The sequence below is a fragment of the Schistocerca cancellata genome, chromosome 4 (genome assembly GCF_023864275.1).
Source record: "Schistocerca cancellata isolate TAMUIC-IGC-003103 chromosome 4, iqSchCanc2.1, whole genome shotgun sequence".
NCBI lineage: Eukaryota > Metazoa > Arthropoda > Insecta > Orthoptera > Acrididae > Schistocerca > Schistocerca cancellata.
This window is the reverse complement of record NC_064629.1, coordinates 880469364-880541452: the sequence shown is the minus strand read 5'-3', so window position 1 is coordinate 880541452 and position 72089 is coordinate 880469364.

The following is a 72089-nucleotide window of genomic DNA, read 5'->3' as shown; positions in this document are numbered from 1 at the left end:
GTTGGGAAGGGAGTTAGACAGGGTTGTAGCCTCTCCCCAATGTTATTCAATCTGTATATTGAGCAAGCAGTGAAGGAAATAAAAGAAAAATTCGGAGTAGGTATTAAAATCCATGGAGAAGAAATAAAAACTTTGAGGTTCGCCGATGACATGGTAATTCTGTCAGAGACAGCAAAGGACTTAGAAGAGCAGTTGAACGGAAAGCATAGTGTCTTGAAAGGAGGATATAAGATGAACATCAACAAAAGCAAAACGAGGATAATGTAATGTAGTCGAATTAAGTCGGGTGATGCTGAGGGAATTAGATTAGGAAATGAGATGCTTAAAGTGGTAAAGGAGTTTTGCTATTTCGGGAGCAAAATAACTGATGATGGTCAAAGTAGAGAGGATATAAAATGTAGACTGGCAATGGCAAGGAAAGCGTTTCTGAAGAAGAGAAATTTGTTAACATCGAGTATAGATTTAAGTGTCAGGAAGTCATTTCTGAAAGTATTTGTATGGAGTGTAGCCATGTATGGGAGTGAAACATGGACGATAACTAGTTTGGACAAGAAGAGAATAGAAGCTTTCGAAATGTGGTGCTACAGAAGAATGCTGAAAATTAGATGGGTAGATCATATAACTAATAAGGAGGTATTGAATAGGATTGGGGAGAAGAGAAATTTGTGGCACAACTTGACTAGAAGAAGGGATCGGTTGGTAGGACATGTTCTGAGGCATCAATGGATCACCAGTTTAGTATTAGAGGGCAACGCGGAGGGTAAAAATCGTAGAGGGAGACCAAGAGATGAATACACTAAGCAGATTCAGAAGGATGTAGGTTGCAGTAGGTACTGGGAGATGAAGAAGCTTGCACAGGATAGAGTAGCATGGAGAGCTGCATCAAACCAGTCTCAGGACTGAAGACCACAACTACAACAACATGGTACCTACATCAGTATCGCAAACAGAGTTTCGATCGCTATTGCTGCATGTATTAGAGTACTGGCATATCAAAATTTAGCTGTAACCCATATGCTTTTGTTCTAAGGAAGCTTTACATTTAGATAAGATAAAGAACTTGAAGCGCAGTTGTAGGGCCTAATCTTTCTTTTTGTAAAGGCTAAGTTTTCACGCCTTCTTAGTAGCTAAAAAGTCAGATTACAAATCTCAAGGTTCAGTGTGCACTCCGAGGATTTTTTTATGTCACTGCCAGTTCATTCACTTACGGGAATGATTTGAATACAAGGTGTCCCAAATTGTTAGGGTACCAAAATTATACAGAGGATGGAGGAACCTAAACTGATTACTCTGAGACAGGAAATTAATACTTGGAATTGAATGTTTCATGTTGATTGCGGTCTTGTACGAGCAATGCCTGTAAGACAAATCTGTAAACTGCTTATGCTTCATAACAAAAACCTACCTACCGCACTGACGGTTATGGCGCCAATTTGTAAAATTATACAAATGTCTGTGATTTGTCAGCGGTGTGTTTACCACTTTTTGCAGTTCACAGCTGGTTGTCAAAGGCAGAGTTTTACTCGATACAAATAATTACAAAAATGAGTTTAATGGAGTAGTACCCGGAATACTGAACGAATGTACAGAGAAAAGTAATAATAATAGGCATCGTCTTAATTATAAGAAATGTATCACCGTGAATAAAAGTTTACAACAAAATCCGTAGCTCAAGCCCCAGAGAGCTGGCCAAGAACTGTTCACACAGTAGAGTCTTGGCAACTGGTGTGGAAGGAGATTAATGAATATGTAACCGTCAACTTGCGCGTGAAATGCACACTGCGAAGGATATAGTAAGTAAAAAAAATGTGGTACAGCAATTACATACCTGTCACAAGCTAGTGAGTAAGCAATGGAGCCAAATGTTTTGAATCCAGCGTACGGTTCGGTCAGTGAATTATGTTTCACTTTGAACAGTTCTGTCTGCCCAAGTTTTTCCTGTAAGGTGTCAGTTGTTTATGTGAATAAGGAACGAAATATTCATTTTAGACCGTAATTTCCTTACTTCAAAGTACTCAGTTTAAGATCCTCAGTCAATTGTATAATTTCTGGGACACCCAATCTGTGAAGAATGGCAAACTGCACTGCAGTTCGGACTCCACCTTAGACCGTAGGCCCCCTATAATATGTTGGACGATTCTTCAAAGACCAGTGGAGGGCAGCGGCATGCTACCTCCTACTAGACTGTGCTTAGTACAGCGTTATGGTTCGGTTGACGACGGTCTTCGCCTCTACCTCCACAGTTACGTTTTGTCGTTCGCCCATGATCATGGGTTTAATGTGGGTATAGTCCTGTACATATAATAATTTTACTCAGAGTTCCTTTTCTGACCTTAAGTAATGTTGTGTAAATGAAACTGTGAAACGTCCACCGGGCCATGTCTTATATTCTTCACAGTATTGCAAAAATTTCTGTCTAATAACGCGCGCGCGTGTACTGTCAATTTAATACTTCTTTACGGTAGATATTCGAGTCTCACTCCCCTCGTATCGTTTCCCTCCTCTTGTAATTCACACACCACCGTCATACTCAGGTTTAATATTTTGAAAGCATGACTGTTGCCTTCGCCGTCAGAATTGTCACTCTTTTCTACTTCTTGTCGCCAATAAACTGCGTGATGCCAATAACAAGAAGTTCACCTGGTCGAGAAAATATCTTTCATTGTCGCCTTTCGTGCTTGCACGGTGAGCTAACAACGGAACGTGGTTGTACATAGACAAATGACCACGTTAGTTGCCTTAGTAGACTGAGTGCTGTCCACTTTGTCGAAAATCTATACAAACGGAGAACATAGGCATTAAAATTTACAGCCATAGCCGCGTCAGGCGTAACTGTTTGCTTCTTGGCAACTCATCTTGGGTACCACCGCTAGCGTGGTCGGCAGACATTCATTTTTGAACCGGAAACATTTTTTTTTCTATGATAATAATGAAAGAGATACATTGGCTTTAAAGAAAGCAAATGTATCTGCGTTGTGGCGCTATGGAAAACATCCTAAAAAGGATATAGTCTGAGGATTTTAGCAATGTTACTGTCAAGGCACGGTAGAATACGGCGTGGAGCCTCCTCGAAATACGCGAGAGGGTGTTTCAGGGTAGCGAAGCTGATGGGAGAACGTTACGGTGGCCACAGGAGCTGCGATCGATAAGCACAGGCGTACGGCTTGCAGCAAGAGACACACAACCAAAACCGTGAGCTCAGATTCACCACGTGGAGGCTAGTTTCTGCTGCGACTAAGTTATATCCGGCGGCATGACTGGGGTGGGACAACCGGGGCAGTGCCTTGGGGACCCCAGGTATCAGGGCAGGAAAAAAAATTAACGAAAATCTTAAATAACGAGATGCGTCAATGTATATCATTCCCCTTTCACAGTTATGAAGAACAAGAAAAATCCTTGGAGTGCAGTTAAAATAATTTGAACCAAATGGAAAAGCTAGACTTAGAATTTTACACTTGTAATAAATATGCAACACATCCGAGAAGAAAAAAAAGATCCTGCAAACTTTACACAGCTTAATCCTATTTCTCGACAGTAAAGCTATGAAACAACAAACCAAACCTCGAATTTACGATAAAATAGAACTGCCTTCAATGTTATAAGATGCAGCCTCACGACAAACATCGCTTACAAAGAATATAACAAAACCGTAGATGTTCCACGATAAAAGATTGAAATGGACATTCAGAGCAATTCTATGCACAAGAACAGCATACATACAAACATGCCAAACCACGAAAATCATATATCACAAATAAGGACGCTGCTAGGGGTTTTACCGCCCTAGACGACAAATGAAAAATGAAGTCCCCTCTTTTTTACTACCATCGGTCTCCCGAATCCCCCAACCTCCACTTCTAACGGTACAACAATGTAAATCTCCTGTTACACTTTTAATCATTAAACCAAGGTGATCCGGCGTCATGATTTTCTGGGTACAGTGCTCAGTATTCATGCTTTGTCCTCAATTCCTCTGAAACAGTTTGAGGGCAGGAAATGTCCTCAATTTCTTATTTTCTGTCCTCAGTTTTTGAAATTTCCCACAATAACTGAAACAGGAAGAATTTGCTAAACATTTTAAGCTAGAACACAACTGAATACAATAGTGCAACCAAATTTGGCATCAATTACTTATTAAATTTACTTCCAAGAAAATGGATTGCAGAAACAAAAACTAACGATGGACTGAATGAGATGTGGTACCAAGTCGCAAAATGATCGCAAACCAGCGCACTTGTCCAGGTCATGTTTGTTTCCGATTTGTACTCAGCAGCGGCTACTTTGGTATTGAGGTAGGTACGGGCAATGTGTTTCCTTTTCGCAAAGTGTCTAAAGACTTATTAAGCAATTGTTCCGTATCCTTTTGAAAACGATTCGGTATTTTAATTTTTCCTCTTTTCCATTTTTTCCTTTGATTTGCTCAATTTTTCCGCTGTTTGATTTGAAATTAATTTTTTCCGCCATTTGCCGCTCCTAAAATTTTTCCACCCTAGGCGGCCGCGGAGTCTTGCCTCTTGGCAGAAACGGCCCTGACCATAAACGAATAAAAGATACACAGATTTGATTAGATTAGTACTTGTTCCATAGATCATGAATACGACACTTGGTAATGATATGGAACGTTTCAGGTTAATAAAAGTTGTCTATACAAGATATTACATTACACAAAATATTACATGACACGTAATATTTTTTGTGGGGGTTGGGGAAATTACCCACTTACTATATCCAAAAATCCATCTAATGAGTAGAAGGAGTTGCCATTAAGAAATTCTTTTAATTTCTTTTTAAATGCTGTATGGCTATCTGTCAGACTTTTGATGCTATTAGGTAAGTGACCAAAGACTTTTGTGGCAGCATAATTTACCCCCTTCTGAGCCAAAGTTAGATTTAACTTTGAGTAGTGAAGGTCATCCTTTCTCCTAGTGTTGTAGCCACGTACACTGCTATTACTTTTGAATTCGTTCGGATTGTTAATAACAAATTTCATAAGTGAATATATATATATATATATTGCGAGGCTACAGTGAAGAACCCTAGCTCTTTAAATAAGTGTCTGCAGGATGATCTTGGATGAGCTCCAGCAATTATTCTGATTACACGCTTTTGTGCAATGAACACTCCTTTACTCAATGATGAGTTACCCTAGAATATGATGCCATACGAAAGCAGACCTCCCACCATGAACCATGGACCTTGCCGTCGGTGGGGAGGCTTGCGTGCCTCAGCGATACAGATAGCCGTACCGTAGGTGCAACCACAACGGAGGGGTATCTGTTGAGAGGCCAGACAAACGTGTGGTTCCTGAAGAGGGGCAGCAGCATTTTCAGTAGTTGCAGGGGCAACAGTCTGGATGATTGACTGATCTGTCCTTGTAACACTAACCAAAACAGCCTTGCTGTGCTGGTACTGCGACCGGCTGAAAGCAAGGGGAAACTACGGCCGTAATTTTTCCCGAGGGCATGCAGCTTTACTGTATGGTTAAATGATGATGGCGTCCTCTTGGGTAAAATATTCCGGAGGTAAAATAGTCCCCCATTCGGATCTCCGGGCGGGGACTACTCAGGAGGACGTCGTTATCAGGAGAAAGAAAACTGGCGTTCTACGGATCGGAGCGTGGAATGTCAGACCCCTTAATCGGGCAGGTAGGTTAGAAAATTTAAAAAGGGAAATGGATAGGTTAAAGTTAGATATAGTGCGAATTAGTGAAGTTCGGTGGCAGGAGGAACAAGACTTTTGGTCAGGCGAATACAGGGTTATAAATACAATATCAAATAGGGGTAATGCAGGAGTAGGTTTAATAATGAATAAAAAAATAGGAGTGCGGATATGCTACTTCAAACAGCATAATGAACGTATTATTGTGGCCAAGATAGACACGAAGCCCACGCCTACTACAGTAGTACAAGTTTATATGCCAACTAGCTCTGCAGATGACGAAGAAATTGAAGAAATGTATGATGAAATAAAATAAATTATTCAGATAGTGAAGGGAGACGAAAATTTAATAGACATGGGTGACTGGAATTCGGTAGTAGGAAAAGGGAGAGAAGGAAACATAGTAGGTGAATATGGATTGGGGGTAAGAAATGAAAGAGGAAGCCACCTGGTAGAATTTTGCACAGAGCACAACATAATCATAGCTAACACTTGGTTCAAGAATCATAAAAGAAGGTTGTATACATGGAAGAAGCCTGGAGATACTGACAGGTTTCAGATAGATTATATAATGGTAAGACAGAGATTTAGGAACCAGGTTTTAAATTGTAAGACATTTCCGGGGGCAGACGTGGACTCTGACCACAATCTATTGGTTATGAACTGTAGATTAAAACTGAAGAAACTGCAAAAAGGTGTAAATTTAAAGATATGGGACCTGGATAAACTGAAAGAACCAGCGGTTGTACAGAGTTTCAAGGAGAGCATAAGGCAACAATTGACAGGAATGGGGGAAAGAAATACAGTAGAAGAAGAATGGGTAGCTTTGAGGGATGACGTAATGAAGGCAGCAGAGGATCAAGTAGGTAAAAAGACGAGGGCTGCTAGAAATCCTTGGGTAACAGAAGAGATAATGAATTTAATTGATGAAAGGAGAAAATACAAAAATGCAGTAAATGAAGCAGGCAAAAAAGAATACAAACGTCTCAAAAATGAGATCGACAGGAAGTGCAAAATGGCTAAGCAGGGATGGCTAGAGGACAAATGTAAGGATGTAGAGGCTTATCTCACGAGGGGTAAGATAGATACTGCCTACAGGAAAATTAAAGAGACCTTTGGAGATAAGAGAACCACTTGTATGAACATCAAGAGCTCAGATGGAAACCCAGTTCTAAGCAAAGAAGGGAAAGCAGAAAGGTGGAAGGAGTATATAGAGGGTCTATACAAGGGCGATGCACTTGAGGACAATATTATGGAAATGGAAGAGGATGTAGATGAAGATGAAATGGGAGATACGATATTGCGTGAAGAGTTTGACAGAGCACTGAAAGACCTGAGCCAAAACAAGGCCCCGGGAGTAGACAACATTCCATTAGAACTACTGACAGCCTTGGGAGAGCCAGTCCTGACAAAACTCTACCATCTGGTGAGCAAGATATATGAGACAGGCGAAATACCCTCAGACTTCAAAAAGAATATAATAATTCCAAACCCAAAGAAAGCAGGTGTTGACAGATGTGAAAATTACCGAACCATCAGTTTAATAAGTCACGGCTGCAAAATACTAACGCGAATTCTTTACAGACGGATGGAGAAACTAGTAGAAGCCGACCTCGGGGAAGATCAGATTGGATCCCGTAGAAATATCGGACACGTGAGGCAATACTGACCCTACTACTTATCGTAGAAGCTAGATTAACGAAAGGCAAACCTACGTTTCTAGCATTTGTAGACTTAGAGAAAGCTTTTGACAATGTTGACTGGAACACTCTCTTTCAAGTTCTGAAGGTGGCAGGGGTAAAATACAGGGAGCGAAGGGCTATTTACAATTTATACAGAAACCAGATGGCAGTTATAAGAGTCGAGGGACATGAAAGGGAAGCAGTGGTTGGGAAGGGAGTTAGACAGGGTTGTAGCCTCACCCCAATGTTATTCAATCTGTATATTGAGCAAGCAGTAAAGGAAACAAAAGAAAAATTCGGAGTAGGTATTAAAATCCATGGAGAAGAAATAAAAACTTTGAGGTTCGCCGATGACATTGTAATTCTGTCAGAGATAGCAAAGGACTTAGAAGAGCAGTTGAACGGAATGGATAGTGTCTTGAAAGGAGGATATAAGATGAACATCAACATAAGCAAAACGAGGATAATGGAATGTAGTCGAATTAAGCCGGGTGATGCTGAGGGAATTAGATTAGGAAATGAGACACTTAAAGTAGTAAAGGAGTTTTGCTATTTGGGGAGCAAAATAACTGATGATGGTTGGAGTAGAGAGGATATAAAATGTAGGCTAGCAATGGCAAGGAAAGCGTTTCTGAAGAAGAGAAATTTGTTAACATCGAGTATAGATTTAAGCGTCAGGAAGTCAATTCTGAAAGTATTTGTTGGAGTGTAGCCATGTATGGAAGTGAAACATGGACGATAAATAGTGTGGACAAGAAGAGAATAGAAGCTTTCGAAATGTGGTGCTACAGAAGAATGCTGAAGATTAGATGGGTAGATCACATAACTAATGAGGAGGTATTGAATAGGATTGGGGAGAAGAGAAATTTGTGGCACAACTTGACTAGAAGAAGGGATCGGTTGGTAGGACATGTTCTGAGGCATCAAGGGATCACAAATTTAGTATTGGAGGGCAGCGTGGAGGGTAAAAATCGTAGTGGGAGAGCAAGAGATGAATACACTAAGCAGATTCAGAAGGATGTAGGTTGCAGTAGTTTCTGGGAGATGAAGAAGCTTGCACAGGATAGAGTAGCATGGAGAGCTGCATCAAACCAGTCTCAGGACTGAAGACCACAACAACAACAACAACGAAAGCAGAGAATGAAAATAGGCGTGGTAAGCTAATTTACTGAGATGTAAATCTGGACGCAGCAGACATTTAGAAAATATAGTAACAGCACGTGCGAAATTATATTACAAAATGTGAGTGTTCACAGGCAGAAAGACTCCAGCTCCCACAACGAGAGGCACAGCACGCCACCAAACGGACAACAGTTCAACAGCTCACATTCCACATACGCTGACTATGCAATGCTCAACTAGCATCTCTTATTATAACAGACACAGAATTAACCCTTCTTAAATTCATACACAGACTACATCAAAAATTAACCACAAGAAGATTCCCGCATACAGAGGGTAGTAGCAGATTGATAACAGGTTTTAATGAATATACAACACAGCTGAAGATTTACTGAGGAGACATCACAGTTAGTGAACTAGCGATAGACAGCACGAGTCACAGAGAAAGAGACAGAGAGTGCTTTAAACGACGTGCCAGCCACACGATGAAAACAATCGTACATCGACAGCAGACACACATATATTACAGACCCATTTTTATTAATGTAATGTCTAACAAAAGAGTAATGTTTATAAATGAGATGCTGGCTTCACTGTTCTTGTGCCTCTTTTCACGTAACATGTGCATGGAGAAAATAGCAGCTTGAAAAGACCTTGAGTACTTCCTTAATGTGAGAAATCAGTACTGGAACTGTCACATTTATTTAAATTCTCCAGGCTATAATGGCAGTGGTTTCATGAATTAGTTTTGCGTAAACCAACGTTTCGTCCCAGCGACTGGCGGATATTTTCAGACGGGTTTGTGGCTTGAATACATCCCGATTCACATTGTGGATTCCTACTGTCTGACGATTTTATTTGATGTCACATTCCTCGTCGTACTGATGTGAATCAACAGATTTTTTTATTTAGGATGTAATATGGCCATTTTCTATGAAAATTATTTGTGCATGAAGTAATCTCTGTGCTTCGGATTCATTTGTTATTTTTATTTATTTATTTATTTATTCGTTTGTCCATAGACCATTCAGTACAACAGTACATCTATAAAAAATAACGAAGTGGGATAGGTTTAGGTAAGAATAGGGCAGGAAGTCGTCTGTGGCCTAATCGAAGAAACCTTCCCAGCATTCACCTTGGCAATTTAGGGTAAACCAAGGAAAACCCAAACCAGGACGGCCAGACGGGGAATACATCCAGCTCCTCACGAATGCATTACGACTGGCATACCCACCTCGCTCGGTTCATGATTGGAAGGGGAATCACATATAAATTATCTAAATTATGACTGTAAAATGTACAAGACGTAAAGTAATTATATACAAAGAACAAGAAATTTTTAAAATAAAAATGCTACTGACAAAGTGAAAACATACTAACACATTACATAACACTCTTAAAATACAACATCCACAATAAAGAAATGTATGATATAATTAAAACATGGAACTTCGACGTAAAACACCCCTGAAAAAATAAAAGCACACGAACATTTTATGTAACTTGTTGAAAAGTGTAATGCACTAACACAAAAACGTGTTGACACTACATCCATCACAAGTGGGCTAGCACCAGATCCCTTCTCAGAGGAGGTGTATTTCACTGCACCTGAAACAGAGGAAACAGAAACCTAATAGCTCAAAGATTCCTTTACAAACACAAACACAACATACATAGTGCATCAGTTAACAGACTCAAAAGAACTAATCAATAAACGAGGGCCTAGTATTTCTGTAAGCTAACATATTCATTTACAATGTAAAAACAGCTCTCAACAAGGAATGATTTTAACTCTGCTCTAAAAGCCAATCCCATCTCCAACATCTGTATGTATGTTGACAGTGTACTATAAAGGATGACACCAGGGAGTCTCACATGTCTTTGAGTACGAGATGTTCTAACTTGTTCAATATGGAGAGATCCACAGTTGCGAATATTACGACTGCGGTAATCGAAGTTGGTTTTGCAGTAGTAATCGAAGTTGGTTTTCCAAGTCTAGTTGTTGTCATCAACACAAATTTGTATATGTACAAAGAGGGTACAGTAAGCAAACATAATTTTTTAAATAGGGACTTGTAGTGAACCATAGAAGAACTATGTGAGAACTTTCTAATAGTCCTGTTCTGCAATGTAAAAATTTCATTTAATCGAGTATTATATTCACCAGAAAAATATTTCGTAAGCTACGAGGTACTCGAAGTAACCGTAATAAGCCAATCTAGTCCCATCCGAGAAGCAAACTTTAGAAATAATTCTCGGAACAAAACATGCAGTACTGAGGCTCTGGGAGAGTTTATTAGTTACATGGCCTTTCCAATTTAAGTCTTGATCAACAAACGTTTCTAAAACTTCTGTGCATCATACCCTTTCTAACTAATTTCTGCCAAGTACCAGATGAAGATCTTGGTTTTGATTCATCTTTCGAAATTGTATATATGATTCATCTTTCGAAATTGTATATAATATGTTATCTTCACATTACAGGTCAGCCTAATGGCACTGAACCATGAATGCAACGACCTGAGGACTTGATCAGTTGTTGTGGTCAGAGATTCCTAAACAGCAAGACGGCCGCAGTGGCCGAGCGGTTCTAGGTGCTTCAGTCCGGAACCGCGCTGCTGGTACGGTCGCAGGTTCGAATCCTGCTCGGGCATGGATGAGTGTGATGTCCTTAGGTTAGTTAGGTTTAAGTAGTTCTAAGTCTAGGGGACTGATGACTTCAGATGTTAAGTCCCATAGTGCTTAGAGCCATTTGAACATTTTTGCCTAAACATCACTCACTATGACACTAGCATCATCTGAAAACAACACGATCTTGCCTTCATTTCTGAGGTGTGTATGTCCTTTATGTAAATAAGGAACAGAAGGGAGCTACACTACCCTGGAATATACTTATTTCGACTTTCCTGGCTTGCATACGGGTCTGACTTTATAATTAGTACAAGCAGACGGTCCTGCACCCATGGTCTAGGGTACCGGCACGGTAGCTCAGCGTGTTCGGTCAGCGGGTTTAGCTACCCTTTGTAATAAAAAAACTGAGTAGACGGATCAACGAACTACCGGAACGTGTGTCGTCGGACGTCCGCAACTGACGAAAAAATTCAACGAACAATATACAACAAAAAAAAGGGTTAGCGTCTTTGATTAGTAAAAAAAAACATCCTCGGTCCCGGGATCGAAAACCACCACCGCTTAAATTTTGATTAATAATCAGCATTGGCGGCCGAAGACTTCCGGCCTAAGAAGTCACCTTCATTCTGCCACCGGACTTGTGAAAGAGGGCAGAGGAGCGGACAGATGTTCAGGGCACTTTCTTGTCCTTGGAGTGGGAAACTGCCCCTGAAGGCGAAAGAATCAGCTATGGTCAACGGCATGAGGATGCAGAAGGCAACGGAAACCCCACTGCATTAATAACACATAACGTGTATCCACAGGACATGTGGCCTGTGATTGAAAAAGTGTCATGATGATCTATCCATTGGCAAAAGATTCCGGAATAGTCTCCCATTAGGATCTCCTGGAGGAAACTGCCAAGAGGGAGATGACCATCAGAAAAAATTGCATAATCAACGAAAGGATAACGTTCTACGGGTCAGGGCGTGGAACGTCTGAAGCTTGAATGTGGTACGGAAGCTAGAAAATTTGAGAAAGGAAATGCAAAGGCTCAGTCTAGATATAGTCGGGGTCAGTCAAGTGAAATGTAAAGAAGACAAGAATTTCTGGTCAGAAGAGTATAGGGTAATAACAACAGCAACAGAAAATGAGATAACGGGAGTAGGATTCGTTAAGAATAGGATGGTAGGGCATAGAGTGTGTTACTGTGGACAGTATAGTGATAGGGTTGTTCTTATCAGTATCGACAGCAAACCAACACCGACAACGATAGTTGAGGTATACATGCCGACGTCGCAAGCTGAAGATGAAGAGATAGAGAAAATATATGGGGATATTGAAATGGTAATATAGTACGTAAAGGGAGGTGAAGCTCTAATAGCCATGGGAGACTTGAATACAGTTGTAGGGGAAGGAGTAGAAGAATAGGTTAAGGAGAATATGGACTTGGGACAAGGAAAGAGAGAGCAAAAATTTCAACTAGTAATAGCGAATACTCTGTTCAAGAATCACAAGAAGAGGAGCTATACTTGGAAAAGGCCGGGTGAATCGGGAAGATTTCAGTTAGATTACATAATGGTCAGACACGGATTCCGAAATGAGGTACTGGATTGTAAGGTGTACCCAGGAGCAGATACAGACTCAGATCACAATGTAGTAGCGATGAAGAGTAGGTTGAAGTTAAGAGATTAGTCAGGAAGAAAGTGGGATACGGAAATACTAAGGAATGACGAGATGCGCTTGAAGTTCTCTGAGGCTATAGATGTTACTCAGTAGGCTGTTCAGTTGAAAAATAATGGACATCTCTGAAAAGAGCAGTCACAGATATTGGAAATTGGAAAGGAAAACATAGGTACAAAGAAGGCAATTACGAAGAAACCGTTGCTAACAGAAGAAATTCTAAGTAGATCGATGAAAGAAGGAAGTGCAAAAATGTTGAGGGACATTGAGGAACACAGAAATACAAGTCGCTGAGGAATGAAATGAATAGGAAGTGAAAAGAAGCTAAAACGAAATAGCTGCATTAAAAATTTGAAGAAGTCGAAAAAAATTGATTGTCGGAAAGACTGACTCAGCATACAGGAATGTCAAAAGAACCTTCGATGAAATTAAAAGCAAGATTGGTAACATTAAGTGCGTAACGGGAATTCACTGCTAAACGCAGAGGAGACAAAGGATAGGTGGAAAGAGTACAGTGAAGGCCTCTATGATATTATAGAAGAAGAAATAGGAGTCGATTTAGAAGAGAGGAGAGATCCAGAACTAGAATCAGAATTTAAGAGAGCTTTGGAGGACATAGGATCAAATAAGGCACAAGGGATAGATAACATTCCATCTGTGACGAGATTACGATCGATAGTTAAGTTTTATCTCTGACAAAGATTATCTCTGCATATCACGTGTAACTCTGGTCACGCCCACTTTCTATGTTATATAAGTCGCTCTCAGACGTCCTTGGCGGAAGTGGCAACAAAATGACTGTTCAAGTTAATATGTAGAACGTATGAGTCTGGCGACGTACCATCTAAGTATGAAGGCTTTCACGACCTGATGACATATATTCTGGTAAACCTTCCGGGATGTAAGTTCGTGGTCCATGAAACTCTTGAGCTCCTAACGTTTCGTCCAGAGCTACGCTGGACATCTTCAGAGGGGTGTTCCTCCTCGGGTAAGTCTTGCCGACTGACGGGTCGGACGTCTTTTTTTTTTTTTTTTTTTTCCTTTATTGAATTTCAATTCCCCCCGAAGGGGGCGGGCTGGCAGCAGCTTAGGACGCCGCTCTGCAGCCTACAGATTTTCTGACAAAGAGGAGGAGAATAAAGAATAATAAAAAACAGGCGATAAAATCGGGGACTTAGTGAGTAACAAGGTGAAAAGAAAATGGGGAAATGAAAACAAACAACAGAGGGATGATGAAGCGAATAAAACTACATACGGAGCAGACAGAGGAAACAATAGACAATTAAAAAAACACGGCGACAGTCTGGATTCTGTTCGCAAAGTATATAAAATGCACACCCAGCGACAGCATGGTTTCTGTTCGCAACACAACACCGAATAGTCACTAGAACACAGCACGAAAAAGTCGGCAAAGGTGACACCACAGTCGAGAGCAGGTGGGGGGAAACTGGACAGGAGATGGGAAAACAAAAAGGGGGGGAAAGGAGAGTAAAAGCGAAGGGGGGGGGGGAACCGGGAAAGGAGCTGATGGAGGATGAGGACCCATAAGAGGGGTGGGGGGCAGACGCGACAGGGAGGGGGGGGGTCGGACGTCTGAGAGCGACTTATATATCATAGAAAGTGGGCGTGACCAGAGTTACACGTGATATGCAGAGATAACTGTTGTCAGAGATAAAACTTAACTATCGATCGTAATCTCGTCACGGATAAAAACTGTCTAGCAATTCTGTAGTGCTACTGTCCAAATATCACTAAGTTTCATGGTCTCTTCTTTCCGATTAAAATTATCCCTATCTTTATATATTTCAATTGCTTCTCTACAAAGCCGTGGGTAATAGTTCTTCGTCGTAGATAAATTTTTTGTTTCGGAAAACTTCACTTGATGATTTCCTGACTGAAAAGCGTGCTCTGCTACAGCCGATTTATCTGTTTTTCCTAATCGGCAAAGACTTCTGTGTTCTTTTAACCGTGTATTTACGCTTCTTTTTGTTGTTCCGATATAAACTTTACCACATACACACGGAATTTTATATACGCCACTGGCTGATAGAGGAACGCGTTTATCTTTTACAGACCGGAGAACATGACAAATTTTCTTCGTTGGTCTAGGAGCTGAAGAGTTTTATGGACCCTGACCTTACATCCTGGAAGGTTTACCAGAAGATATGTCATCCGATCGTGAAATCCTTCATACTATGATCAGAAGACTCTACTGGTAGCAATTCTCAAAATCAGTCAGACGCCTGGAAATTTTACGTAAGAAGAGAGCGCATTTAATTTGTACTTTAACTTTCTTGTTGCGTTGTAGGGATTCGTCTACTATACCGAATTTTCTAAAGTTGAAGAGGATGTTCCAGACAGCCCGTGTTCATCGGATATTTGATTATACAGAAGCAGCACTACTTCGAGAGAGGATACATTATACAAGACGAGTGATGGATTCTGTTGACCGTAAGTTACTGCAGCTACATTTATTCCTTGCTAGTAAGATATAGATAGACCTATGGAATAAAATAGATTGCCTTACATTTCGATCTATGGAAACCATGATGGAAACGACTACTAGAAGGCATAAGAAGAAGTTCGAAAAGTTACAAACTTATGCAGAATCTACAAATAATACAGTGATGTCCGAAACTGTTATTAACAAGTCAGACAGAGTTTTATCTCAAGACGAAATTTCAGTTCATGCAAAAGGAGGAAACTACGCTATAACACCTCCGAAAGTTCCTGTTGAGGATATTATTGCAAATGTAGAAGCAGGTATACGTACTCTCCCCAAAGAAACTGCAAATGCAATTCGGATCGAAACCACCAGAGTATTGTGCCGCAGTAAAGTAATTTAACCAATGGCGAAAGAAAGGCTCTGAGAGATTTAAATGCAGATGAAGACATAGTGATTGTTCCTGCTGATAAAGGGAATGCTACTGTCGTTTTAAATACAGAATATTATCAAAGCAAAATTTTGAATCTTTTAACGTCAGGACAATACAAAAAACTTAAGAAAGATCCTACAGCCAGCGTACTACGGAAAACAAATAATCTGATAAAAATCGGCCACTTCTATTCAAAAAGAAGAAAAAAGAGCTTTATTGAAGACTGAAGCTATGTGTCCTATACTCTATGGCCTACCCAAGGTACATAAGAGGGACCTTCCTCTGAGACCGATTGTTAGTGCTATCAGTTCTCCTACGTATGAAATAGCAAGATATCTAGCAACTCGTTTACATCCATATATTGGAAAAACTGACTCATATATAAAGGACTCACGTCATTTTATAGAGAAAATTGAAGGTTTAATTCTGACTCCTGAAGATATTTTAGTAAGTTTTGATGTAGCATCTTTATTTACTATGTTTCCAGTTAACGAAGTTATGGATTTTATAACGGATATTTTTCCAGAAGATCTGACTGCTCTTTTCAGACATTGTCTTGCTTCTAGTCAGTTCCTGTGGAATAATGAATTTTATGAGCAACTTGGCGTAGCAATGGGTAACCCATTGGGTCCTGCAGTAGCTAATTTCTACATGGAGAAATTTGAACAGTCAGCCTTGGAAAAAGCAGATAAGAAACCATCTCGCTGGTATCGTTATGTAGACGATACATTTGTGGTCTGGCCACATGGTAGAGCAGCCTTAGACGAATTTTTTGATTACCTTAATAATATAAATCCAAGAATCAAGTTTACCATGGAGAGAGAAAATGATAACAAAATACCGTTTTTGGATGTTTTAGTTATGAGACAGACAGATGGAAGATTGAAACAACAGATTTTTAGAAAAATAACGCACACAGACAGATACTTACATAAAAACTCTAACCACCATCCACAATAAAAGAGGGGGTGATTAAAAGTCTCGTTAACAAAGCAAGACGGATTTGCACGCCGGAGTATCTAGACGTCGAATTAAAACATCTGAAGCACGCTTTTGAGAAAAAGAAAGAAGTAAGCAGAATTCTGCACCCAAATAACAAAAAGCCTAAGGACAAGCCCGAAAAATGATGGAAGAATACAGTCTCTCTCCCTTTTATAAAGAAAGTAACGGATCAGATTGGAAAGATTTTAAGTAAACATGATATTAGACCTGTTTTTAGACCAACGAAGAAAATTTGTCATGTTCTCCGGTCTGTAAAAGATAAACGCGCTCCTCTATCAGCCAGTGGCGTATATAAAATTCCGTGTATATGTGGTAAAGTTTATATTGGAACAACAAAAAGAAGCATAAATGCACGGTTAAAAGAACACAGAAGTCTTTGCCGATTAGGAAAAACAGATAAATCGGCTGTAGCAGAGCACGCTTTTCAGTCAGGAAATCATCAAGTGAAGTTTTCCGAAACAAAAATTTTATCTACGACGACGAACTATTACCCACGGCTTTGTGGAGAAGCAATTGAAATGTATAAACATGGGGATAATTTTAATCGGAAAGAAGAGACCATGAAACTTAGTGATATTTGGACAGTAGCACTACAGAATTGCTAGACAGTTTTTATCCGTGACGAGATTACGATCGATAGTTAAGTTTTATCTCTGACAAAGATTATCTCTGCATATCACGTGTAACTCTGGTCACGCCCACTTTCTATGATATATAAGTCGCTCTCAGACGTCCGACCCGTCAGTCGGCAAGACTTACCGGAGGAGAAACACCCCTCTGAAGATGTCCAGCGCAGCTCTGGACGAAACGTTAGGAGCTGAAGAGTTTCATGGACCATGACCTTACATCCCGGAAGGTTTACCAGAAGATATACCATCTAAGTTTCGGAAAAATATCATCCACACAATTCCGAAGACTGCAAGAGCTGACAAGTGCGAGAATTATCGTGCAATCAGCTTAACAGCTCATGCATCCAAGTTGATAACAAGAATAATATACAGAAGAATGGAGAAAAAATTGAGGAAGTGTTACATGACGATCAGTTTGGCTTTAGGAAAGATAAAGTCACCAGATAGGCATTTCTGAAGTTGCAGTTGATGATGGAAGCAAAACTAAAGAAAAATCAAGACACGTTCATAGGATTTGTGGGCCTATAAAAAGCATTCGACAATGTAAAATTCTTCGCAGAATCTGTGAGGAAAGGCATATGCGGAAAACATTGACAAGGAGAAGAGACAGGATGATAGGACATCTATTAAGACATCAGGGAATGACTTCCATGGTTCTAGAGGGAGCTGTAGAGGGCAAAAACTGTAGAGGAAGACAGAGATTGGAATACACCGAGCAGATAATTGAGGATGTAGGTTGCAAGTGCTAAGAGAACGCAGAAGTGCCGCAACATGACGTGGCATGGACTCAACTACTGTCTAAAGGAGTGCTGGAGGGAATTGATACCATTAATCCTGCAGGGCTGTCCATAAATCCGTAAGAGTACGCGGTGGAGATCTCTTTTGAACAGCACGTTGCAAGGCATTCCAGACATGCTCAATAATGTCCATGTCTGGGGAGTTTGGTCGCCAGCAGAAGTGTTTAAACTCAGAAGTGTTTCTCGAGCCACTCTGTAGCAATTCTGGACGTGTGGGGTGACGCATCATCCTGTTGGAATTCACAATGGACATGAATGGATGCAGGTGATCAGACAGGATGTTTATGTACATGTCAACTGTCTCCATACCCGTACACGTACAATTTGAAACGAGACACTTCCGACCAGGTAACATGTTTCCAGTCATCAAAAGTCCAATGTCGATGTTGACGAGCCCAGGTGAGGGGTAAAACTTCGTGTCATGCAGCCATCAAGGGCACACGAATGGGCCTTCGGCTCCGAAAGTTCATATCGATGATGTTTCGTTGAATGGTTCGCACGCTGACGTTGATGGCCCAGCACTGAAATCTGCAGCAATTTGCGGAAGGGTTGCACTCCTGTTACGTTGAACGATTCTCTTCAGTCGTCGTTGGTCCCGTTCTTGCAGGATCCTACTCCGGCCGCGACGGTGTCGGAAATTTGATATTTTCCGTATTCCTGATATCCACGGTACACTCGTGAAGTGGTCGCATGGGAAAATCCCCACTTCATCGCTACCTCGGAGATGCTGTGTCCCATCGCTCGTGCGCCGACTATAACACCACGTTCAAGCTCACTTAAATCTAGATAACTTGCCATTGTAGCAGCAGTAGCCGATCTAACAACTGTGCCAGACACTTGTCATATACAGGCGTTGTCGACCGCAGCGTCGTATTCTGCCTGTTTACATATTTCTGTGTTTGAATAGGCATGCCTATAACAGTTTCTTGGATCTTCAGTGTAGTACTTCCAGACTATCAGAAGGAATTTATCCTTTTGTGTGACGCAGCTAATCATGCTTTGGAATGTGTTATAAGGCATAATATTAATGATTAAGAGCATCCCGTAGCCTACACATGAAGACAGCTGAATGAAGAGGAGAACAACTATCCAATGACAGAGAAAAATATGTTGAGCCTCATTTATAGTGTCGGCTATTTTAGATATTATCTTTGCGAGAAAAATTTCGTAAGGTGACCAGTCACACTGTTCTGAAATGGTTATTGAGACTGAATGATGCACCTAGCAGGCTGAGAAGATGGGCGCTGAGACTCAACTAGTACAACTATGAAGTAGTACACAAGCCACGGAAGATGCATAGCAATGCAGATGCATTAAGCAGGAAAGTAGCAGTGCTGAAAGTTGTAGTTTGCAGAATGGCAGGCAGCACAGAGGACTGACAGTGACTGCAAACAGTACGCAATCACAGTTGCACAAGGGAACGAGGCTAGGGCCGCAGGTACTAGTACAGAGGAAATTTTAAGGAAAAGATTTTAAAGGAAGCTCATTGTCACATGTTATCTGGTCATGAAGTGTGCAGGCCAACAAACTGGAGAGTAGCTGATAGATATTGGTGGAGAACAAGGAAAGCAGATGTGGATCAGCACGTGAGGAATTGCATGCAGTGTGCACAGCGAGCAGACTTGAATCACAAGCAAGAGCTGTTGCAGAGGCTACCAGAAGCATGAAAACCACTTGAAATGCTTGAAATAGATGTACTGGGATCGTTCAGCTGTACACCAGCCAGTGTAAGTAGTACCGTATGCTTTAAGATCAAGAAGATGAGGAGTGTTTGCCAAGGATTTCTATTTTATATATTTCTTATGCATAGAATAGTAGCGAATAAGTTATATTGGCGTAAGGATCTTTCTGTTATTTTTATTGTATGTGAATGGACTTCAGCAGCCAACTTACCCACAGATAGATCTGGCTTCATGTTCACCCAAAGGTATTTTCCAGTGCCACCTGGCACACAGTCTTGCGAATCAAGCCTTAGTGTAGCTATACATAGTTCAGCTGATTTGTCCCGTAGCTAGACGTCCTTCATGACCGTTCTACAGTGGTTCAAATGGCTCTGAGCACTATAGGACTTAACAGCTGTGGTCATCAGTCCCCTAGAACTTAGAACTACTTAAACCTAACTAACCTAAGGACACCACACACATCCATGCCCAAGGCAGGATTCGAACATGCGACCGTAGCAGTCGCGCGGTTCCGGACTGAGCGCCTAGAACCGCTCGGTCACCACGGCCGGCGTTCTACAGTGGCAAAAGCTTCCCCTAGCTAGAATGGCATCCCAGTCAGTTTTATTGTACGTTGCCAATGCTCAATTTTGGCACAGTGTTGATACAAAAAGTCTAATGATGTGGATACAAAAAGTCTAATGCCTGGGAGGAGGATGGATGACATTAGTCCCCGCCCTCAGGTTACGATGCGTAAGAATGGAAGGAATCCGAGTCATAGCAGTATTAGATCCCATTACCTGGATAGGGGTGGAGGCATTTCAAAACGAGTACTTGGGACGAGGAAAGCCGTTACCAAGGCAAGTCGATGTGACAGTGACCAGCCATCAGTGGACGCTGAAGTTAGTTTTTAGTGTATAGGAAATGCAGAATGAGGTGAGGAAGTTGGAAGAACTGTTCGACGGACTTCGACAAATTGGCAAGAACAAGGGATGCTGAAGTAAGTGTCAAGGGAGTGTGATAAACTGCACAGATACTATGAGCATCTATGAGAACAGATGAGACAGGTAGTGGAAGTTGTGCCACACACACAGTGGAAGACAGGGTGGTTAGATGCTGGAGGGACAATTTGGAAAACAGTACTTGGGACGGCAGATAAGGACGACATAGAGAATTAAATGAAACTGTGGAAGCAATAAAAAAGTTGGCAAAGGGAAGTAAGTCGGCAGAAGAGTGACACACTACACAGATAACAAATTTGAAGCATGAAGTGCTTAACACATGGCTGTTACGGAAATTGATAGGTAGAGTCACGGACTACGCTAGGACATCGGAAGACGCAATTAATAGTAATTTGAGTGCTGCAAGCGAGGGTAGAAGTACTGGACAAGGAAATTGTACTGACGAAGCTATTATAACCATTAGCGGATAATCTATGTGACTCGCGAGGGGTAGTGTCAAACTGGGTTGCCGAGAACGAAAGCGCGGTGGGACCGAATGGGAGCGGCCCGCAAACAAACAAAACGGACGAACGGGAAAGGACGGACACGAACAACGACTGACGACCCTACGAACAACAACACGCAAGAAGCAACGGTGTCACAAGCGGAAACCTCACGAATCAACAACGTCCACTCATACACGGAAACAAGCAAAATAAACACGCTGTCTGTAGGTGAGATGTCGATAGACTGACGCGAATATCAGACTGCCTAGCTGAGCGAGAGGCACGCGCTTAAATACACTACTGGCCATTAAAATTGCAACACCAAGAAGAAATGCAGATGATAAACGGGTATTAATTGGACAAATTTATTATACTAGAACTGACATGTGATTACATTTTCACGCAATTTGGGTGCATAGATCCTGAGAAATCAGTACCCAGAACAACCACCACTGACCGTAATAACGGCCTTGTTGTGCCTGGGCATTGAGTCAAACAGAGCTTGGATGGCGTGTACAGGTACAGCTGCCCATGCAGCTTCAACACGATACCACAGTTCATCAAGAGTAGTGACTGGCGTATTGTGACGAGCCAGTTGCTCGGCCACCATTGATCAGACGTTTTCAGTTGGTGAGAGATCTGGAGAATGTGCTGGCCAGGGCAGCAATCGAACATTTGCTGTATCCAGAAAGATCCGTACAGGACCTGCAACATGCGGTTGTGCGTTACCCTGCTGAAATGTAGGGTTTTGTAGGGATCGAATGAAGGGTAGAGCCACGGGTCATAACACATCTGAAATGCAACGTCCGTTGTTCAAAATGCCGTCAATGCGAACAAGAGGTGACCGAGACGTGTAACCAATGGCACCCCATACTATCACGCAGGGTGATATGCCAGTATGGCGATGACGAATACACGCTTCCAATGAGCATTCATTTGCATGTCACAGCATCTTCTTCCTGTCGATTAAATTTCGCGTCTGTAGCACGTCATCTTCATGGTGTAGCAGTTTTAATGGCCAGTAGTGTACATGATAGGGTACGTCGCTATTTTCCGCTGGGACCATATACTCCACCGTGGCGCCCTCACATTATACGCGGGCCAGGAGCGCGCGCAGCCACAGCTCACGGCGCGACAGCTGCAGAGACCTTTAGTGGTCCGTTTACTTGCTTACTCCAAAGTCTTTCTATATGAGTGCACTGCCAAATTTTTCACTTTTACTAGAAATGTGAAACTTATCTTTAAACTAATCAATTATTTCTGACTGTGTATCATGACAGCAACATGTTTTCTGATATTTACCTGTTTCTCCCTGAAAGAAGGCTTTACTTAACTTTAATGTAATTTTATCAGCTTTATCTTTGCAATATTTATTTAACTTGATACATTTGTTTATTACTGAGGTTTTCCATATTGAAGCCAAAGAATAGGTCAACAAATCCAAGCCTTCTTCAACATCAACAAACTCAGGGTCATCAGTCATGCTACAACTCAGCTGGACCTTTCCATAAGATTCTTTGGTTTCAGTTATCAGTAATTTAGGTTTTCTTTCCTTGATAATTTCTCTCTACATGAAGTGCAGATTTTCATTCTTTCTTCAGTACCCAAGTTCAGGAGGAGGAGGGAGGAGGATATTAGTGTTTAACGTCCCGTCGACAACGAGGTCATTAGAGACGGAGCGCAAGCTCGGGTGAGGGAAGGATGGCGAAGGAAATCGGCCGTGCCCTTTCAAAGGGACCATCCCGGCATTTGCCTGAAGCGATTTTAGGGAAATCACGGAAAACCTAAATCAGGATGGCCGGAGACGGGATTGAACCGTCGTCCTCCCGAATGCGAGTCCAGTGTGCTAACCACTGCGCCACCTCGCTCGGTCCAAGTTCAGATCAATCATCCAGTGTGAGTTTCTTTTAAAGGGATTACATCAAGATTTTGACCTCTTTGTATCTGGCGCGGATTCGAAACCTGCGGCGCTCCAGAAGCCATCTATAACACATTGGATGGACAACTACGTGCTTATCTTCTGTCACCTCAACAATACTTGTCGGGGTTACAGAAAACACGAAGAGAGCTACCACCTGACTTATGGAACCCAGTAGACAAAATCTGCCCTTCAGCTACCACATAGCATCAGCAGAAGTGAAAACTCACAAAGCACGATTATATATTCTAATCCGATTCCTCGTAAATGGAAGGCATGCACAGTTTAAGTATTAAGCCATTCACACATACCCAGTGAAGTGGGGAGTTCTCGGAAGGTTCGTACAGGTGAGGATCTGCAGGATATTTTTGATTTCGGAATATGGTAGCAGGCATGCAGTAATGACACAAGAGGAGTTACAGCGTTGTCAAAGGGGAATGGCCACCGTATGTCCGACCATGGTAATGCTGACCAGCCTGAGCACATACTGTTCTCAGCCACACAGAAGGTAATATAGATTGTCTGATTGATATTGGGGAACTCAGCCTGCATTTACATTAAGCAGGTTTTCACTTGATTTAACTCATCTTATGATGACATATTACCAGTAGCGAGATGGTACGAGAAGGGGAAGTTCACGGGAGCCAGACGGATTGAACTGAAGAGAAGTGGGCTATTAATCAGTGGGATTACATACGACATAACAGGGCCAACCTTACATCTGCCAGCCACAATTACGGGAATCACGCAGTTGTACATATGATGATGAGGTCCCATACACCGAAGAGCATAGGGGACGAGGCGGCAAACCCGCACCGCTGAACTAGGCAAGGTCCTAGCGGACCTTGCCATTGCCATTGCCATTGCCTTCTTCCGATCGTAAAGGGGATGAATGATGATGACGAAGACGACACAACACCCAGTCATCTCGAGGCAGGGAAAATCCCTGACACCGCCGGGAATCGAACCCGGGACCCCGTGCACGAGAAACGAGAACGCTACCGCAAGACCACAAGCTACGGACAATTGTACATATCACAACCGCAATTGTATTGACCAGATGTCAGCCCTGAGTATAACATCAAACTTTAGAACCTGACCTAATCCATTCCCTGAATCCATTCACTGGCGCGCAGGAAGGCCGCATTTCAGATGAGCAATTAAGCAGCATGTAGAGCAGTTCAGAGAAGGGCAACCACACATTACAGTGGTTCTGAGTGCACTAATACCGTCACAATGGCTCCAGCTCTGCTGTGCAGAGTATTTAGCCTTCTGAAATGGAAGCCAATCATCAGCATAAACCACCGATAGTCTAGATTCAAGCAGACTAGATTCAGGAAAACGTTTTATTTCCAGAACCAACTTTTTTAATTCTTAAAATTTCAAAATAAAATTTTTTGTTTTGAAAAAAAAAAGAAGGTTCTTATACACTATCTGTAATGTGTGTGCTAAATCTTACGATAGAATTCCAATGGGAACATACTGAAATATATTTAATTTTACTGAAATTTGCATTGCCATCTATATCACTTTTGCAGGTGGTTTCATAAAACTATGGTTCATAAAACTAAAGTTAAAATGTTACTAAAACGTTATTGACGGTGCCCTTTTTGCAGCAGCTATATATAAACTGCAGTAGTTTAAAAGGAAAATGCCGTCTGCAAGCTGCATTTTAAGTATTTTTTTATTTTACTTGTGCACCCAGACCCATTTCACCTTATTTACGAGGTATCTTCAGTATATGTCAGATCAGCGTCTAAAGCTGTTTGTTTTACAATTAATGAATTACAACTAACATAGCAGAAAAGAAGTGCTACCAATAAAAATAATTAAACAAAACTTTTAAATTTTATTGACACAATAATGAACTTCAGTAGAGATCAATTGTTGAAACAAAGTTACCAAAGCACTGAAGGGGCAAACAGGAGCAGGTTGCTGCAATGCAACACATGATTCACAAGTCAAGCTTATGTGTAGCAACCTTTCTCAAATTCTGAAACACCACTAGTGGCATTTTACACAGAATGCAATAAGATTCATTACAGGCTGAGGACTCGAGCACCAAACTTCACTGCCATGCATTCCTAGGTTTGTGTAATGGTATTTCAAAAAATTGTTGCTTCATAATTAATGCACTAATTTAATTTATACTAATGAATTTTACATTTTTATACCTATTACAGGTTTCATCTTTTTGATGCTTGTGATTTATCTTTCTTTGATTTCCTAAGTACATACATTATGGATATAAAGAGCTCAAAATCTTGTTGTAATCCCTTAATGCCTGACAAACAGGACTACATATCTATGGGAAAAGTTGGTAATGGCAAACCTATGTGTGTTCAAAACAGAATAGTTTTAAGAAACCTAAAAGAAGTGTATAAACATTTCAAATCAAATTGGATTCTCAAAATTCACTGTATTACAGGCAAACAATTGTATTATAGCTGGAGCTAGTGGGACTCGCACTGTTTGTATTTTTACAGTTCATCAAACTGTGAAAGTAATTATGGTTGGAGCAAATATTAAAAGAAGATCAAAATGTAAGGTGTCAAGAATGACACCATTGGTTGATTTAACCTGGTCTGACTCAATATTGAGTCTTTTTCTATAAGATAATAGTTATGAGGAATACAGGGTATGTCTTTCAGGTGTATTTCATGTATTAGAAGGTTGACATGATATTCATATGGTTTAAGAAATTTAAGTTTAGCTCTTGTATATGAGAAAAATGATTTTCACATCGCTCTTTCTGGGGGCCTAAGTTAATATCAGAACACACTCTTTGAATTGTTGATGGATGAGGGCCTACAAAAAAAACCATAATCCCAACTTAACACATAAGTACATGGAGAAATACTGTACAATAAACAGAAAATATCATGAATGACAGAGTATATTATTATTTTCTGAATTAATCTGCATATCAGCTTCCTCCACACAGTCTAACAGACCATCTAATTCAACAATGCTTGAAACCCTTGTTAAAAACGTATCCCCATTTAGGCCTAATTTTTTTTGCTCAGAATATTTTATCACAGGAGCAGAAACTGTTTGAATGTTAGCAAACAATACAGATGTAGGTTTTATAATGATACTCCAGATATCAGATAATTTTAACATTGAAAATTTGGCCTTTCACTCACACAGTGATGCAGTGGACTGAGCTTTTAAACATATTTCCATTTCCTTGAGACTGTCCTCAACAGCTGCCTGAATATTTGCTCTTCAAGTTTCTGTGTCTTTACCTCAGGACCAACCCTGTAGCTTCCAGGTTTGCTCAAATAATGAGGGCAACTTGGGAAAACACATGGAACTGCTGTTGAAAGCAGACTTGGTCTGGTGAGTAGGCGAGGAACTTCTCTTTTTCTTCTGTTGACTTCAAATGTTCTTATAATTTCATGAGTGTGAAAATGTTGTTCACGTACCTGTATTCAATAACTTACATGATAACTATGCAGAACTGATTAACATGATCTTAATAAAGAAGAACTAATAATACTGAAGGACTAGTTTAAAATAGTTTTTTTTAGAAACTATCATATTTGTAAATAATGACTATTACATATTATAAATATTTCTGGTAAACATTTATGAACAATTAGTTGAGTTATCATAATGACCTCAGTGTACAACCATTCATATTAGGCTACCTGTTCTTTGCCTCATCTCATTACTCAAAAAGCATGTTGAAATCCTTATTCCTTTTTTGCAAATATCTTGAGCATTGTGATTACCACATTCTTTCTCAGAGCAGTTCATTCATAAAAACTGACCCAAAACAAACTTAACATGGAAAATAATAAATTAACCTGCTGTAGCAAATATGACCATGTGCCTCAACATCCAAAATCTGACCAGGAAATGTTAACAACTGATCAAGTTAGAGATAGATTTGTCTTGGCCATGACAAAGAGCATCAGAATGTAGTAGAAAAGAGACACTAAAACCAAATGAAAATCATAGACCCAGGGTAAACACTGTACTTCACTGAAGCATAAATTAGCTAATTTTGTTAGGCCTACCTATGACTGTACAGTCCTTGAATAGTAAAGTTACTGAATTCCAATACTGGTTGGATGAAATTATTCACAGCATTCTATGTGTGAATAAACACTGGAATAAAAGTACAGAAATAAGCTTGTTGAACCATATTGTTATTCACTAGCAACAAGTTATATTTTTGAAGCCTCTGCTATGGCACTACACACTCAGAAACTTCTTGTTGTATATCTTTGCTAAATGCCAGCTTCTGATGAAGAAACATTTGCAAAAAAAATTATCCACTTTAACTTTAATAACTACCAAATATAAGCATTACAAATTATTTTGTCTCATACGATATTTACCGAGAAATAAGAGAAAAGAATGTGATGTGTTTCCTAAATGTGTTAAGATCAACGAACTTTTATTGCTGAAATAAAAAACCGACTACAAAGTGAGCATGCCTTGACAATTAGAAATTAATTAGAATGTGACATCATCAAATTAGGAATGTTCGACCATTATGGCATATGGCTCAACTGGAGACCTGCCTACTGATAATTCCAGTTACTAATAATATATACATAGTTATCAATGAAGGTTCAAATGGGTCAAATGGCTCTAAGCACTATGGGACTTCACATCTGAGGTCATCAGTCCCCTAGACTTAGAACACTTAAACCTAACTAATCTAAGGACGTCACACCTGCAACCGTAGCAGTCACGCGGTTCCAGAAAGCGCCTAGAACCGCTCGGCCACGGCGACCGGCATAAATGAAGAGAACACTAAAAGAATGAGAAATGACTTTTAATTAATTGAGTTGCCCAAAATACTAAGCAGTGAGAAAGATATTAATGAATGCTTCTTCACATTCTTTTCTATCATGAAACATGCACTATACAGTAACTGCTTTCTTGCTTCTAAAAGGTGCAATACTCACAAACCACAACATGCAAAAAATGGTGCACACTGGAGCACAGTAAAATGAGGATATTTTACTCATGCTGAAAGACATAACTGCTGATAGTTGTGAGAACAAGAGAAACTATATAAGCTTAAGAAAAACCTTCATATCTGAAATAAAATCATCAAGAATCAAAGCTAATGAGGAGCACATTTTAAATTCGAAAAACAACTGTAAAGCAGCCTGGAATGTGGTAAAAACTGAAATAAACGCAGGAAAGGAGGAAATCACTATCACCATCAACTGTAAGACTCTCAATGAATACTTTGTGACTTCTGAAAGTTCCCTTTCATTACAAAGTGGCGATACATGTGATGTGGGGGCCTTCTTTTTGTGGTCACAGAGTAAAACAAATAAAAGATTCACTTGGAGAACAATTACTGCTACAGGCCTTATCTACTCAGTTAAAACGTGCTCAACAGCTCCATAGCAGAGGACTGTCATGGGCTCAACAACAATGTTCTAAAATGTATAACTGTAGAAATTAGAATGCCAATGCCCCACCTTGTTAATAAAATTGTTGATGATAGTACTGTCCCTGAATGCTTTGTAATTACAATTAAAGAAAGCAACTGCATGGTAAACATGTTGAAAAGCTAACAGGCCTAAATATCTAAAACTGCTTAACACAATGCCTTGTTGGATTTCTATGAGCAGCTCGGTTCACACAGTAATAAACCCCATATATTCAGTGCTCTAAATTAGTGACATGCTGCCAAAACATTAACACAATAAGTGCTAGGGGTTGCATAGATTTGAGGTTATGTTTCACGTTTATGACTTAATACTACAGCATAATCACAAAGGAATGTTAATGACTTACTTTTGTTGTTTTGCTGAGTGTTATATTTTCCCTGGGGTTAACCTGCTTCCATTTTTCTAACAACTCTCCTTCCCTCGGAAACGAAAAAACTTGCACCTTCAGGGCTGTACGGTAATTGTCTTTACACCTTGCCACACATCTGTATGGAATTCTGTCCCTCACAAACACAAATTAGTACTGTTTCTACAATTTCGAGTTCAAAAGATTTATTTCTCAGACTCTGGATATTATACCTTAAAATGTGAAAACCTCTAGAATAGAGACTTGTGACAGTTTTACTCACACTTCGCCACATCATAGCTGATTTTTTGAGGTGGGATACTGAAAATTGAGTTTTTCAGGTTTTATTTGCTCCTCCAGGTCTTCTATTTGGCTCAATGATGAACTCCACTTCTGGTGTTTTTGCAAACTTTCAATAACAACAGATTCAGCACATGTGCATTCGTCCTTACGTACATCATTTTCGCCTCCAATTCAGACACAGTCACTACAAGCGATACTACAAGCTAACTCCTCACAGGCTTTCAGTACTTCTTTGAGGGGGCATTGGACTTGATGATACTCACAACATTCAAACCACGTTCACTACTAGCTATAATAACTGCTATATCAATTCCATGGCTGTCAGGCAATATGATAATGTCGCGCGTCTTTTTCGACGTGTTTCCCTACTGCACTCGTTTACGTTTTGGCATCGTAGGCACCCTTACAGAAACCATTCAACCATCAGTCGTGGTTGACAAAAGTGAGTCAGAAATAGATTAATTCGAATCCATGAATTGGAATCCATTTTTAATCTTCAAAATGAATTGTGTATTACTACACTGTAACCGAGACGATCTTCTTGGCGTCCAGGAACCGCCATTATGCACAAAGTCACGTACATTTCCACCACAAAACAAAAGTAGCACATCTTCAGTGTCCCAAACATACTTTTCCGCTGCTGAAAGCGTACAATGAAGAGTACTTTCCACAGATACTTCGTGGTTTTCGAAGCATTTTGCAATTGCTGTTTCCATTGGATTGTAGTAAGAGAAACCACAACAACGAGTTTCACTTAGTGAAACTGTGTTCCCCACACACGCATTAAGTGCGTCCACACATGCAAAACAGGACATACCCAGATTCTTGTGGTAAGAAATGCACTTTATACTAATGAAATTTCTAATTTCAGCGAAATGATGTACTAACATATTAATGCACGACCCCATCTTGCCAAAGTTCAAACTTTATATCTAGCGTATTATCTGCTCATGGCTGCCCTGAATCTCAGACTTTCAAACAATATCTTGCGTGCATATTTGTTTTGTGGTGTCTGTTCTTTCGGACACAATTTCTATGATATATGTATGTACATATTAGACACAGAAATTTTTTGATCTCAGCTACATATGGGCAATAAATGCAACGATGACGTAAAAATTGGTGCTGGACCAGGATTTAAACCAAGATGCTCTATTTTTCTAGAATGGTTGACTTAAATGTCTTTTTTATTTTTCATTTTTTTTTAAATAGAACCATGAGAGGAGGGTCAGGGGCAAAGGGGACAGGGGCTGCCCTCTGAGGCCTGACCACAGCGTCCCGTTCTCGCCCTTCCAGAGCCAGATGAAGGAAAGGAGCCTTACAGGATCAAGATAACTTTATTTGAACACATTTATTTATGTATTATTATTTTACTTTTTTTCCACCGAATCCTTCTACCGCCATCAGAAGCTTCCATGTCGCCTTCTTGCAAATTAATGGAAGGGGGACTCCCTCTAAACTGTTTCCTTGGAGGATCAATCATGTTCCATGAATCGTCTCCAAGTGTGCCTTCTAGTGCTCATAAATCTACAATGGGCAGGAGGAACCTCGACTAATGTGCCTAAATAATTCGTCATGTCCAGTACAATGTATGGCGGTGGGACATCTCATGAGACGTCATCACATGAGAATGCAAGTTGAGAGTGCTTTCGGGTGCGGCTTGCAAAACATAATACAGCACCATGCCCTTCAGTCAGTTGATGGCGTTCGTTCTGGCAGTGGGAAAGTAAACAGTGTCTTGGCGTAGGAGTTCGTCCAGAATGATAAACTCCGTCTGTCGCCTCAACAGGAGCGCCAGAAAACATTGCGTAAGATCCCAGCAGCTGCCCGTTGTAGCATACATCAAGCGGTGTGCATTCGAATTGATGACTGTGCAGTGCGGTCACAAAGGGTCGTTTGTAAGATGGATGGAACGTAGGCGCTAGCGTGTGGCTAATTTTCCATTCACCACCATGTAGCACAAGGAAGAAGCATATGTTGGGAAGTATGGGGTCCACATCTTGGTCCAGTGGATTGTCAGGTGCTACTGTTCGACCTTGTTGTGGGGTTGTCGTGCTTGATAGAGGCGGTAACAGTCTTTCATGCTTGGCGCTCTCGTCGCCGGTAGATCCTCGGTAATGTAGCTCAGTTCGACCAGGAAATCTCGGATGTGGGCGAGAGATGGAGCTATGTGGCCCAAGGCAATCAGCCGTCGAAGATCTCGGGGCGCGACAATCTGAAGCAGTGTCCCCGTCAAGTTGGTGCTGGCTGTAGTCAATGCAAGTCATGTCATCTGTAGGTATAGTGTATGTGCTTGGTTGTGGACATGAGTCAACCCCAGACCTTGTTAAAGTAGTGTAGCGGACTTTGAATATTTGATCTGTTCTTATAAAATGTCTGTACACCACCTGGAAACTGTGGACCATGGCGGCCGTTAAGGGAAAAATATGTGAAAAATAATTAATTCTGGACGCTAGGTAAGTGTTGACATAACGCATCCAGAGAATCATATCCAGGTGGCGTAATTCGCTGTCATGGAGCAGTGCAGGGGTCCGTTGTAGTAGCCAGCAATATGTGGCCATCGCAGTTTGGTGAAATTTACTGGAGAACAGCACTCCCAGTGTGTTCAGTGTAGGCACCTTCTGGAAGGGGATCGCTGTCAGGTGGAGAAAGCCTCTTCCAACATCCATGTAAACTGTCTTGCGTATGTTGATGACACTGCCTGATACCGCCCCATAGCGATAAAACCACTGAGGAGCTGCTTGGATTTTATCGCTTGACGATGCCAATAGAACCACACCATCAGCGAAGGCACTGCACTGGAAGATCATGTCTTGAATGCAGATACCATTCAGTCACTGGTGAAGGCTGAGTAGCTCAGGATTGAGGGTCACCATGAATAAGACTCCTTATAAAGGACATCCCTGTCGCATCGACCATCCAGGAGTGACGTGTCTGATCCGGCAGCCATTGACCAAAATATGGGAAGGTGCCCCGTGGATTAAATGTAGGATCATCGACGGTGACGCCTTCGAGAGGCCCATGCATTCAAGCATGGTGTGAAGAAAACCGTAGTCGATACGATCAGAGGTGTGAATAAAATGGATAGCGACAAAGGCGCCTCTGAGACGGCAGGCCGCTGTCACTGCAGCGACGTTGCGATAGGCGCCAAGTGCCCAGTGGATGTTGTTGTCGCTGCCTAAACATGTCTGGTCAGAATGAATCATGTGCACGATTGTGGCCTGAAGACATGCGCCAAGGATATGGGCGAAAAGTTTGTAATCCTCTTTCAGGAGCGTAAGAGGACGATAGTCGTGGCAACGGAGTGAACCGCTCGGTTTTGGGACCATTATCACGATGCCTTCAAGGAAATTGTGGGATGATAAAATCGTCGCAGAGGAGGTCTTGGAACATCTGAATCCACTGAGCACCCATCAGGGGATAGAAGGCACGATAGAATTAGTTCGGTAAGCTATCCAGTCCCAGTGATTTGTTCAGAGCACCATACACCAAGGCTGCTGTTAAGTCTTCAGCAGTTATGGGAGCCAACAGAGCATCGTCATGGGCCACTACTCTGGGGACGAGCAAATCCCGCAGGATGTCTTTGTACTTGTGGACAGTCCATGGGTCCCCAGCGTAAACCATCCTGTAATGCTGGATGAACGCTGCAGTGCTGGCACACTGCATTTCGATGCATCAAGCCGCTGCTGTCATTGCTCATGTTACAAGGTGGCACTTGCGGTGGCATCACTCTCGGATGACGTGATTTATGGACGCCATTTCAGTTGGGATGGTATCCTGTGCTCTCACCCCGACTCGGGCTCTGTCAAGCTGTTTCATGGTGAGATGGATTAGGTGAGCTTTGAGACGATTAACCGCTGTCTGGTGGTCTCGCGACGGTGGCTGTGTCGTTAGTTCCCTCACCACTGTGTGATAAAATTCTAATGTTTCCCAATGCCAGAATGCATGCTCTGTCGTGGCCATATCCCATGAACATCTGTCAACGGGCCGGCTTGGTGCAGTCAGGCCACCAATGTAAGGTGGAAGGATGTGCATGCAGACTCTGGAGGGAGCGGACCCCCGTAACAGCAATCTCTCATTGACATGCAACCTTGTACAGATATGATATGTTGAATGTCTATGGACCTCAGCTTCAGTATACGCATTGTCAGAGGAGTATGACCAATATATGTATGCCATGTGGTCAGTGAAGGCTGTCAGCCACAATTCCGCTGTCATGGCTCTGAGTCTTTGGGAGAAGTATATCAGGTTGAGGTCGCTGGCTGGTAAAGGAAGCATCATGTTTGTTGGTGTGCTACATCCTGCATGGTTGCCTGTGGTGCCAAGAATGTAGAGTAGTGAGGCGTTTGGTACGCAGGGTCAAGGACGCTATTAAAATCGCCGCCTATGATATTGTGCTGCATATTCCCATGAAGGAGTGGAGCAATTTTGTCAGAATAAGAGGTGATCCATTCACCATGACAAGATGTCCCAGAGGGTGCATATACATTGACAATATGGACTGACCCCTCTGTAATGGCCAGGCCTCGTGCAGATGGCAGATACGTGATGTCTGATGCCTCAATACTGTAGTGTAAAATGATGACGGTTCCGCTAGCACCGTCAATACATGGAATGCTGTAGGCCATGTACCCATAAATGTCCAATCACAGGTCCGGGTGGACTTCTTGAAGGAGGGAGATATCCAGATCCACTGCCCAGAGCATGTCATGGAACATACAGGCTTTAGTGACAGAGTGTATGCCGTTGATGTTGACCATGGTAGGATTGAGACACGTGAAGGCAGAATATGTAGGTGTAAGTGGCGGCACCTCAGTGGTAATGGGTCTGCTTGGCTACTCAGTCTTATGGCAGGCATGTTTAATGCAGCTCTTCTGTGGGTGTCAGGCTCCCCCAATGTGGCGCACCTGCCCTGTTTGGAGAAGGAGCATCAAGGGTATCTGGTACATCTTCTGCCTCCATTTCAGTGGCCCAGTCACCGAGCAGGGAAGGAGTTGGTACAGCATGTTTTCACGGGCAGAGGGCTCTGTTTCTTGGTCTTCATCCTGAGCAGCATCGGCCATTGGATCATCTGGGGTGGGCAAAGCTACTGTCCTGTTCACGGTGTTGGATGCCTGCCTTGGGGAAGTATTAGTAAAACCCATTGGCAATGATGAGTCAGAGACAGTGGCAGCAGTTGGCCCCCTGTCTCCAACCCGTTCGTCGTCATCCGTCGAGAGCCAATGTTTCTTATGGCACTTCAGTGACCATTGTTTCAGGGACTGAGTGTCCATCCCCATTGTAAGGCTGGGGCCAGCACCTTCAGCTGTGAGACTGACGTCCGAGACTGATGCCACAGGTATGACGACAGCTGTGGTGGTGGTGTTAATCGTGTCCTTCAAGGGCATGTCTTCATACGGCGCCACAATCACATCGTCATTGGCAGCTGAGCTCCCATTCATGTGAGGCTGCATCATGGGTAGAGTGTCTGTACCTACTGGCCACACTGATTCCATGTACATAAGTGGTAACACGGTCGGCACTACTGTCTGTACTGGTTCCGCATGTGGCACCTGGATGAGGTAGTTCTGGAGGCAATTTGATTGGACGTGGCTTCCCTGTCCACAGACAGAACATGTCCAAAGTTGTCAATTATAAATAGTGATGGCTCAGCAACTGCCGATGAACATGTGCAACGGCACATGTTTGTGGAGTTCGATGCATACCTGTTGGAAGCCATTGAGAACGTGATATGTTTCGAAGGTGTTCCACTCCTCTTCAATGTAGCTTAAGACCATACCATACGGCCATAATGTGACAGTAACGAGCGCAGCCATGACTTCGAACAGCAGTTCGAAAATGCACACTGTATGCACCCTGATACCCACATGGTCCACAGTTACAGTGCTGACATTACCATCAGCACGGAGAAGTTAGTTAGTTAGTTAGTCATATGTTCCACTGATCAGACTCACGGTAACCATTATCATGTGGAACAAGTCAATTGCATAAGAAATGCACACATGAATGAAGATTTTTTTAAAGCTTAAAATTTTTATTACTTACCCCATTCCCTTATATGGCACAAAATGCATATATTATACATATAGATTTATTTATTCCTATTCAAGAATTCACCTATGGTATAGAAGGAGTTGTCAAGGAGATATGATTTCAATTTATTTGTGAAACTATTACTGCTGTCTATCAGACATTTTATTTCATCTGTCTAATATATCGAAAAGTTTTACAACAGCATATTTTACCCCTTTTGTGCCAAAGATAGGTTAAGTAGAGGATAGTGTCTTTCTTTCTTCTGGTATTATAATCATGAATGTCACTGTTGTTTTCAAACTGGGCATACTGTTGAGACCATATTTCATTACTGAGTAAATGTACTGTGAGGCTGTTGTAACAATTCCTAACCTTTTAAACAGATGCCTACAAGATGTGCAACTATGAGCCTCACACATTATTCTAATCATTTTCTTTTGAGCAGTGAATACTTTTTGTGTAAGTGTTGAGTTACCCCAAAATATTATTCCCTATGACATCGGAGAGTAGAAGTATGCAAAATATGTTAGCTTACTAATTTCTACAGCCTCAAAATTGGCAATTATTCTGATGGCAAAAGTTGCTAATCCTAGTCGCTTTAGGAGATCCAAAATATGAATTTTCCAATTGGGAGTCTCATCTACATGTACACCCAAAAACATATACTTTACCCTGACTACTGACTTCCGTTGATGTGTTATATTTATTGAAAGAACCGTACTCCTTGCAGCAGAAAATTGGATGTACTGTGTTTTTCCAGTGTAAGCCTATTCGCAGAAAACCAATTAATAACTTTTCCAAAGACATTTTTTGTATCTTTTTCTGTTGGAGTTTCTTTTACTGGATTAATAATGATGCCTGCATCATCAGCAAACAGTGTCAGTTTAGCTTCTTGTTTCAGATAAGAAGAGAAGTCATTCATATATATCAAGAACAGAAGGGGGCCCATGATCGAACTCTATGGACCACCTAATGTAATTTCGCCCCATGTATATGAAGTGGCAAACTTCCTTAAATCACTGTTCTGTAGATATGACTTAAACCATTCATATGCTGTTCCATTTATAAAATTAAATTGTAATTTCTGTAACATAATGTCATGGCTCACACAATCAAATGCTTTGGATAAGTCACAGAAAATTCCTGTTGATAACATTTTAGTATTTCAAGACTCTGTTATGTTGGCAGTGAAATTGTATATTGCTGTCTCAGTGGAACAGCATTTTTGAAATAAAAACTGTGATTTATTAAGTATCCCATTATTGTTGAGATGGCTAACCACTCTTGAGTAAATTACATTCTCGGCGATTTTTGAAAATGCTGTAAGCAAGGATACTGGCTGATAATTATTGATGTCTGTGGTGTCCCCTTTTTTTGTAGAGAGGCTTGACAATGGTATAGTTTAACCTGTCTGGGAAAATACCTTGAGTTAGTAATGCATTACATTTGTGACTCAGACCATCAACTGTAATTGCTCCACATTGTTTTAATGTCATCTACTCAAATAGAACAATTATATTTCAAAGATTTAATTATTTTCCTTGTTTTGCGAGAGGTTAGGTAAAAATTAATCTTTATAAGATTTCTCAAAACTGACTCTTGTCCATACTCCTTGGCTTTTTCTTTTGAACTGTTCTTACTAATTTATTCTCCTCCACTTAAGAAATGGTTGTTAAATACTTTAGCTAATTGTGTACTGTTGGTGTCATTCTTTTCAGTATTGATACTACTTACCCTAGTGGTTACTTTTGCTGTCTCCCTTCTAACAACAGTCCATACTGATTTGATTTTATTGCTCAAGTTGTTAATTTCATCTCTAATATACATATTTCTTGATGTTCTGACAGCTTTCCTCTGTATGTTACAAGAATTTTATAGTACACATTTATTTCTGGACCTTTACTAATTATTGCTGTCTCATACAGACACTTTTATACCTTTAGGAATGCAAGGTTTCTTTTAAAAATGTTTGGTGTTACATTTAGTAATTTTTTTGGCAACAATGTACAAAAGGGGTATAAATTTCTCAAGAAATATGTCGCATATATCATTTGCATTTGGCTGTTACACATCTCCCCATTAACATTTCTTAAATTTTCTCTATAATTCTCCATAGATACTGGGTTCAACAACCTTACACTTTTACTTAATAGTTTCTGAACTGTACACCCTGCTAGATTTTGTAAGTTAATCAATTTTGCATCATGGTCAGATAATCCACTTATCACAGGAAAAGCATGCGATAGTTTTACATCCTCTTGCTGTACAAGTAGATTATCTATTAGAGTGCTACTGTCTTGAGCTATACATGTAGGGAAATTGATAACTGATTCTAAGTTATATGTCATTAATAACACTTGTAGTTCACTTTTCCTATCAGAATTGCTTAGAAAGTTTACATTGAAATCACCACAGATTAATAACTTCTTCCTTTTGTCTGACAGACAGCATAATAGGGAGTCAAACTTATTTATGAATGGTTCCCAGTCTGCTAATGGGGACCTGTACACTGTTGCTAATATCAACACTTCATTACCTAGCTGTAGTTCACATGCACAAACTTCAAAGTGCTGATTAGCACAAAATTTGCTTACTTCTACAGTTCTGTATTAATACCCTTGTTTTGTGTAAATTTCAACTCCTCCTTTATCCATGCTAGATATGCAAGTGTAAGATGCTAAATTATACGCATTTATGCTGATACTTTCCATCCCCACAGTTACATGGTGTTCAGACGAAGTATATGAATCTCATTCTTATTTTTGAAATCATCTAACAGACTAACTGCTCATCTATTTTATTTTCGTTCCTCTGATATCCTGATGAAGTAAATTGATACTGCCCTTAGCCTTATCCCTATTTACTGCACATGAAGCTTCTTTTATTCTATTTTTCTTGATTGTTGTCTGTCTGGAATTTAGCTTTAACCTAAAAAGACCTGTCTGCACCTCTGGTGGCCCACCAATACCGTGATCTCTAACAGGACTACAGTGGTCTGCTCTGTTATGACCTACCTACCAATATTCTTTAACTTCAACTGACTCTGCTGTGGGTTTGCTCTGTTGTGGACCATTACCTGTCTGCATGTCAAGAGTGAGCATTATCTTTCTGTTGGAAGGACAACACTACTTCTTCAAGACTGCGTGGAAATCCACTACTTCCGTGTGCATTTTCTTTTACTGCTCAGACTCTGTCCATAAAATTGTAATTAATACTGTGATGAATGATCAGGACTGTCTTTATGCACTGTGAGAAAATTATAGCTTTTGACCAACATTGTATCGATAAGTGTGTGCATTTGATGTCTTTGTTATTGTAATTATGAAAAAAATTTTCATATCTGTATTGGCCACTGTCCAAAACAATTTGTAAAACTTTTTTGTGGGGAGCATGGGGGCTATGTAAGTAGGCTGTTTAAGTTTTTATGTTGGTAACGCCACGTAGCGCTCTATATGAAAACCACTGACTGCGCTGTGTGAAGTCTGTGGCTTATTGGAATATTCGCTATTGTAGTGTTGGGCAGTTGGATGTGAACAGCGCGTAGCGTTGCGCAGTTGGAGGTGAGCCGCCAGCAGTAGTGGATGTGGGGAGTGAGATGGCGGAGTTTTGAGAGCGGATGATGTGGACGTGTGTCCATCAGAGAGAGTAAATTTGTAAGACTGGATGTCATGAACTTATATATATATATATATATATATATATATATATATATATATATATATATATATATATATAATGACTTTTGAACACTATTAAGGTAAATACATTGTTTCTTCTTCATCAAAATCTTTCATTTGCTAACTATGCCTAGCAGTAGTTAGTGCCTTCAGTAGTTAGAATCTTTTATTTAGCTGGCAGTAGTGGCGGTCACTGTATTGCAGTGGTTCGAGTAACGAAGATTTTTGTGAGGTAAGTGATTCATAAAGGTATAGGTTATTGTTAGTCAGGGCCAGTCTTTTGTAGGAATTATTGAAAGTCAGATTGCGTTGCGCTAAAAATATTGTGTGTCAGTTTAGTGATGATCAGAATAAGTAAAGAGAGAAATGTCTGGGTACGTTCAGCTTTGCTCAGCTGCTTAAAAATCAAAAAATGTAAGAGGTTTATCAGCACTGTAGCTCATAAATTTTCCAAAGGGTACGTTTCAACAGTATATGCTAATAGAGAAGCTAACTTATCTTCCCCCTTCCTATTTAGGTGCAGGCCATGTGTAGTGTATCCCCACCTATCAATAGCATCAATTGTAACAACACTTATATGAGATTTTGCTGGTGTCTGGAGCATCCTGTTCAGATCAGTGTTAACAGGCCTTACACTGATGTTTACCCAGAGCCGATGACGGCGCTGAAAGACCTCTGCAAACACCTCATCTGTGTGCCCGTTCTGCTCCTATTTTATCCATGTCACTCCCAACGCTATGTCTTGGAACGTCAGACTAGGTCCACACACGCCCCTTCGTTCTTCATCTTGAGATAGACAGTACTGGAAATGATAGACAGACTGATGCCTGTTAGCTCGTAGGGATCAACATGCACGTCGTCTTTCAAAAACCGCTCGATTTCATAAGCCTTTGGAGGCGCATAGGATTCGTCGAACTTGAGTTGCACCGTCGCCTGCCTGAAAGATAACGCCATATCTAGTCACAGCTCTAAATCACATCAATGATTGCGGTACCTCATGCAAGCGCGTAATCAAACACATGGGCGGAGCGCTGCTCGGCATGGCACGCCGAGCAGCGCTCCGCGTCCGAGGCGTGTCACATCTGGAGACCTCGACTCCACTTCTCTAGAATGGTTACCTAAATCGTTTCGACCATCCGAGCACGCCTCCGGGCAGCCCAAATGCCGCGCCGCACCCCGTCGGAGGTTCGAGTCCTCCTTCGGGCATGGGTGTATGTGTTTTCCTTAGAGTTAGTTTAAGTTACATTAAATTGTATGTAAGCCTAGGGAGAGATGACCTTAGCAGTTTTCCTCGGTCCCGGGATCGAAACCCACCACCGCTTGTATGCCGGCATGGTAGCTGTGTGTTCGGTCAGAGGGCTAGCTCTGAGTGAATGGATAAACGATGAACTTGAACAAGCGTCATAGGACATCCTCCCTGAACAAATACAACGACCAATAACGAACAAAAAACTGAGATAAAAAAGAATTATGTTTGGTCAGAGGATTAGCTGCCCTCTGTAATAAAAAAGCTGAGTACATGGATCAACGACGAACTTGAACAGGTATCATGGGTCGTCCACCCCAGACAAATGCAATGAACAACAACGTGCAAAATGACATAAAAAAAAGCTAAATAGTAAGGCGACCGCTCGCGATAAACAGGAAATCTGGGTTCGAGTCCCGGTCTAGCACAAATTTTTACTGTCGTCATTCCATTATACAGCTAATGGTTGTCCATATTCGCAACTGCAAACACATTTCATGTATTTAATAACAGCTGTAGTCGCCAAAGTGCCTGTTTCTTCGGACATGTAATACAACGATCATAGTTGACCAATGTATACCTAAAAAAATGCATATTTAATGATCCCGTCGTGGTGGTTAGGCTTTCACCATGACACTACTGATGTAGAGCGGGAGAACTGCCAGTGTACACCCCGGAAGGTGCGTAATGTTTAACGAGTCGTGTTATGCAGGAAATAAGAGGTAGAATTAAAATCCCCAAATGCACCTGGCTAGAAGATTTTCAGTAAGTAGTTGTTAAAGCCAAAATAAGAGGCATTTCGTCTGGACTGCACTCCTTCTATTAATGTCCAGTAGTATGTGTCTAGATACTTACGTGGTGCATTGTAAGGTTTTATACTAACAAGGGAACCTCCCCATCGCACCCCGATCAGATTTAGTTACAAGTTGGCACAGTGGATAGGCCTTGAAAAACTGAACACAGATCAATCGAGAAAACAGGAAGAAGTTGTATGGAACTATGAAAAAAAAATAAGCAAAATATACAAACTGAGTAGTCCATGAGAAGATAGGCAACATCAAGGGTAATGTAAGCTCAGGAGCGCCGTGGTCCCGTGGTTAGCGTGAGCAGCTGCGGAACGAAAGGCCTTTAGTTCAAGTCTTCCCACGAGTGAAAAGTTTTCATTTTTTATTTTCAGACAATTATTATATGTCCGTCCGTCCATCCGATGCGATCACTTTTTTGGGAGTGATTATCACATCGACAAGAAAACCTAAATCGGGCAAGGTAGAAGAATCTTTTTACCCATTCGCCAAGTGTACAAGTTAGGTGGGTCGACAACATATTCCTGCCATGTGACGCACATGCCGTTACCAGTGTCGTATAGAATATATCAGACGTGTTTTCCTGTGGAGGAATCGGTTGACCTATGACCTTTCGATCAAATTTTTTCGGTTCCCATTAGAGAGGCACGTCCTTTCGTCTACTAATAGCACGGTTTTGCGGTGCGGTTGCAAAACACAGACACTAAACTTATTACAGTGAACAGAGACGTCAATGAACGAACGGACAGATCATAACTTTGCAAAAAATAAAGAAAATAAAATTTTCATCCAAGGGAAGACTTGAACCAAGGACCTCTCGTTCCGCAGCTGTTCACGCAAATCACGGGACCACGGTAATCTCAATACAATTGTATTGCTTATGTTGCACATGCACTACTCAGTTTATATATTTTGCTTTTTTTTCATAGTTCCACGTAACTTCTTCCTGTTTTCTCGATTGATCTGTGTTCAGTTTTTCAAGGCCTATCCACTGTGCCAACTTATAACTAAATCTGAGGGGGGGTGGGGGGGTGCGATGGGGAGGTTCCCTTGTAAGTTGTGGCGAAATAAATAAAAAAACATTTGAATTTTATTGTGTTTTTTAACTTTATAATTTTTGAAAGGCTTTTTGACGGATCGTATTGACTGGTTTGAATGCGGACAAATACAGTGCTGCGTGAAATATGCCTGTAATATAATTTACCATTTCGATTAATTACATTTTGAATTCTACGTCATTGTTGATTTAATCAGAGTTCTCACCTTAGACGTAGAATTAGTCCTTCTGCCACAATATTAATTCATCAGTCGCCATCGAAGTTCTTCTCTTTGTTGACCGTGTGTATCTTCCTAAGTCGGCATCGGTTCACTTCACGAAGACGGTGGAAACCAGGGAATACAATGCTACGTTGCTTTAAATAATTTTCGTAACACTTCGATACTTCTCATTATTTTTTATTCACAAGACAATAAGACTTGCTCTGCTCGTCGCACAAACCATAATTACTAACTACATGGCTGCCTTTCTCACAGTCCGAAAATCACGTCCATCCTCCACGAGGCAACAATCGAAAGTGTCCCTTAGCTCCTTGGAGTATGAAACAAAAGAGAATCCAATGTGAACTTTACAAAGATTATAATATACATGCCTCTCAATTTATCTTTGGCGCAGCTTTTAAGATATTGTATGTCTCTGCATAGGAATGTGTCATTACAACTGCCCCCCTACTGTATACTGTCACTAGAAAATTTTATTTGATTGACAGGATACAGTAGTCGACCTTGCAATTGATAGGTTTGGGGTCTTTTATTTACAACCTTCATTTTTATTGTCTCATTTTCATGGCACTGTGAATTCTTTGGTATTACTGAGTGTGTGTCAGTTTTTGGTATACTTATGCTAATATTTACAAACCTTAATCCTAATATACAAAGTTTTGGTTAACATTGAGAAAACATCATGTGGTAAAGTTTGTACAATAAAATATACAATGAATACAACGTTATTTACAAATGTTTCCTTCCTCATCAGAGGTGAAAATTAAGTCCTTGTATTGCTTTCTGTATTTATTCTGGGGCGACGAGCTTTGTTCGCTAGCCCGTGTTGAATATGGGCGGGTGATACGCGCGCCTGATTGTTTGGTCGTCCGTTAGCTGGCGACGTTGGTTGAATGCACGCACCAGTGCACTGAATATACACCGACGTGCGGGTACCGTCGAGACTTCCGAACCTCAGTATGCGTGTGCTTTTTGCAGTTCCTTCCAGTACTTAGACTGGATACGACGAGGTACATTGGAATATGTGCCCCGAAGAACACACCACACTATGTGCGAGGTGGAGGACGATCCCGTCGATGCAGCACCAGGTAAGAAGCGTACCATGTCAAACTTGTTTGGCATTGTTCCTTCCTATTGTGACGCCATGGGTCGTTTGACGATACTAGCTTCAATTTTTCGAGGTCCCTTGTTTAGGCTCACTGACACTTGCAACGTAGCACTACTTTGCACAATTTCAATTTCTACACACACCACTTTAACCGCGAGTATTGCGATCGAAACTTTCCTTTTCACTACACTTTTTTCTTCGTATTAACCCCTTTTACCTATTGTACCGAGATTCATTCCCCTCAATATTTCTGGTCAATGTACATAAATATTCACAAATTTGTAAGTCACAGGACTTGGCATGAAATACAAAGTACATCACATACAATGGAATAACATAAAACACATACAATACATTAGTTACATTAATTACAGGAAAAAACTATCGACTAAAACTGAAAAAAGTTTTGACCACTCATAGTGGCTTCTTCGTCTTGGATTTTACTGACACACACACCCTTTTCCATTAATCAGTTAGAAGGAACAAGTCCTTTGTTTTCTTTCTTAAACTCGAGTGTAAGTTAAGGTTTACCTTCGTTACGTATTCTTCATACGCAACGACATGCATCAGCATGCAGAGAATACACCTGTAGCCGCTCCACTGCACCTTCTACTTAGGGTAATGGCAACGACTACGTGTATGCTACGGTTTTTACCTATAAAATATGAAAATGCACGAAATAATCATTTATATGCAGCGTAACCCTAATATGTACAGTGTTTTGTGCTTAAGCACGTTCTGGTGTGCTTGTAAATCGTTACCTCTAATAAAATTTCCTACATTAACATAGACATATAAACATACAATCTTGAAGTTCAGGGTGTAGCAACTATTAATATGTACAGTGTTTCATAATAGCAGCACGCCCTTGTGTGCGTGTATCATTTTCAATTTAAGTACGCTTATAGGCGTCTTGTGTTATCATGGGAGAAAAAATACAGACATTTTAATGCATCGGTTGTCATGAAAATCTATGTACACGAATAATCAGACTAGCATAGCTTCAGTGCAGCATGAAATTCTGTATGACGTTCTTTTTTTTTCACAGTTTATTTTATAGACGATTCCTTTGCTTACAGGTCGTCGATCACACTACTTACCTGTTTCTCGTACAGCGGCGATATCATTTTCATTCTTTGTGACTGTAAATCGTGATATGTATGTAAGATATAATTTTAACGTGATTTATCATTTCATGTTTCAAGTGTGTAAAGTAATCCATACCTTCCTTCTGCATACATGAGTGAAGAATCGCTAATGTTGCACTTTGTATCAGGTTTTTCGTATTTTCTGGTAAACTCGTAGAGTCTTACGGTTTTAATTGTTTCTTGACGTTAGGTATACCTGTTTATACGAGGTTGTCTTAAGAGTTTAATTTTCCTTATACACTTCTACGTTGGTTAAGTTCCGTACATGTACAGAGCTTCTTTCGCCTTTCACACATTCATACATACGTCTATACACACAAAAAATATCTACCACTTAATCTACACATTGCTGGTGAGGCCCTTTTTCGGTACCTTGCACCATTCCTTCAATATTCCAAAATAGTTCAGGGTGTGCTGAGCATCGTCCCTTCATACTAATAATACTTACAACTAAATATTTCTTCTTACATACATAACTGCCTTACGGTCCATTAATGCGCAATCATTCCATATTTTCCTCCTTTACACTTTAGCCTTCGTACATATAACCTCGTGTATAGCTTATATATTCTACAAAGTTGTTTGCTGAGTGCTTTAGGTGTTTCCTAACGTTAATGTGTTTCAAATCCTAGGTATTTGCTTTGAGAGCGATTCAGTTCATTACTCACACTGCATAGATCTGTTTATTATTTTCCTATTTTAACGCTTGTGTCATTCTTTTCCTTAGTCACAAAAATTCACACGTTTACCTTGTTGTTCATTCTAAAAATCGCTAGCTACTGTGTAATGTAAATGTATGCGTTATCTCTTTGCTTTCCTCTTTGCTGCTTTTTCCCAATATGTAATTGTGTGTTGTTCTCGTGTACATAACCTTTCATCCGGTTATCTATCTGCATTATTTATTTTGTTTTTCTATTTTCTTTCTCCTTCCGTACAAGCTAAGATTTTACTCAATATAATATAATATTACAATACCGTCCATGACCAGTATGTCCTTGTATGTTCACTTTTATTACGTAATACCAGCTTATAATTAAATTTTCTAAGCTACTATTTACAAGACTTGAGTATCCTTTTCTTTCTTGTTTTTGAATGGCTCTCGTCACTGTGTCTCATAGTAAGCGTGGTCTCAAAACTTTTAAACGTTCCGCGCATGCACGCTTGTGTACCATGACTGGACTGCAGGCGCGGAGAAAACTCTGCATTGTTGGTGAACATTATTCGTGATAGCCGCCATCGTGTAATACGAGTCACGTGTCGTCTGGACTCGACCGCGCATGCGCCTTCGCGCTTTGTATACACTCAGCTGATCGGACAGGGAAGGGGGAAGATTTCTCCCCGGCTCGCTGCCTACAGCGCGGCCAATGACCTTGTCTTGACATGCAGCTATCGCGTGCACATCAGCTGAGCGTTGAATTGCAACTTCGACGCGTGGTTTGTTGCTCGTCTCAAGCGAACAAACTCTGGCCCTCGCGTTAATTTGGCTTCGTTCCTCTCTCTTAAATAACTGAGTTAGACTACAAAAGTACCGTATGGTTTATTTTATAGCGTTAAGACTCACAGTAACACATGTTTCATTAGGTGTAGTTGACTATGCGTTTTTTAGCTGGCATATGCACCCAGTTGATTACTACACTCCTGGAAATTGAAATAAGAACACCGTGAATTCATTGTCCCAGGAAGGGGAAACTTTATTGACACATTCCTGGGGTCAGATACATCACATGATCACACTGACAGAACCACAGGCACATAGACACAGGCAACAGAGCTTGCACAATGTCGGCACTAGTACAGTGTATATCCACCTTTCGCAGCAATGCAGGCTGCTATTCTCCCATGGAGACGATCGTAGAGATGCTGGATGTAGTCCTGTGGAACGGCTTGCCATGCCATTTCCACCTGGCGCCTCAGTTGGACCAGCGTTCGTGCTGGACGTGCAGACCGCGTGAGACGACGCTTCATCCAGTCCCAAACATGCTCAATGGGGGACAGATCCGGAGATCTTGCTGGCCAGGGTAGTTGACTTACACCTTCTAGAGCACGTTGGGTGGCACGGGATACATGCGGACGTGCATTGTCCTGTTGGAAGAGCAAGTTCCCTTGCCGGTCTAGGAATGGTAGAACGATGGGTTCGATGACGGTTTGGATGTACCGTGCACTATTCAGTGTCCCCTCGACGATCACCAGAGGTGTACGGCCAGTGTAGGAGATCGCTCCCCACACCACGATGCCGGGTGTTGGCCCTGTGTGCCTCGGTCGTATGCAGTCCTGATTGTGGCGCTCACCTGCACGGCGCCAAACACGCATACGACCATCATTGGCACCAAGGCAGAAGCGACTCTCATCGCTGAAGACGACACGTCTCCATTCGTCCCTCCATTCACGCCTGTCGCGACACCACTGGAGGCGGGCTGCACGATGTTGGGGCGTGAGCGGAAGACGGCCTAACGGTGTACGGGACCGTAGCCCAGCTTCATGGAGACGGTTGCGAATGGTCCTCGCCGATACCCCAGGAGCAACAGTGTCCCTAATTTGCTGGGAAGTAGCGGTGCGGTGCCCTACGGCACTGGGTAGGATCCTACGGTCTTGGCGTGCATCCGTGCGTCGCTGCGGTCCGGTCCCAGGTCAACGGGCACTTGCACCTTCCGCCGACCACTGCGACAACATCGATGTACTGTGGAGACCTCACGCCCCACGTGTTGAGCAATTCGGCGGTACGTCCACCCGGCCTCCCGCATGCCCACTATACGCCCTCGCTCAAAGTCCGTCAACTGCACATACGGTTCACGTCCACGCTGTCGCGGCATGCTACCAGTGTTAAAGACTGCGATGGAGCTCCGTATGCCACGGCAAACTGGCTTACACTGACGGCGGCGGTGCACAAATGCTGCGCAGCTAGCGCCATTCGACGGCCAACACCGCGGTTCCTGGTGTGTCCGCTGTGCCGTGCGTGTGATCATTGCTTGTACAGCCCTCTCGCAGTGTCCGGAGCAAATATGGTGGGTCTGACACACCGGTGTCAATGTGTTCTTTTTTCCATTTCCAGGAGTGTAGTTTCGATGTTTACTTTATACTGCCGGAAAACTTCCATACCTAAAATACAATTGACGATTAACTTGTCAACGATTAAGAATGTACAGTTTATCGTGACATCGCTAATGGTAACAGGTATTTGCGTCTGCCACTTAATACTTTTTGACTTGTTACCTACAGCTGTCAAGATTTTACAATTTTCCGTTGGCAACACTGGTACTTTTAATGCTTTCGAAACTTCTTTAAATAAACTGTTAGAAATAATATTCGTAGATGCCCCTGTATCTAAAATTACGTTGGTAATTATAGTTCCTATCTTTGCTGTTATTACAGCCTGCACGAGGTCACTTACCTTGTCTGGTGCTTTCGTCTCTTCTTCACATAGATCAGCTTCTACGGTCGCATCCTGATCATATCTTAAAAATAATTGTCTAAGATGTAATGTGTGCTTGCTTGTGCCCCCTGTCGTCAATTCGGTCGGCCGGTGGGGGCTCATTACGACCGATTGTTGTTTACCGGGGGAGACAACGGCGTTGCTTCAGTACTGTCCGTTACCTCTACAAAGTGTACTGAGTGGTTATTCTGTCGCCAATTAGTTTCCGGACCGCTGCGTGCAACATTTTCTTGCGACCGGCCGTCGCTATTCCTCCTTGGTCTGTCATTCCTATTACTGTAACTATTGTAATTTTCATTTGTGTGCCGCCTTTCATCACGCGGGCCTGACCAATCATTCACGTGATTTCTATCATTTCCATACCGGCGTGGACCGTAATCTGTACTATACCTTCGGTCTTCACGTCTCTGTGGCGCCGAATTCCTCCGATTTCCGTAATTCCAGGTTCCATTATTTGGCCTTGTCGCATACGGATGCCAACTGTGTTGGTTTTGTCCATTGCCATTAAAATGATTCCCGTTACCGTTGTTTTGATTGGTTACGGAGTGTTCATTCCGATTACTTGTGCTCGGCTCTTCTTCGTATATTAGATCAATTGAGTCAAGCACGGAAAGAAAGTATTCAAGGTCGTTCTCCGGTATGGTTACCAATTTTTCGCGTAAGTTCGCGGGTAGTTTGTTTTTCAGAATTTTGAGAACATCTACGTGCGGTATTGGATTGTTCCAATAGCGCGTCTTATTCAAGTACTTTTCGAAATACTTTCTCAACCCGCCGTTTTTGTGGTTGAACGGTTGTGGGTTGAATACCTCACGTCGCAGTCTTTCTTGGACCCCAGCAGACCAATATTTCTCCAAGAAAGCCCGTTCAAATTGTTCGTAGGTGACGCACTGTTCAGCCATGTCTGTGGCCCACAAAAGTGCGTCGCCTTGTGTGAAGCCTACTACATATCTAATCTTCTGTGCCTCAGTCCAGTTTCTTGGTAAGACATTTTTAAATGCTCTTACAAATACGACTGGATGAGTTTTTCTGGATTCTGTGGAGAAAACTGGAAACTGTCTATGTTTCAACAGGCTCTCATCGACTAGAATCGTCGAGATGCAAGGCGACACGCCTACTGCCTGTTGCAGCACCGCGTTTGGCGAATAGCCATTGTTTGCCTGCGCCGGTGCGTGCACATACGCCGAACTGGGCGCGTGATGTTCTGCGTTATTGACATCGTAATCTGGCACGGGTGAATAAGTGTCAGGCTGCCTGTTGCTTGACGTAGGCAAATCATTTGAAACATTTAGTCTACCAGCAATTTCCTTACGTATTCTGTCCTCGGCTACTTTGATTTCATTACCTAATTTTTCAAAAAGTTTTGTTTCCCGGTCAGTTATTGATTCATTTACATTACCGTTTTCTAAAGTTTCATTTATTTTGATAATGTCCGCCTTGATACGTCGAGTCTCCTGTTTCAGAAAACCGACTTCTTCGTTAACTTTATTAACTTGGTCAGGTATTTCTTCACATGCGGACTGTACTCTTGTTAAATTTAATTGAATAGCCTGTACGTTTTCATGTATTTCTTTTTGTACGGTTTGTGTTTGATTGTGTGTTTCTACTATTTCTGACAGTTTCTGTTCCTGTTTGTTTGTAAGATCTGACAATTTCTTTTCTAAGTCATTTGCCAATACATTGTATACACTATTGACGGTTTTGATGACTTTGTCTTCGATCTTTTGATCGATTTCATTGGTGAGTTTATTTAAGCGTTGATCGAAATGTCTGTGCATGTTCGCCAGTTTTGTGTTCGTTGTGTTGTGACTGATCTTTAAATCAGATAATTGCTCGCTCACGTTTGACATCAGACTATATAATGCCTCAAGCGTAACTGACGAAGCTTGTGTGTTTGTATTTATGCCATTATTTGTAGCCATTGTTTCTCTACCACGATCTGATTGAATCGAAACCGGGCTAGGTTCACTGGTTTCACGCGAAATATTTTCATCTGATCTGGTAATCGATGCTTCATCGACTGTGCACAAGGTTTCATTTGCAAGTGGTTCGTTATTGTTAATCCCTGTGGAGTGCAACTGAATCGTATTTACTTCTACATTATGTTGTGCTCAAAAACTAATTGCGTCATCATTTACGTCACTATTGTCAGAATCGGTGACGTGTCCATGAACATTTGTCAAATTAAAGTTCTCCGATTCCATTGTGGAGATATTATTTTTATCTGTACTTTACTGTTAATCTAAATCTTTAAATTCTCTCGCAGTTGAATTAATAAAAATATCTCGCGATTGTTATTTGTTGCGCGTCGGAAATGTACAAGATGGCGCACTACGTCTTCTAATTCTGCGATTGTTGAACATAAAAAAGTAATTATCAAAGTGTAATTGTGTGTTGCCACAAACACTACCAGGATTTTAATATGGAAAGGAAAAGGTTCTGCTTTAAGTGGAGCTAAGCCAAGGTGCAGCCACTGCATGCGTTTGCGCTTTCCTACCTTAATTCCGGCTGAGCTGCGTCACTCACGCTTACGTTAGTTTTGTAAATCCTTGTCCTTGTTCCTTCTGGTTATTGTGCCATCTGTTTATACAGTTAATATTGTTTCACCTTATTCGTCATTTTCCATGTGCGTCATGTAACAGAGAAACAGTAATTAGTACAAGTACATTTGTAGCACAACAATGAAGTACTTACTCTTTGTTCCACCAGCACTGTCCCTGTCAGCGGTCGCCAGTGTGGCGAAATAAAAAAAAAAACATTTGAATTTTATTGTGTTTTTTAACTTTATAATTTTTGAAAGGCTTTTTGACGGATCGTATTGACTGGTTTGAATGCGGACAAATACAGTGCTGCGTGAAATATGCCTGTAATATAATTTACCATTTCGATTAATTACATTTTGAATTCTACGTCATTGTTGATTTAATCAGAGTTCTCACCTTAGACGTAGAATTAGTCCTTCTGCCACAATATTAATTCATCAGTCGCCATCGAAGTTCTTCTCTTTGTTGACCGTGTGTATCTTCCTAAGTCGGCATCGGTTCACTTCACGAAGACGGTGGAAACCAGGGAATACAATGCTACGTTGCTTTAAATAATTTTCGTAACACTTCGATACTTCTCACTATTTTTTATTCACAAGACAATAAGACTTGCTCTGCTCGTCGCACAAACCATAATTACTAACTACATGGCTGCCTTTCTCACAGTCCGAAAATCACGTCCATCCTCCACGAGGCAACAATCGAAAGTGTCCCTTAGCTCCTTGGAGTATGAAACAAAAGAGAATCCAATGTGAACTTTACAAAGATTATAATATACATGCCTCTCAATTTATCTTTGGCGCAGCTTTTAAGATATTGTATGTCTCTGCATAGGAATGTGTCATTACAAAGTGACTCGGATATTAACTACTTTGTTCTTTGTCTTCAATGATACTATCGTTGATGGGCCATTGTTGCACTTCTTACTTTCTAACGATATAGAAAAACACCGCATGAGAAACAGGAAAGTGGTTTCAAGATTAATCTTGATATCCAGCATTTTAAAGGTGTAAAATACACTTACAGCTACGCCACACACTAATAGTGCAGGAAAGAGGCTTGGTAAGAATTAGTCCCAATGTACTAATTATCTGGGTTCCGTGTATGTATTAGGATTGCTGAGGAGGAATCAACGAAATTGTAAGTAGTGATAGAGAGATGTGATCATCATCAGGGTACTTGCAGTAGATACAAGCAGGAATCTATATGTTGTTAAATAAGGCATTGTGGAAATTCTTTAACACAGAAGATTGGCTTATTTTTGTTAAAATAATGAGCTGCAGTAATTGCTTAACATGGTGTTTACATAGGTCTTTCAGCACAAACGGATGACAAAGACAATAATTGGATGAAATTTCGAGGCATATTAAACATAAAGGCTGTTTGAGTGAGTCCATCATCTCACAGACACGCTCACTGGCATATATTTGATTTAACTCCAACAGTATCAGGCCACCAAAAAATAAAAACACACTGCCAGCACTGTGGTGACATGTCCATTTGGTGAAATACCTAGAAGTTATTGTATATGGACACAAAGCTTTTCCAGCCTCGAAGACAAGATCAATTGCATAGTTTATACCTGTACACTGAAGTGTCAAAAGTTATGCGATAGTACATGCATATATACAGATGGCGGAAGTATCGCGTATACAACGTATAAAACGGCAGTGCATTGGCGGAGCTGTCATTTCTCCTCAGGTAATTCATGTGAAAAGGGTTGCGACGTGATTATGGCCGCACAATGTGAATTAACAGACTTTTAACGCGGAATGGTAGTTGGAGCTAGACGCATGGGAGATTTCCTTTCGGAAATCATTAGGGAATTCAATATTCCGAGAGCCTCAGTGTAAAGAGTGTGCTGAGAATAGCAAATCTCAGGTGTAACCTCTCACCACAGACAACATGGGGGCCGGCTGCCTTACCTTAACAATCAGGGGGAGATGTGGTTGCATAGAGTTATCAGTGCTAACAGACCAGCAACACTTCATGAAATAACCACAGAAATCAATGTGGGACATGCGACGAAATTTGCCGTTAATGGACTATGGCAGCAGATGACCGAAGCAAGTGCCTTTGCTAACTGACTGACACCGACTGCAGTGCCTCTCCTAGGCTCGTGACCATAATTAGTGGGACAAGGCCGGCGCCACCCCTCGTTGCACTGTTGCCAAAGTTATTCAAGATGGCTGTGAGTTAATGAGCATTGTGCTCTCATTTAAATAAATGGCCGAAAGAGTCAGTCTACAGGAATTGTGAAACGAACCCTGTCGTCCAGGACCGCATGCCACCAAGGATGCAGATTCACCAAGAGATGGGGAAACTCACGGGGCGTCTAGTGTCTATTGCGGCCGAAGTGCTGCATTGTGTGAGTGAGACAGACGAGAACCTACATCATAGGGAGACCTAGTAGAATCCGTTTGTGGCCAAAGAGATGTAGGAGTGTTAAATATGGCGGACCTAAGATCAGCCATAAAGGGAAACGTTTATGAAAACTATTTAATTCTGTAATAATGCAGGGAATCAAGCCACAGTAGTTTTAATCTGCCATCGTTCATAAATTTTCATGGTGATCCCAATAAAACTTGAATATTGACCATATATATAATATTTTATTATTTACTGTTAAAATGAAATTAACGAGTTTTGTAACCAAGACCTGAATGCTAAAATCTGAACGCTTTGGTCGATCTTAACGATCGACATTTCATATAGAAGCGCATCATTAAAATGACAAACATTGTAAATGTCAACTCGGTAACTTTATTTGTTGAAAAGATATAGTAAATTTAAATTATCAATATTTTCAGTTATGCATCAGATCACATTTCCTCCACACGAAGCACATTAAACGATGACAACATGACACCATATTGAATCATTAGGTAATAGAATATTTGTTGTAAAGTTTAGCGCATAATGGTTACTTTTGTTCTTTATTTATTTATCGGAAAGCACGTTGGTGCAAGGCTACTGGCCGTGGCATTCAAAGGTAAGAGGGAAATTGTATTGGTTTTATGTAAAAGAATTTAAAGTTTATTATGTAATGGATATTATTGTTACTTTATTTAGAACGTGAAAGTGGTCAAGCTTTGATTATTTAAATAAGTTAAAATGTAAAATATTGTAGAAAAAGCTGTAGCCAATCAGATGGACGGCTTCAGGAAAGTGAACTGCACTAGTCAGTTTAGCAAGTATGTTCTGCACGCGGGAAACGTGGCCGGGGACGGGCAGAGGGACAGTGCTGGTCTAGACACCAAAGAAAACAGTCCGGATGCAGACGCGAAAGCGGAAGGTCGGTCTTTAGGCAGCTAGGATGTGAAACGACTTAGAAAATTTCGCGTTGTGTGGTATTGCGGGACAGTCTCTGAGCGGTGAGCAGCCGCCGCCTGGTGTGAACTCAAACTTTTCGTGTAGATAGCTTGTATTTTGCGATGAGGTTGTGAACGAACGAACAGTGTCAAATGGATATGCGATAGAGTGTAACAGTAACACTAAGTACGACCACTTTCGCTATTAGTTTACTTTCTGAATAAACATTATTCTAACCAAATCGCATTTGAGTGGCCTACATCATTTATGGGTTGTTAATTTAGTTCCCGATATTATTATTACTGTTATTAAATGTTATGTTAACTTTGTATTTCGGAAACTTGCCTTCAGCCAGCCAATTTAACCGAAGGGTCACAAGTGTCTAATTTAGTGCGTGTAATGCGACACGTGCGGTTGAACCCCTAGACGAGTTTGAGCCAAGACATTTCGACGAAGAGGAACGGCATGTGAGCCAGAACATCTTTGGGATGTTAGCTCGCAATTGGGGGCTCGTCTGGGATAGGAACTTGGAAAGTGTTAGTTGAGGGATAAGAATCTTGCAAAGTTTTGAAACAGGATTGGATTTGGGTAAGTGTTAGTTGCGGAATATGAACTCTGGAAAGTTTGGAATTGGATCTGAATTCTGCAAAGTGTTTCCAAAAGTATTATCTGAACTTTGATAGGCAGAACCTCTCGAAAAAGTTAACTGTGAGATCGGTTCAGGACTGGACGTTACGTTTCTTTAATACTTGTGAAATTACAATTGTAATTCTCGCAGGTGCCAAGGCTGTGGCAGTTTAGGCTGTTTGCGTGGGGGCTCTGAGGCACGAATCTTGCAACAGTTGTGTACATCGAATTTAGCAGTGGTTAGGAGTGATAAAAAAGTAACGCGGAAGAAGAGGCGACAGCGCAAGGAGATCTGCAGCGTCGGCTTCAACTGCAACATCGGCAGCAGTAGCATGGCAGAAGGATCCAGCACGACAAAGATAAGTTCAAAAAAATGGTTCAAATGGCTCTGAGCACTATGGGACTTAACTACTGAGGTCATCAGTCCCCTAGAACTTAGAACTACTTAAACCTAACTAACCTAAGGACAGCACACACATCCATGCCCGAGGCAGGATTCGAACCTGCGACCGTAGCGGTCACGCGGTTCCAAACTGACGCGCTTAGAACCGCACGGCCACACCGGCCGGCCCAAAGATAAGTACCTGCACTGATAGCGAGATTATGTACGATTCTGCAGTTCAATTTCCAATAATAGACGTCGCTAACATTAAGCAGTCAGCCAGTTTGTGTGGGTCCGAAAATACTAGCAAGCTGCTTAGCCCGAAGTCGGAGCGGAAGAGCGTGATCGACGGTGAATTTAGTAGGGCAAATAGTCCGAAATCAGGCAAGGGAGATGAATTTGGGGAACACATGATGTCGCAATTAATGCATATGATAAGAGGCTTGGGGTCCAAAATTGATTCTGTTGAAACCTATATGGGACCCAAAATAGATTCTGTTAGAACCGATATGGGTGACGTAAATTTAAAAATTGACTCTGCTAAAACCGATATGGTTGATGTAAATTTAGAAATTGATTGGGTTCATCCGAAATAGCTTCGGTCGTGAAGACGAAGTAGGTAAAATGGCTAGTGGAATCGAGGAATTGATAGACAGAAAATTAAAAACCATTCGAGATGAAGTGGGCGAAATTTATGATGAAGTTGGGAGACTTGACTCTAAGGTAGATCAAGCGGAGGAAAATTTCAGTGATAAGGTGGAGAAGTTGCAGGCACATCAGGGAGGGAACGTAAGAAATTGTATGGATAGGCAAGATGCTCTAATGGCTGAGACGACAGAGGATATTTGCAACTTATCCGCTCGAATTGGTAAAGGGGAGAAAGAAGAAGATAAAATAAAGGAATAAGTAGAATCTGGCATTAAAATTGAAAATAGTGAAGTTCAAAAGTGAATCAATTAAATAAAAAGCGAAATGAATTTTTTAGCTGCACATCAAACCTCTACAGTGATCAGTGTTCCGTAGACGAACTCGAGATTGGTCAAATTTTTTGCAGACCACAGGAAATATCACGCAGTAAATTTTCTAGCAGCATGCAGGCATGGTTTTATAAGGGGAATGTAAAACGAGGCGAAGATAAAATTCCTGAAAAGACATTTGGAAGGTGAGCTGCAATCGTGGGCAAAGATACACAGTGATACATTCACTACCTACGAAATATCTGAAAACAGTTTCCTGAACAAGTTCTGGAGTGAAGCGAAGCAAACGCGACTCCAAAATGAGTTTCTGAACGGGACAACATTTAAAAATTAGAATGGTCGTTGACATTTAAACCGCAAAGTAAGCAGACAAATAGTTTTCAGAGTGGAAATCGTAACTATAGTCCGAGTAACTGCTATGAAAGACATCTGGGAAGTTATCAGCGGAACACAAACAGCAGTTTTGATAAGGGAAACGGTAACAGGAACACATCCAATGTTAAATTTCAAAAGGGTAATGGGAATGGATGCTTTCGTGACAGGGAGCGACACCAAGAACGTAGATTTGAGGGACCGGCACCTGACGAAATGAACCAGCGTAATGGGAGATCGGGAAACTAAGTTTCGCCGCATCTCAGGTCCGGAGATGGCAAAATAAACTGGCGATGAATAGGACGCAAGTAAACGGAAATGTGATAGGTGTTAATAAATCGCCAGAAAGGCGTAAGAATTTTGAAATGAAATTAGTAACAGATGATAATCAAACAGGTAAATTTGCAAATCAGATCGTATGTAAAAGGCGTAATCCTAAGACAATGAAAGATAATGTTAAAAACGATGACGACGATTTAGGGCTAAATGATTGTTTTATGAATTGAGACGAAAAAGTGTGTGAATGTTAATACACTCCTGGAAATTGAAATAAGAACACCGTGAATTCATTGTCCCAGGAAGGGGAAACTTTATTGACACATTCCTGGGGTCAGATACATCACATGATCACACTGACAGAACCACAGGCACATAGACACAGGCAACAGAGCATGCACAATGTCGGCACTAGTACAGTGTATATCCACCTTTCGCAGCAATGCAGGCTGCTATTCTCCCATGGAGACGATCGTAGAGATGCTGGATGTAGTCCTGTGGAACGGCTTGCCATGCCATTTCCACCTGGCGCCTCAGTTGGACCAGCGTTCGTGCTGGACGTGCAGACCGCGTGAGACGACGCTTCATCCAGTCCCAAACATGCTCAATGGGGGACAGATCCGGAGATCTTGCTGGCCAGGGTAGTTGACTTACACCTTCTAGAGCACGTTGGGTGGCACGGGATACATGCGGACGTGCATTGTCCTGTTGGAACAGCACGTTCCCTTGCCGGTCTAGGAATCGTAGAACGATGGGTTCGATGACGGTTTGGATGTACCGTGCACTATTCAGTGTCCCCTCGACGATCACCAGTGGTGTACGGCCAATGTAGGAGATCGCTTCCCACACCATGATGCCGGGTGTTGGCCCTGTGTGCCTCGGTCATATGCAGTCCTGATTGTGGCGCTCACCTGCACGGCGCCAAACACGCATACGACCATCATTGGCACCAAGGCAGAAGCGACTCTCATCGCTGAAGACGACACGTCTCCATTCGTCCCTCCATTCACGCCTGTCGCGACACCACTGGAGGCGGGATGCACGATGTTGGGGCGTGAGCGGAAGACGGCCTAACGGTGTGCGGGACCGTAGCCCAGCTTCATGGAGACGGTTGCGAATGGTCCTCGTCGATACCCCAGGAGCAACAGTGTCCCTAATTTGCTGGGAAGTGGCGGTGCGGTCCCCTACGGCACTGCGTAGGATCCTACGGTCTTGGCGTGCATCCGTGCGTCGCTGCGGTCCGGTCCCAGGTCGATGGGCACGTGCACCTTCCGCCGACCACTGGCGACAACATCGATGTACTGTGGAGACCTCACGCCCCACGTGTTGAGCAATTCGGCGGTACGTCCACCCGGCCTCCCGCATGCCCACTATACGCCCTCGCTCAAAGTCCGTCAACTGCACATACGGTTCACGTCCACGCTGTCGCAGCATGCTACCAGTGTTAAAGACTGCGATGGAGCTCCGTATGCCACGGCAAACTGGCTGACACTGACGGCGGCGGTGCACAAATGCTGCGCAGCTAGCGCCATTCGACGGCCAACACCGCGGTTCCTGGTGTGTCCGCTGTGCCGTGCGTGTGATCATTGCTTGTACAGCCCTCTCGCAGTGTCCGGAGCAAGTATGGTGGGTCTGACACACCGGTGTCAATGTGTTCTTTTTTCGATTTCCAGGAGTGTACAATGAAAGATTCTATGTGCCAAAAGGAGGCTGAGGTGGAGCCGAATTTGGTGGAGTTAGATGGTATAGAAAATTCTAAAGAGGTACTAACCAGCGGTAACGATTACAGTGATGAAGGTGATGATGTTTCAGGTGATATTGAAACGGCGAAAGTTGTTAAGGAGGTTAAGAAGGGCGGCTTAGCATTAGTCTCATCAGCTGTTGATGAATTTGTGTGTGTATCGGTGGATATTGGTGAATTATTTTTGAAGGAAGGTTATACTGGTGTTTTATGTGCTGAAGTTACGAAAGTCGAAGCTGCTGGTATTGATACTTCAGAGGAAGAAATATGGTCATATCTTTCTACTAATGGAGGAGAACCCAAAATTCTGGATTGATCTATGGATCTTGAATGTTTGTTTGAGAATGAATGTCGACCTGAATTTGATGTGCGATCTGAAATTGATGTGGTGCAGGAGCGTGTAGGAGAGGAAAAGGTATTATGTTCAGGTTTGAATCAAAACACAGTGGAATTTAATGGTACTGTTGCTTCTAAAATTGCACTAAGCTGTAGCTATAATTTATGTGATGTAATGGCAGAGGATGGTACAACTACGAACGGTTCTTATATTGGTGATTTGGCGACGGAGGTAAATGAGGTTTTATGCAGCAAGATGTATGATGTATCAGCGGCTGTTGAAAGTGCTGTTTGTGAAGGTGTTTGTAATGATGTGGAAGTAAAAAGTAATGCTTTATTTCATTATAATGATGTTGTAGCTACTAATGTCGATAGTTTTAAGGGAGAATACAGTGAGTTCGATTCTAATATAGAAAGTGATATTTGGACAGAGTTGTATGTGATTTTATTGTAACTGATTGGTGATGGTACGGTAGAACATTACGAGCTTTATCGCCTCATTTGTGGCCTCGAGAGAAGTTTAAGATAGTGAGAGATCTATAAGGGAGAAAAAATGAAAGTGGGGCGAAATAAGCATTTAATGAATTATTTTGTGACGAGTACGAAACTGAGGGGTGGATCAAACAGGATATGTGTACTCTAGAGATGGAAGAGAAGGGGAAAGTAGATTAAGAAATAAGTGTATTGTGTGTAGATTATAAGATTATTTGGAGGGGTAATTTGCAATGTATTATTTCAGGATTTATTTTAGCCTCTTTGTTGTTTCTTCCCATAAGGATTTTTTTTGCCCAAGGTCTGTGCAATTATAAAGAGATAGTTTAGACACACATTTGAGTGTGAGGAGGTCAGAAAACTCAATTATTTGGTAAGTGGTATCAAGTCAAAGCTCAGTGCACAGTATGCATATAAATTAGGTTTCTGGGGATATATAAGGGATTTATTTATGTATATGTATGTCTTAGGCTTATGTTTTTGGATGGTTTTATGTTTGTTGTAATTTCCAAATTATAAGTTATGGTCACGCCAATTTGGGTGCATGGAGGTTGGAGAAATTTGGAAAATGAAAATTAATAATGCCTATCTTGGAAGACAGAGGTATGTTTATCTACTTATCTGAGAATATTTTGGGGGAATAATTTATTGTTGTATGCAGTAACGATTTGTGTACGCATCTTTACTGCACGGAATTAAACGAGGGGTGAGCTTTGTTCATATTTGTGGTTAGTTTTGAGTCTAAAGGAGCTATTTAAATTTAAAAAAAATATTAGTTTGCCGATGAAGTCGATCGGGAATCAGTCACTCGATGGATGTCTCTACTGGGACTAAAATAACGTGTCAGAGTCATTGAAGAATATACGAGCATCTTGCAGACTCTGTAAATCAATTGTTTACTGTGTAGTTAATTCTGTTTGTATCGATTCCACTGGGGGAAGCGTTCAGTGCAGATCCTGGGTGGTTTCGGAAAGTGTTTGTTTTCTGGTATCTACACCCGATTCGAATTTCAACAGATTTGTTCCCGAAAAACGTTGGCGATGGAGTGCAGAGCCATACAGAATTTCTGCAGGATAATCGGCTCCGAATCTGTGTAGCGCCACTGGAGACTTCGTTGTGACAAAAAGGTTCTGTGAAAGTGAGCGCAGCGGCACTGATATTTCTGTGGCATTTCAATAGACAGTCGATTTTGATAAATGTATAGTTTTATTTGGTATTTAATTAATATGCCGCAATTCGTAATTCATGTTAGATATAAGTATCTTTAAATTTTAAAGTATGAGCCGGCCGGGGTGGCCAGTCGGCTTTCAGCCGTGATACCGTGCGGACGGGCTCGGCGCGCCGGGCAGTGCTCCGCAGATGTTGTTTACCCGCTAGCGCGCGGTCGCGTCGTTGTATTGCCGTATAGTACCTGTACCGACCCGACATGGCGTTCTCATATCGAAAAGCTACAATCAAACAAACGTTCAACGCATCGTACACGAGACCGAAGGCCCATGAAATTGAACGGTTTCTACGAGACAGCATGCACATAGAACCACAAGAACTGATAGGAACCTATTGTAACCAGCACAGTGTACCTCAAACTGATGGACGAAGCGGCCTGCGACAGATTACTCCAACGATCTGCAAACGGCTTTCGCTTCTGTCACGCAGACGGTAACGTGAGCGTGGTAGGAGTTGACCATGCTGGTCTAGGGGTGCGTACCGTGCGCATCTTTGAATTAGCGTTCGAAGTTCCTGCCAACCTAGTCGTTGATGCGCTGCGGCCATACGGCACAGTTCTGAGCCACACAGAGGAGAAATGGAACACATTCGAAACGTACCCTGTCCTTAACGGGGTACGACAAGTGCGCATAGAACTTAAGAAGCACGTTCAATCGTATGTTTTCGTTGGTGGCTGCCGCGCAATTGTTATATATGATGGACAACCGAGGACCTGCTCGGGCTGCGGCCAGGAGGGCCATGTTAGAACTGAGTGTCTGCAGCGCCGCCTCGTTCAGGTGCCCCGCAATGAACTTCCCCAACCATCCACTATGACCTCTCTCCCGCTAACATATGTCGAGGCGGCACGACATGATGTGATGGATGATCAAAACCTGCTACCTCCTCAAGCCGCTGCCAGCTCCGTTGGAGAGTCAGCGCCGTCGACGACGCCGCAGCCCAACGGTGCAGAGGTTCCTACAGCCTCTGCCCACCGCAGTGACGTGGGCACCCAGCCACCGTCACTGTCGGGATCGGACACAGGGGTTCCTAGTGACCGAGACTGTCTCGAGCCCCGCCCTCTAGTGGATGTCGAATCTCGGACCCGAAAACAAAAATCACCGAAGCGACACAAAAAGAGGCGATTGTCAGCTGAAGAACAGGACAGGGATGTGAAGCCGGCGGAAGACATCGACTTCGTTGACTCGCCCACAATTGCAATGGACTCCAGTGGTATCATTCACCAGAAGGTGCCTGACGACAAGGAACACTCTCCTAAATCTGGTGGCCCAGAAAACGAGGCGCATTGCGTCGACTCCCAAAATATGGGCTCCTGTGAAAGCGACCAGCCCCCAATGACATCACAATCGTCTCTTGGTGATTGGGCAGACGATATGGAGGCAGATGATGCACAGCAAACATCGATGTCTCCACCAGAGCCCATGGATGACATTGAGCCCGGAGGGCTCTGCCAGTCAGGGACTCATACGGCACAGTAATGCAGAGCATGCAGATGGATGGCTGTGTGGTGTGTGAGATCACTGTGGGCTTGCACCGGCACACTGCCTCCGCCACTTGATATGTCTCAGTCATACCGTGTGGGAACAGTCAATGTAAATGGTGTCCACTCCACTGTCAAGACCCGCATGTTACACGACATGATCAGAGCGGCAGACTTGGACATTGCCCTTCTCCAGGAGGTCCGTCCCGAGCTGCGTTTAGACCTATATGGCTACACCACCTACAGCCTACCCGTAGGTGATGGCGCAGGAGGAACGGCCATCCTTCTCCGAGATGGCATAGACGCGACGGACGCGACGTACTTGCCGAACGGGCGAGGCATCGCACTCACACTTGGCGCAGTCCGCCTCATTAACGTCTACGCTCCCTCCGGTAATTCGCACCGTGGTGACAGGCATGTCTTCTATTCGGAGGAGGTAGTCCCACTTTTGCAAGGAAATATGGACCATTACACAGTGGGCGGCGATTTTAACAGTGTTCTGCGGCCCGAGGACCAGATACCGCATAACGTCCCATGCCCGGCTCTACAAGCATTGATACGTGACCTCGCGCTCCACGACACATGGCTCTTACGTCATGGGACCCAGAGTGGATATACGCACTTTACCAGCCATTCTGCCAGTCGTCTGGACCGGATATACGTCTCGCGTGCCCTCCGCACAGCAACCCGTGATGCAGAACTCTGGCCGACGGCCTTCACGGACCATCTCGCGTACATCTGCATTGTCACCTTCCCCCAACAACTCACAAGTCGCAGCAGGGGCCCGTGGACGCTGAACGTCTCCCTCCTTTGCGAGAAAGCGTGTCGGCGAGCAGTCACTGACACGTGGAGTCGATGTATCAGGCGCCTGCCCCTGTATGCTTCCACGTTGTTGTGGTGGCTGGGATGTGTCAAACCTGCACTCCGAAAGACCTTGATGGCCTACGGGCGTGACAGATCGAACTGGCAAAGGGCAACATCGGAATTTTACTATTCAGCGTTACGTGAGCTGGCGACGCAACCGCCGTCTCCCGAACGTCAGATGTCCGTACAACGCATCAAAGCTCGTCTACTTCGCATCAGGACAGAGCAGCTAGAAGGTGTCAGAATCCGTGCGCGAGTGCAAGACAGTATCCCCAACGAAACGGCGTCAGTGTATCACATTGTGCGCGAGAGGCGCCACCGCAAACGTCAGCTCATTACGGCAGTAAACACGGAGGAGGGCGGCCGCGCAGTGACACAAACGGACATCGCGCACACGTTCGCCAGACGCTATGGGACCTTGTACATGGAAGATCCGCGAAATGTACGTGATTATGACGAGCTGTTGCACGATTTTCCCGCCCCTCGGGACGTAGCACCCGATGATAGTCTGCTGTTGCCCATTACACCCGACGAGCTGACATCGGCCTTGGCACGTGGAGCACCGAACAAGTCGCCTGGACCGGACGGTTTACCCCTGGAATTCTACCGCACTTTTTACGACCCTATGGGCGACAAGTGGCTCCAAATGTTTCAAGACCTGATCCGCCCTGATTTCACTGTCCCCACAGAATTCACAGAAGGCATCTTGATCCCAGTACCGAAACCGAATGGTGGTTGTAGGTGGCAGGACTTTCGCCCACTCACACTCCTCAACAACGACTACAAGATCTTCGCCCGTATCCTCCGCGCACGTCTCCACACCGCTATCGGGAAAGCCATCCGCACCGACCAGGCATGTTTAGGTGGTGTCAGGCGTTAGGAGCATACCGCGACGTAATTGCCTTGACGGCTGCCTGCAAAATACGAGGCGCCCTTGTCGCCGTAGATTTTGACCACGCATTCGACAGTGTCGACCACGGCTTCTTACGCGCAGTTTTGCAACACATGGGCCTCTCTCCGGAGTCTGCACAGGTGGTCCTTCGACTGGTCCACGGAGCGCGCTCCCGCATGATGGTCAACAGTTATCAGTCTGGTCACATTGTTGTTGGACGGTCATTGCGACAAGGGCGCCCCCTGTCGGGTATATTATTTGCTGCAGCGCTTGAACCAGCTTTACATGGTCTACGACAGCGATTAACTGGTATCTCCTTGCGGGACGTGACCTTTCGTTGTGGTGCATTCGCCGATGACGTGGTGTTCCTGGCCAGATCAGAGGATGAAATGCATATGGCGCTACAGTGGCTACGCCAGTACGGGGCGGTCGCTGGGAGCGTCATCAACTTGAAGAAGACAAAATACATTGATGTCGGAGGGGGGCTTTCCCACACAACGGCGGTGCCCTTTGACAAGGTGCCCGTACACAAGTGTTTAGGAGTGCAATTCTATAGCAATGTCCGCCGCACGGCGGCGGCTACGTACCGCCGGCTCCTACACCAGACACGTGCTCTGCTGCAGGACAACAAACTGCGTCGCTTGGATATGCTTCTCAGAACACGTTATGTCAACACCTATCTTGTCTCAAAACTGAACTATTTTGCGCATATCCTTCCCTTGACGGCTACGATGGCCGACAGATTTCAAGCAGCATATGGACATTTCGTAAGCACCGGTCTGGTTTTTAAAGTCCGATACGGCACCCTGACACTGCCGCAGCGGGCGGGCGGTATCGGTTTAATTCATGTATATAACCGTGAGCGATCGCTTTATCTCAACACTATGCGTCGCAAGTGGACCTCAGCCCACGCCACTCTGACGGGCACCCTGATATCGGAAGTGGCACCACACTCTCTGCATCCCCCGGTTTCTGTAGGACACATTTCAGCGGCACTTGCCCACATCAGAGAGTCCTCGATTGACCTCAGCTACTTACGGTCAGAACTTCCGACGACACGGAAGCCCAGCACAAAAGACTATTATCGCCTCTATCAACAGCAGCAACCTGTAAATACGGTCGCCCACAGACACCCTGAAGTCGCCTGGAACACGGTGTGGCGAGCGGTACAGACGCCTTTTCTACCTACGACGGTGCGTTCATTGTGGTACGTGGTTGTGAATGGGAAGTTCGCTACTCGTCAGAGGCTACATTCCATACATCTGACGGACGACCCCTTGTGTCCGACATGCTCAGTCGCTGACTCGGACGCACACCGTCTGATGTGTGCCGCGACCAGCGAGTGCTGGCTACTGACGCAGCGCATGCTGGCGTTACTCTTGCGGCGATTGCCGGAGTCTATCTCCCCTGATGACGCATTGCGCCCCGACGGCGTATACTTTCCATCAACCAGAACGAACGCCGTTAACTGGCTAAAAGGCATGGCCGTTTACTACATATTTAGCGATGCTCCCAAAGGCACACTCGACTTTTGGTCCCTATTGATGACGACACATGCAGCTTTCAGCCGCCACCCGAAGTACAGAACTCGTTTCGCAAATTATTTAGGCTCATTATTTGCGGATCCTCCTGGTCACTGGGGCATTCCGGGTATGAGACGCTGAAAATGAAGAAGAATCCTGGAGCATATTGATCCTCTACGGACGGAATAGGGGGAAACCCCTCCCAACAAACGAGAAGACGACTCGGATGCTCGGCTACGGCAGTTGTAGGATCTTTCTTTGTAATGAAACAAAAATAAATCTATAAATACAAAAACAATGTTATAAAAATTAAAGAAATAAATAAATAAAACAACATCGACAAACCCACTACATCCTCTTCCTGATCCTTCGATCCTCGAACTCGAACACGTTGCTTGGGCGTGGCGGCGGGATGGCCAGGGTTCGGGTGTCGACCCTTGCCCTACCCGTCGTCCTGCTCCTGCAACGGTTCATTAAAAAAAAAAAAAAAAAAGAGAGAGAGAGAGAGAAGAAGAAGAAGAAGAAGTGGTTCTAGGCGCTACAGTCTGGAACCACGCGACCGTTACGGTCGCAGGTTCGAATCCTGCCTCGGGCATGGATGTGTGTGATGTCCTTAGGTTAGTTAGGTTTAACTATTTCCAAGTTCTAGGGGACTGATAACCTCAGAAGTTAAGTCCCATAGTGCTCAGAGCCATTTGAACCATTTTTTTTAAAGTATGCTGCATCAACACCACTACAAATAATTACACTATTGATCTGGCGCTCATGTTATTATATTATAAATTTGTGTCTTGTAAATTTGGGAGCTACTTCATAACATGTATGGCACGCCAACATGTTATGAAGTGGATATGTGTGAGTTAACGAGCATTGTGTTCTCATTTAAATATATGGCCGAAAGAGTCAGCCTACAGGAATTGTGAAAGGAGCCCTGTCGTCCAGGGCCGCGGATTCACCAAGAGATGGGGAAATTCACAGGCGTCTATTGTCTATTGAGGCCTAAGCGCTGTAGTGTGCGAGTGAGACAGACGAGAACCTACATCATAGAGAAACCAAGTAGAGGCCGTTTGTGGCCAAGGAGACGTAGCAGTGTTAAATATGGCGGACCTAACAAGGGAACCTCCCGATCGCACCCCCCTCAGATTTAGTTATAAGTTGGCACAGTGGATAGGCCTTGAAAAACTGAACACAGATCAATCGAGAAAACAGGAAGAAGTTGAGTGGAACTATGAAAAAAACAACCAAAATATACAAACTGGGTAGTCCATGTGCAGGATAGGCAACATCAAGGACAGCAAGAGGTCAGGAGCGCCGTGATCTCGTGGTTAGCGTGAGCAGCTGTGAAACGAGAGGTCCTTGGTTCAAGTCTTCCCTCGAGTGAAAAGTTTAATTTTTTATTTTCAGACAATTATTATCTGTCCGTCCGTCCGTCCGATGTGAAGTAACTGAGTCGTAGTATGGGGACGCTACACCTAAACAAACATTGAAACACAGGTCAGTCAACTACAGCGCACGGAAGAGAGAGTATTCCTGCTAACGAGGCTCCCTGGCTGGTAGTTGACTGTTCGCTACTTTGGACGAGATTGCATTAAATACGTGATATGTATTCCGTGGGCAATGTGAATCCAGCAAATATAGCTCGCGACTTCAATAACAAGGTCAATGAATATTTTCCTGTGGAGGAATCGGTTGACCTATGACCTTGTTATCAAATGTTTTCGGTTCCCATTGGAGAGACACGTCCTTTCGTCTACTAATCGCACGGTTTTGCGGTGCGGTCGCAAAACACAGACACTAAACTTATTACAGTGAACAGAGACGTCAATGATTATTCCAGTGAACAGAGACGTCAATGAACGAACAGACAGATCATAACTTTGCGAAAATAAAGGAAGTAAAGTTTTCATTCGAGGGAAGACTTGAACCAAGGACCCCTCGCTTCGGAACTGCTTATGCTAACCACGGGACCACGGCACTCCTGACCCCAGACACACTATGATGTTGCCTATGTTGCGCATGAACTACTCAGTATGTATATTTTGATTATTTTTTCATAGTTCCACACAACTTCTTCCTGTTTTCTCGATTGATCTGTGTTCAGTTTTTCAAGGGCTATCCACTGTGACAACTTATAACTAAATCTGAGGGGGGTGTGATGGGGAGGTTTCCTCGTAAGATCAGCCATAAAGGGAAAAATTTATGAAAACTATTTAATTCTGTAATAATGCAGGGAATCAAGCCACAGTAATTTTAATCTACCGTCCTTCATAAATTTTCATGGTGATCCCAATAAAACTGAATGCTAAAATCTGAACGCTTTAGTCGATTTTAACGATAGACATTTCATATAGAAGCGCACCATTAAAATAACAAACGTTGTAAATATCAACTTTGTAACTTTATTTATTTAAAAGATATAGTAAATTTAAATTATCAGTATTTTCAGTTAAGCATCAGCTCATCATTTCCTCCACACAAAACACATTGAACGATGACAGCATGACACTGTATTGAATAATTAGGTAATAGAATATTTGTTGTAAAGTTTAGCGCATAATACACTCCTGGAAATTGAAATAAGAACACCGTGAATTCATTGTCCCAGGAAGGGGAAACTTTATTGACACATTCCTGGGGTCAGATACATCACATGATCACACTGACAGAACCACAGGCACATAGACACAGGCAACAGAGCATGCACAATGTCGGCACTTGTACAGTGTATATCCACCTTTCGCAGCAATGCAGGCTGCTATTCTCCCATGGAGACGATCGTAGAGATGCTGGATGTAGTCCTGTGGAACGGCTTGCCATGCCATTTCCACCTGGCGCCTCAGTTGGACCAGCGTTCGTGCTGGACGTGCAGACCGCGTGAGACGACGCTTCATCCAGTCCCAAACATGCTCAATGGGGGACAGATCCGGAGATCTTGCTGGCCAGGGTAGTTGACTTACACCTTCTAGAGCACGTTGGGTGGCACGGGATACATGCGGACGTGCATTGTCCTGTTGGAACAGCAAGTTCCCTTGCCGGTCTAGGAATGGTAGAACGATGGGTTCGATGACGGTTTGGATGTACCGTGCACTATTCAGTGTCCCCTCGACGATCACCAGTGGTGTACGGCCAGTGTAGGAGATCGCTCCCCACACCATGATGCCGGGTGTTGGCCCTGTGTGCCTCGGTCGTATGCAGTCCTGATTGTGGCGCTCACCTGCACGGCGCCAAACACGCATACGACCATCATTGGCACCAAGGCAGAAGCGACTCTCATCGCTGAAGACGACACGTCTCCATTCGTCCCTCCATTCACGCCTGTCGCGACACCACTGGAGGCGGGCTGCACGATGTTGGGGCGTGAGCGGAAGACGGCCTAACGGTGTGCGGGACCGTAGCCCAGCTACATGGAGACGGTTGCGAATGGTCCTCGCCGATACCCCAGGAGCAACAGTGTCCCTATTGCTGGGAAGTGGCGGTGCGGTCCCCTACGGCACTGCGTAGGATCCTACGGTCTTGGCGTGCATCCGTGCGTCGCTGCGGTCGGGTCCCAGGTCGACGGGCACGTGCACCTTCCGCCGACCACTGGCGACAACATCGATGTACTGTGGAGACCTCACGCCCCACGTGTTGAGCAATTCGGCGGTACGTCCACCCGGCCTCCCGCATGCCCACTATACGCCCTCGCTCAAAGTCCGTCAACTGCACATACGGTTCACGTCCACGCTGTCGCAGCATGCTACCAGTGTTAAAGACTGCGATGGAGCTCCGTATGCCACGGCAAACTGGCTGACACTGACGGCGGCGGTGCACAAATGCTGCGCAGCTAGCGCCATTCGACGGCCAACACCGCGGTTCCTGGTGTGTCCGCTGTGCCGTGCGTGTGATCATTGCTTGTACAGCCCTCTCGCAGTGTCCGGAGCAAGTATGGTGGGTCTGACACACCGGTGTCAATGTGTTCTTTTTTCCATTTCCAGGAGTGTAGTTACTTTTGTTCTGTATTTATTTATCATAAAGCACTCTGGTGCAAGGCTACTGGCCATGGCATTCAAAACTAAGAGGGAAATTGTATTGGTTTTATGTAAAAGAATTTAACGTTTAATATGTAATGGATATTATTGTTACTTTAACTAGAATGTGAAAGTGTTCAAGCTTTGATTATTTAAATATGTTAAAATGTAAAATAATGTAGAAAAAGCTGTAGCCAATCAGATGGACGGCTTAGGGAAAGGGAACTGCACTAATCAGTTGTGCAAGTATGTTCTACACGCGGGAAGCGCGGCCGGGGACGGGCAGAGGGACAGGGCATGGTCTAGACACCAAAGGAAACAGTTCGGATGCTGACGCGAAAGCGGAAGGTCGGTCTTTAGGCAGCTAGGAAGTGAAACGACTTAGAAAATTTCGTGTTGTGTGGTATTGCGGGATTTAGTCTCTGAGCGGTGAGCAGCCGCGCGCCTGGTGTGAACTCTTAACTTTTTGTGTAGATACCTTGTATTTTGCGATGAGGTTGTGAATGAACGAACAGTGTCAAATGGATATGTGTTAGAGTGTAACAGTAACTCTAAATACGACCACTTTCGCTATTAGTTTACTTTCTGAATAAACATTATTCTAACCAAATCGCATTTGAGTGGCCTACATCATTTATGGGTTGTTAATTTAGTTCCCGATATTATCATTACTGTTATTAAATGTTATGTTAACTTTGTATTTCGCAAATTTGTCTTCAGCCAGCCAATTTAACCAAAGGGTCTAAAGTGTATAATTAAGGGTGTGTAATGCGACACGTACAGTTCAACCTCTAGACGAGTTTGAGCCAAGAAATTTCGACAAAGAGGAACCACGTGTGAGCACCAACGTCTTTGGGATGTTAGCTCGCATGGCGGACCCAACATGTCGCAATGTTGCAATATTGTCATCGTGGGAAGTTCAAATTTTGGTGGGATAATAGGTCAATTGTGTTACCTCCACTAACCTGACCCCCTTCCCTCTCCCCTCCCCTTCCCCTCCCCCAGAAAATGGCGGGAACTACAAATTTTTGTGGGGGAAAAGGGCACTTCGGCTACCACCACTAACCTAAGAATATGGCGGGAAAATAGGTCTCTTGGGCTACCTCCACGAACCTAAATTATCTGAACACCACCTCTTTCTTGGAATTGACAGGGAAAAGACTCAGTCTGTGCTGGGCTGCTGGATAGGATGGACGTAATCCTTCATTTTGCATCCAGTGTTTATTTAAACAGTTCGTGTTGTCACTGGCAGTAACTCCATCCAGCGTGTTCACCATGAGATCCGCAGTCCAACCGACCTAGTACACAGTACCGCCACTGGAGGGCGCTGTCGTCCCATGGCAGTCTGGGGAAAAATGGTGGTAGAAGGACTCAGTCTGTGTCCGGCTGCTGGAGACAGGATGGAGTGTACTTTATATATTTTGGAACAATTTATTTAGCGACGGATTTCATGTAGTTTATCTATTATACTGATACAAAATATTCACACTGGCGTACTTGGGATCACAATAAATAACCTACAGACCTGCAAACTACTCGTAAATTATCGAAATAATGCAGTACACGGAAGTGCAGATACGCAAACAACTCGCATACTGTCAAAATAATGCATGTATGACGCTCTGCAAACTCGCTTGCTAATTGCATACTGTCGAAATAATGCATTGCATAACCTGCAGACCTGTAAACTACTCGTATATCGTCTAAATAATGCAGTACACTGTTGTGCAGATACGGATACAACTCGTAAATTGACAAAAAAATGTTTGTAAAACTCTATGCAAACACGCTCACTGGTTGTAAACTGTTGAAATAATGCATAACATAGCCCACAGACATGTTTACAAAATAATGCAACAGACATGTTCACTAAACATAAAATTGGCGATATAATTCAGTGCACAAACACTCATGACATGTATAAACACTTTCGAACTATCGTTAAGAAATTCAACTTCGACATATCAGCGAACTGTTCCCTATGGAGGCTCCAAGTCGCATACGCCCAGGTAGTGCGAGCACGTCGGTTCAGCCTGCGAGATACCTCCAGCCATGCATGTGTTCACCTAACCACCATCGCTGGCGCGATGATGCATATCCTTTGTACCTGCAGTCCAGCGAAGACCTAATTTCTGAGCGATTCACCATCGCAAGTGTAGCTAAAATGTTCTCAATGTAATACTGACAGTACATGGCTATGTAAATAAGAGCGAAGTCTCCCTCTGGACGCGCTATAGAAATATCTTGCAACGCTTTCCAGGATAGCATAGGATGCATTCTTCCCAGTGATCCTAACAGGACATGAGAGATGCATCTAGCCACGCACGTGTTTACCATGGCTGATGCATAGCTTTGAGACTCTGGGTTCAGCGGAGGCCTAACTGCCAAGCCAGAGATGTCTGCATAGTGACTCATCCACGCAGGCGAACTAAAAGGCTGTCAGTGTAATACTGATGTCTCACGTCTATGTAAATAACAGCCAAGTCTCCCTCTGGACGCACTATTGATATATTCTGCAATGTTTTCAGAAACTGTTAATGAAAATAGTCCAGAAAAACACCAAATGCATTCTTCCTGATCCTCCTAACAGCAGAGCACCTCACGGAAATCGTAATGTGTCGCAGAAATAGTTAATGGTCGGTTTTGTTATTGTTGTAGGGGCTTTGGTGATGTCTCAGCTTGTCTGCATGGAAATTCTTGTCCTAGCAGGACGAAAACAGCCCAGAATAACGCCGAATGCATTCCTCCTGATGGTCCTACCGAGGTTCCCCATCCATCACGTTTTACCTTTCCTGGAAATCGTGATGTCATGCTTTCAACAAACGTCTCCGAAACGGTAAACGTTCTCACTGCATGTAGAGGCAACTACGCCCCAGCACAAAGGTTGTCTTGTGAATGATTGGAGCATTCTGATTGGTTCTTACCGAATTTATCCACCAAATTGCTGCTGCTGGTTTGGGAGCACTATTCGCCTTTTTTTTTCAGACGAGACTTTCAGCAGCAAAACTATCTTGTACAGATCACCATATTACACTGACAGCTAAACCATGCAATAGTGATCTACAGATCGTCAAATACGGAAATACACTTGCTCAATTACACTGCTCTGCCACTGAGGACAGAAGCTTGAATATTACAGCATGAAACCGTTCTCCAACCTG